The following is a 72,089-nucleotide window of genomic DNA, read 5'->3' on the forward strand; positions in this document are numbered from 1 at the left end:
GGAGTACTTCTCCTGTCTTATCCGGTGTCCTGTGTGAATTTAAGTATGCTCTCTTTAATTCTCTTTTTCTTTCTTTCTCTCGGGGGACCTGAGCCCTAGGACCATGCCTCAGGTCTACCTGGCATGATGACTCCTTGCTGTCCCCAGTCCACCTGGCCGTGCTGCTGCTCCAGTTTCAACTGTTCTACCTGCGGCTATGGAATCGTGACCTGTTCACCGGACGTACTACCTGTCCCAGACTTGCTGTTTTCAACTCTCTAGAGGCAGCAGGAGTGGTAGAGATACTCTTAATGATCGGCTATAAAAAGCCAACTGACATTTACTCCTGAGGTGCTGATTTGCTGCACCCTCGACAACTACTGTGATTATTATTATTTGACCATGCTGGTCATTTATGAACATTTAAACATCTTGGCCATGTTCTGTTATAATCTCCACCCGGCACAGCCAGAAGAGGACTGGCCACCCCTCATAGCCTGGTTCCTCTCTAGTTTTCTTCCCAGTTTTTGGCCTTTCTAGGGATTTTTTCCTAGCCACCGTGCTTCTACACCTGCATTGCTTGCTGTTTGGGGTTTTAGGCTGTGCTTCTGTACAGCACTTTGAGATATCAGCTGATGTACGAAGGGCTATATAAATAAATATATTTAAGTGTCACAAAACTGTTAGAATCAGAAGACTCAAAAAATACTGTGTTGAAATGTTTAGGGAGGAAGTGGGTAAAATTGACTGATCATTTGTGCTGGATAGTATAGGGATAGACAGTGCCTGGGAAGCCTTTAAATGTAGATTCCTTGATGAGGTGAATGTGATGGCTTCCATTACACAAGTCAGAGTAAAGCAGATATCTAGCCCTTGGTTTAATCAAGATATTCTAGAATATATCAGACCAAGGAATAGACCTTTAAGAAATGTAAAAACTCTCAAGAGCAGTCTGATTACACAGTTGATGCTCTCATGCATGCCTCGGTGTTGCTTGCCTCGAAGCGAACATAGAAGTGATTTAGCTCATCTGGTAGGCTCGTGTCACTGGGCAGCTCGTGGCTGTGCTTTCCTTTGTAGTCTGTAATAGTTTGCAAACCCTGCCACATAAGACGAGCGTCAGAGCCGGTGTAGTAAAATTAAATCTTAGCCCTGTATTAAAACCTCTTTGGGCTGCAATCCCGATGACGGGATGATATGACAACAGCCAGTGAAAGTGCAGGGCGCCAAATTCAAAACAACAGAAATCTCATAATTACAATTCCTCAAACATACATGTATCTTATACCATTTTAAATGTATTATTGTTGTTAATCCTACCACAGTGTCAGATTTCAAATAGGATTTACGGCGAAAGCACCACAAATGATTATGTTAGGTCACCACCAAGCCACAGAAAAACACAGCCATTTTCCCAGCCAAAGAGAGGAGTCACAAAAAGCACAAATAGAGATAAAATGAATCACTAACCTTTGATGATCTTCATCAGATGGCACTCATAGAACTTCATGTTACACAATACATGTATGTTTTGTTTGATAAAGTTCATATTTATATAAAAAAAATCAGAGTTTACATTGGCAAGTTACATTCACTAGTTCCAAAAATATCCAGTGATTTTGCATAGCCACATCGATTCAACAGAAATACTCATCATAAATGTAGATGATAATACAAGTTATAAACATGGAATTATAGATATACCTGCCCGTAATGCAACCGCTGTGTCAGGTTTCAAAAAAACTTTACGGAAAAAGCAAACCATGCAATAATCTGAGACGGCGCTCAGTCAAAATAGCCGCCATGTTGTAGTCAACATAAACCATAAATTACATGCTAAATATTCCCTTACCTTTGATGATCTTCATCAGAATGCACTCCAAGGAATCCCAGGTCCACAATAAATGCTTGATTTGTTCGATAATGTCCATTATTTATGTCCAATTAGCTACTTTTGTTAGCGCGTTTGGTATACATATCCAAACGCTCGTTCTGGTCAGCGTTACGTCGGACAAAAACTTCAAAAAGTTATATTACAGGTCGAAGAAACATTTCAAACTAAGTACAGAATCAATCGTTAGGATGTTTTTAACATTAATCTTCAATAAAGTTCCAACTGGAGTATTCCTTTGTGTCTTCAAGGAACGCAGGTCGCTATCATGTGGAAGACATGACCAGAAAATGGCTGGCTGCCAGACACCCGATTCATTCTGCTGTCATTCAGTCCCACAACACAGTAGAAGCCTCATTCAAATTTCTATAGACGGTTGACATCTAGTGGAAGCCCTAGAAAGTGCAAAATCATTAATATCTCAAGGGGATTTCAATGGGAACTGTGTTGCATACATACCAGCCTCAGATTTCTCACTTCCTGTTTTGATTTCTCCTCAGGTTTTTGCCTGCCATATGAGTAATGTTATACTCACAGACATCATTCAAACAGTTTTAGAAACTTCAGAGTGTTTTCTATCCAATACTAATAATAATATGCATATATTAGCAACTGAGACTGAGGAGCAGGCCGTTTACTTTGGGCACCTTATTCATCCAAGCTACTCAATACTGCCCCCCAGCCATAATTAAGAAATGTAAGAACTCTCAAGAGCAGTCTGATTTTGTCCGTTAGTGCTTTCAGAAATAATTCAGACCCCTTTACTTTTTCCACATTTTGTTACGTTACAGCCATATTCTAAAATTGTTTCCTCGTCAATCAAGACACAATACCCCATAATGACAAAGTGGAAACAGGTTTTAAAGCATTTCTGAAGAAAACCCCCCAGAAATATCACATTTACGTAAGTATTCAGATCCTTAGACTCGAAATTGAGCTCAGGTGCATCCTGTTTCCATTTATCATCCTTGAGATGTTTCTACAACTTGATTGGAGTCGACCTGTGGTAAATTCAATTGATTGGACACTATTGAGGAAGGCACACACCTGTCTATATAAGGTCCCACAGTTGACAGTGCATGTCAATGCAAAAACCAAGCCATGAGGTCAAATAAATTGTCCATAGAGGTCAAAGACAGGATTTTGTTGAGGTACAGATCTTGGGATGGGTACCAAAACATTTCTGCAGCATTGAAGGTCCCCAAGAACACAGTGGCCTCCATCATTCTTAAATGTAAGAAGTTTGTAACAACCAAGACTTTTCCTAGAGCTGGCCACCCGGGCAAACTGAGCAAATGGGGGAGAAGGGCCTTGGTCAAGGGGTGACCAAGAACCCGATGGTCACTCTGACAGAGCTCCTATGTGGAGATGGGAACACCTTCCAGAAGGACAAGCATCCCTGCAGCACTCCATCAATCAGGCCTTTATGGTAAAGTTGCCAAACGGAAGCCACTCCTCAGTAAAAGGCAACTGAAGGCCCACTTGGAGTTTGACAAAAGGCACCTAAAGACTCTTCGACCATCAGACAGATTCTCTGGTCTGATGAAACCAAGATTAAACTCTTTTGCTTGAATGCCAAACTTCACGTCTGGAGGGAACCTGGCACCATCCGTACGGTGAAGCATGGTGTTGGCAGCATCATGCTGTGGGGATGTTTTTCAGCGGCAGGGACTGGGAGACAGGATCGAGGGAAAGATGAATGGAGCAAAGTACAGAGAGATCCTTGATGAAATCCTGCTCCAGAGCGCTCAGGACATCAGACTGGGGTGAAGGTTCACCTTCCAACAGGACAACGACCCTAAGCACACAGCCAAGACAACGCATGAGTGGCTTTGAGACACGTCTCTGAATGTCCTTGAGTGGCCCAGCCAGATCCTAGACTTAAATAAGATTTAACATCTCTGGAGAGACCTGAAAATAGCTGTACAGCGACGCTCCCCATCCAACCTGACAGAGCTTGAGAGGATCTGCAGAGAAGAATGGTAGAAACTCCCCAAAACAGGTGTGCCAAGCTTGTAATGTCATACCCAAGAACACTCAAGGCTGTAACTGCTGCCAAAAGTGCTTCAACAAAGTACTGAGTAAAGGGTCTGAATACTTATGTAAATGTAATGTTTTTTTTTCATACATTTGCAACAATTTCTAAAAATCTGTTTTTGCTTTATAATTATGGGATATTGTGTGTAGTTTGATGAGAAAAAAAACAATTTAATCTAACTAAAATGTGGAAAAGTCAAGACGTCTGAATACTTTCAGAATGCACGGTAAACGTCACAGAAATTAAACACAAAGCAAAATAGATGATGATAAAATTTGCTGATAAAATCATTGAGAACAAAAGACTACCCTAAAAAGCTTTGGAAATCATTTAAGGAACTAGGCTGCAGTAGTACTACCATAAACAAACTCAACAGTATAGGACTGAACATCAGGGGGAGATGGTATATGAAAAATCGGAGGTTGCCAATGAATTCAACTCTTTTTTTACTTCTGTTGCCAGCAAGCTGGTTAGCAAGCTACCCACCAGTTCTGGTTTGTATGGAAACGACCAAGTCAATAAGTATTACGCCGAGTTAGAGGTTCAGGCAAACTCTTTTTCTTTTGCAAAAGTAGCAACAGCCAAAAGAACCAGTGGAACTAGTGGAGCTTAAATGCTCCAAAGCCACAGGCCTGGATAATATTCCTGAGATTCTAATGAGCAAATTGCCCCTTGTATTATGCATATCGTTAATCTCTCTCATGAACAATGCACCTTTCCCAGGGACATGAAACACGCTAAAGTTATATCTCTGTATAAGAAGGGTATAAAGTCTGACCCTGGGAATTATAGGCCTGCATCTATCCTCAGTATAGCATCAATGTTCCTGGAGAGAGTTTTACATGAGCAAATGTATGAATGTGTCAACAAACAAAGTCTAATGTATGATTTTCAGTCGGGTTTTAGAAAAACATACTCCATTGATTCATGTCTACTTTACTTGACTGACTTGATCAGGAAAGAGACTGATGAGGTTCATTTCTGTGGAATGGTACTGCTTGACCTATAGAAGGCCTTTGATACAGTTAACCACTGTCTCCTAATCTCCAAACTGGAGCCACTGAGGTTAAGCAGTCTCCCTCTAGGCTGGGTAAAGTTCTATTTCTCAGGTAGGGAGCAAGTAGTAGAGTTATAAGGGTTCACTGTCTCAAGCAAAACCAATGAGTTGTGGTGTTCCGCAGGGGAGCGTGCTTGGGCCTCTACTGTTTTTATTGAATATAAACGATATGAAAGATGATTGTTCTTGCCGTCTTTTCCTTTTTGTGGATGACTACACTTCTAGTGTCTCACAAAAGTGAGATACTTAGGACAGAGCTTACTAACAGTAGCAAATGGTGAGGAGATAATAAGCTATCTCTGTACTTAGGTAAAACTGAGGCAATTATTTTGGGGTCCAGACCTAAATTGTGTAGGTCCTCTGAAATCAGAGTGGAGTGTGAGGTGCTGACTACTAAAACCTCTGTTAGCTACCCGGGATGCATCCTTGAAGGAAGCTTGGGAGTTGTGAGCATGACCACTAAAGTGCTAGGGAAGGTTAATGCCAGGACTAAGTTTTTGTCTAGAACGTCCAAGCTGCTTGATAAGGACTCAATGAGAGTGCTAGCCACTGCCCTCATCAATGCCATTTTGACTATGCTAGTACTTCCTGGTTTGGGGGCTTATCTAAGCTTTTGAAGGGGAAGCTCTTGATAGCCCAGAATACGCTGATCAGGGTAGTATTGAAGGTGAGTCCACATACTCACATAGGCAGGAACTGCTTTCAGGACCTCAATTGGCTGCCTGTTGAGGTTAGGGTGTCCCAGATTAGACTGGGTTGGGTTTATAGGAGTATTTATGGTTCTACGCCCAGATTAGATATGCAACATATTAGGGATGCAACAATTACAGCACCAGATCAGGTGTTGCTAATATGTGCTTATACAGGGTTCAGGAGTAATGCTGGGAAATGTACTTTCTTTTTTCCTAGAGCTAAAGTAAAACTAAAGTAAAAAACTGTTTGGTGTCTTTCTGTGCCCATATGAATGTACCCTATGATGAAAAAAATGAGATACAAACAAAGAAGAATAAAATGTATGTTTTATTATCGCGCTGTCATACTTTGTTCAACTGTGTTTGATCTTGTCTAGCAATCTTGTTTCAAGAAGACAATTGAAATAAGTCCCAGACTTTACTCTGTTTTGTCCTCAATGATTTTACTCATGTGCATGTATGGCTTTTTCAAGTTTTATGTGTGCTTTTTTTTTTAAATGGTTGAATTAATAAACTAAACAACTAAGATTTGTTTAACAATTTTTTGTTTACCACAATGTTCCATATCTGTTATTTAATAGTTTATGTCTTCAATATTATTCTGCAATTAAGAAATTTGTAAAAATAAAGAAAAACCCTTGAATGAGTAGCTGTGTCCAAACTTTTGACTGGTACTGTATATGAAAATAAGAAACATGAGCCAAGCATGTTTACCTGGAGAATGAAATAGCTTATAAGACCTCCGTTATTCATGTCATTTAGTCAGTTCTACCACCTCAACATTGACAATTTTAAATAGGGTCAGATGTAATGTTGTAGTAAAGTTCACCTTCAGTCTACAGGTAGGCATTGTGTCACTGTCAGAACACACAGTATGTGCTTCAGTCTGAAAATCGTTCCCTCATCTCTTCGGTCTAAACTAGCCAGCCAGTAGCTACCGAAGTGGCTGGCCAGCCAAGACAGCTACAGAAACAAACAAAACCCATTAAATACACTCACTGGAAATAAACACTTTTCCTAATATCATGACTTATATCAACATCCTTAGCTTACCAATTCACTAAATATACTGTTAAATAACTTTGACTCATACAAAACAAAGGAGAGGTGCATGCTTGTACTGAGTACAAACTAAATGGCACCTATCTTGTGAACACCACACTTGGATCCAAGTGGGTTGGCAGTTTCAAAGTCATCATAGTACAATTGGATCTGTAAAGCATTTATATGTTTTGGGAACAAGAGATGAGTCTTTAAGTAACTTCCATCACAAAAGTCATAAGTGTCTTCCACAGATGTATCCCTAGGTGCATTTTCCAATAACTTACAGCAGTTGTCGAGGGGTTATCCATAGGCATAACTGACCGAACATCCTGTTTAATTTGGGAGTGTAGCCCACTAGTAAGCTCTTCTAAATCACACACTACTGTTGACACAACACTATCTGCAACAACACTGGCTTGTAACTTGGCACTAATGGAGGCACACATATCTTTAGCAAGACTCTGTCCATTCTACCCAAAACAATCACTTTGAGTGTTATCATGTGGGACATTTGTGGAGATTCTGACTGGACTGGAGAATCAGCAACATGAGAGGGCCCATCTAAGCTTAATGCATCAACGACCTGACCAATATCCTTATGAATACTATTGAAATGTTTTCTGAAACCTGAGTATGTTGAAAACTGCGGTCTTCAACCATCTGGAGCACAGACCAATCTAAACTTGGTGGCGGAATAGAAGCTGTGATCAATTCTCAAATTCGATATCAATGACGGGCTGTTTCTGTGCAACACTTGACAACAAAAGCACCGCAACATGCATTTATCTAGTTAAGAAGTTTTGTCCTGAACTCCATCATGCTAGATGCCTCTTGTTTTGCCTATATCAATGTTGTAGATGGTTGTCTGCAGAGGTTCTTCTGTAGAAGTTGACAAGAGCATCATCATATGTCAAGTTAAAGACAAAGTGGGCTGTGAACAGTAGTTAATCAAGTTGCCTGGCACCACGACGTTGTCAATCTGGCTCGGTCTTCTACCAACGGCAAGGAGGTACGGCTGTCGACCATGGCTCCCATCATGATGTTCTTCAATGCTGCAGCATGACTGCAACACACAAAGGGTCGTTCTAAGTCCCTTTCCACATGTTAAGACAATGAAGAAACAACCCAAAAAATAAATTACACAACAATTACTGTATCATCTTACCTTCTGAAAGTGCACTAGTCTGCCCATAGCATCACTGGCACTGATCTTGGTCCTCTTCCCTCCTGCTGCTGGTGGGAGGAGATGAAGCAGCAGCAGCAGGGAGGACATATCATTGTCCCAGTCTGAGGGCAAGAAAAGACAAAACACCCCAAATCACAAAAAATAATATCGCTGAGTTTTAAACATTGCACTATCCACGAGATAATCCACTTACTGATTTCGCAGTCATTCTCTGGTGTTTTTTCTGCAGACTTCAGGAGGTGACGCAAATCGGTGGTCGTAGTCATGGATTTTGCCAGTTTGATGACTTTAGGCTTCAATATTGCGTCCCACTTTTCAAGGAGCTTAGAGGATGTTTCATCGTCGGCAAAAAGTCCTGATTCACCTAAAACAAAGTGGATCAACTGAACTTCATGACCAACACAAAATCATGTTCTCAATCAGACAAATAGCCTGTAGTTCTGATTCCAACACATACCACATACTACATCACTTACCAATCATTTGATGTCCAGAAACCTGGGAAAGACTGTGAGGACATCTGTGCTTCTGTCTGGACTATAAACTGTCTCCTGGCGATCCTGGAACACCCCCTTCATCTGATAAATGTGTTTTTCATTGGCCGAGTGGACAAGGAAGGAAAGGGCCTCCTTGCATGCATCATCAACAAGCTGGTGGTCCAGGTCAGTCTTCCTCCTATGGGTTGGGCCTCCCGACTGGGGTGAAATACTCTTCTTGATGAGCCTTCCTTGATGCCGTCTTCAGGCGATAATTCAGATATCCTTTGCCCGTGTCAGGATCATAGAAGGGTTCCTTAGATGTGGGAAAAGATTACCAACATGGTAGTCAAATGGTTAGAATTTTTAGACTTGATTCTATGACTGTTTGGTGTCCTGTTCAGTCCACTGAACAAGTGTCCAAATATTAAAGCAAGCAAGCTCTACCAGCACTTACATATCCGTTTTCCCCCAAAGGCTCTCTCAACGAAGGAAAGAGGATCACAATTCACAATTGGAAATCATCAAAAATGTTTATTTGTGCTACAAAAAAGAGAGACTAATCAGAACACATAAGCTACACAGGGGGAAACAGAATGGGTCTGACACAAATCAAGCCCAAGGGTTCAATAAAGAAAATACATCAGACATCAGACATCAGACATATTTTCACCTTGATCTCCATAAGAGAAGGTTGCAACTTCATGAACTTCTTGCATTTTTGGTATTGGGCCTTCACCAACATGTTACACTGCACTCCTGCAAAATGCAATTACACACAATGTCATTTTGAAGTTATGGTGTAGCTGTACATCATACATCATACAAGATTCCCCTTTATACCCTCTCCCCTTTGTCTTCCCTGCAGTGGATCAACCATTTGTTCCAAATTCCACTTTAATGATGTAAAAGGTGTCCTGCCTGCCTGCGAATCTGGAGCTTGGCAAGGCAATATTCCAGTGAAATCAACCAACCTATCTAGCTAGCTATCTGACTAGCTACAAACAGTTACCACAACCACTCAAATCTATAGGAAAGAAATTGGGAAATACATTTCAAGCCGTACTGGCTTGAACACAATGCCTGATCTGTGATCAACAACAAGCACACACCATAGACATGTTAATCTAAATGACCGAGGACAACACTATCACGTCTGGCCACGGCCCTAGCTAGCTAACGTTAGAGCTAAATTACAAGATGTTGAGGTCAGTGTTGTAGCTAGCTATATAGCTATCTATCTAACAATTTTAGGCCAGACAAATATATGCGTTTTGAAGAACAAATTTGTACTCTGATTCTTTAGGATTTTCATGCATTTCCTCAAATCAAAAACTTTGCAGATGTAGCTATATCTACCAACAAAGATCTCGACCATTCACATAGCTGGTATAACAAGTTTGGCCACCAGCTAACTTATTAAAATATACACTAGCGTTCAAAAGTTTGGGGTCACTTAGAAATGCGGGGTCTACGTCCCTCACCAGAGCCGCCACCGCAGAGAAATGCCCGGCCGGAGTCCGCACCTTGGGGGGGGGTACTGTCACGCCCTGACCTTAGAGCTTTTTATGTCTCTATTTTGGTTTGGTCAGGGTGTGATTTGGGTGGGCATTCTATGTTATTTTTGTATTTCTTTGTTTTGGCCAGGTATGGTTCTCAATCAGGGACAGCTGTCTATCGTTGTCTCTGATTGGGAACCATACTTAGGTAGCTTTTTCCCACATGGTTTTTGTGGGTAGTTAGTTTCTGTTTAGTATTTTGCACATTACAGGACTGTTTCGGTTATGCTCTTGTTATTTTTGTTTAGTGGTCAGTGTAAATAAAAAGTAATGAACACTTACCACGCTGAGCTTTGGTCTGATTCCTCTTCAGAAGACGACACCCGTTACAGGAAGTTAAAGCTTGGTCGCAAATGGGTCTTCCAAATGGACAATGACCCCAAGCATACTTCCAAAGTTGTGGCACAATGGCTTAAGGACCACAAAGTCAAGGTATTGGAGTGGCCATCACAAAGCCCTGACCTCACTAATGCGTTATGGGTTAGAAGGAAGGATTTACAGCTGAAGTCAAAAGTTTACATACACCTTAGCCAAATATATTTCAACTCAGTTTTTCACAATTCCTGACATTTAATCCTAGTAACAATTCCCTGTCTTAGGTCTGTTAGGATCACCACTTTATTTTAAGAATGTGAAATGTCAGAATAATAGTAGTTATATTTCAGCTTTTTTCTTTCATCACATTCCCAGTGGGTCAGAAGTTTACATACACTCAATTAGTATTGGGTAGCATTGCCTTTAAATTGTTTAACTTGGGTCAAACGTTTCAGGTAGCGTTCCACAAGCTTCCCACAATAAGTTGGGTGAATTTTGGCCTACTCTTTCTGACAGAGCTAGTGTAACTGAGTCAGGTTTGTAGGCCTCCTTGCTCGCACACACTTTTTCAGTTCTGCCCACAAATGTTCTATAGGATGCTGTTTGAAGGAGAGGACCAAGGTGCAGCATGGTAAGCGTACATGATCTTTTAATGATCAAAATGACACCAACAAAACAATAAACAATACCAAAACAAACCGTGAAGCTCAAAGGCAAAGTGCCATAAAGAAAGTCAACTTCCCACCAAGACAGGTGGGGAAAAAAGGCACCTAAGTATGGTTCCCAATCAGAGACAACGATAGACAGCTGTCCCTGATTGAGAACCATACCTGGCCAAAAAATAGAAATAGAAAATCATAGAAAAACAACACATAGAAATGCCCACCCCAACTCACGCCCTGACCAAACCAAAATAGAGACATAAAAAGGATCTCCAAGGTCAGGGCGTGACACTTCCTGACTGATGTATTGAGATGTTGCTGCAATATCTCTACATAATTTTCATTTTTCATGATGCCATCTATTTTGTGAAGTGCACCAGTCCCTCCTGCAGCAAATCAGCCCCCCCAACATGATGCTGCTACCCCCGTGCTTCACGTTTGGGATGGTGTTCTTCGGCTTGCAAGCCTCCCCCTTTTTTCTCCAAATATAATGATGGTCATTATGGCCAAACAGTTCTATTTTTGATTCATCAGACCAGAGGACATTTCTCCAAAAAGTACAATCTTTGTCCCCATGTGCAGTTGCAAACCATAGTCTGGCTTTTTTATGGCGGTTTTGGAGCAGAGCTTCTTCCTTGCTGAATGGCATTTTAGGTTATGTCAACATAGGACTAGTTTTACTGTGGATGTAGATACTTTTGCACCTGTTTCCTCCAGCATCTTCACAAGGTCCTTTGCTGTTGTTCTGGGATTGATTTGCACTTTTCGCACCAAAGTATGTTCATCTCTAGGAGACAGAACGCGTCTCCTTCCTGAGCGGTATGACGACTGCGTGGTCCCATACCTGCGCACTATTGTTTATACAGATGAACGTGGTACCTTCAGGCGTTTGGAAATTGCTCCCAAGGATGAATCAGACTTGCGGAGGTCTACAATGTTTTTTTCTGAGGTCTTGGCTGATTTCTTTTGATTTTCATATGATGTCAAGCAAAGAGGCACTGAGTTTGAAGGTAGGCCTTGAAATACATCCACTGGAGGAAATGAGGAAGTCAAGAGCTCCAGCTGAAATGGAGGAAGTCAAGAGCTCCAGCTGAAATGGAGGAATTCAAGAGCTCCAGCTGAAATGGAGGAAGTCAAGAGCTCCAGCTGAAATGGAGGAATTCAAGAGCTCCAGCTGAAATGGAGGAAGTCAAGAGCTCCAGCTGAAATGGAGGAAGTCAAGAGCTCCAGCTGAAATGGAGGAATTCAAGAGCTCCAGCTGAAATGTCATTATCCGTTGTACGACGAGAGAGGGGAATAAGAGTGTACATAGTGTGATTATAGATCAGAGACCATAAGTCTCAGAGGTGTAAATATACAAATCAACTGTGAATGTTAATCAGGTTTCATTTCTTGTTAATTTCTAAGTCATTTCCAAGTTAATATAATTTTAAATAGCATGGAGTTACTGTTAAAAGGGAGATCTGTTGGATTCTATCTTCTAACTTGAAATATCCTTATTCGTGTTACCATATTATAACTGAGTGTATGGAAATCTACTGAGTGAGAATGGGGGTACAGAAAGTTTACATTCTGTCAGAACATGTTATTGTTAAATCTCATGTATCCTATGGAGAGGAGAAGGGCAACAGTCTGGTTTCTGTCACTGATAAGGTAGAACAGCCGTGAGTTAGGGAGCAGTGAGAAATGGGGGCCGAGGTCATGTCAGATGAAGTGAGAAGGAACAGTCACCACTTGAGTTCCTGCATAGCAACAGAGATGCATTGCCTGTCCAGATGTGCAAGGAGGAGCCTCCGCCAAGGAGGGTTTACATATATGTGCTTGTGTAAACATGTCTTTGTCCTTTCAGCTGTTTGACCCAGTGGGTGAATAAACTTGGGTTTGAGCTTTGACTAGTTGTCCATTAGTTTTTTACTCTGTTTGTCACACCCTACAGTATATTGAAACTAATATCACAATCATAATAATCATAATAATAATAATATATGTGGCCTAAAGACAATATTAAATCGAGAATAGTCTGATGTGTGACGATATTATCAATTGTCGAATAGAGAATGAAGAGACTAATGACCTGTGCAGAGTACATTGACAGCTTGCATTGACAAATAGCACTTCTTCCATTTCATGCTAGAGGTCCATGCAGGCCAGTTGTTTTGATTGCTATACCCTATAAGAAATAGCAGATTCCAACGTTTCTAATGAACCTATTTTTGCAAAACAACTGTACAAATTGTGCGGAAGATCTCTGTTTCAAAATATTACTTTTTCCTAGAATTTCTCATGTCAGTAGGCTACTGGTGATAGCAATAGCCATTTGGGATATTCCTTTATATTCTTACTGTAAAATATGTCTGTTGACTGTGGTAGGGCCTGTGATGTCTGCTAAACGAACAAGTTCATTTCATTGGTATGGCGCATCCACAGCCTTGATTACTAAGCACAGATATTCTGTTGTTTTGAAATAAATTGCCTTGTATCATGTTTTTTTATGACCTTCCTAAACAAAATGTTAATGGATTTATTTGTGACTGTGTAAATTAACATCTGAAAGGCAGAGAGCGTCATAATGTCTCAAAATAAATGTAAATGTTTAATTTCTCTGCAGGAGAGGACTGGCCACCCCTCAGAGCCTGGATCCTCTCTAGGTTTCTTCCTAGGTTCTGGCCTTTCTAGGGAGTTTCTCCTAGCTACTCTGCTTCTACACCTGCATTGCTTGCTGTTCGGGGTTTTAGGCTGGGTTTCTGTACAGCACTTTGAGACATCAGCTGATGTAAAAAGGGCTTTATAAATAAATGTGATTTGATTTGATAATTAGGTAATCACCAATTGTGAATAAATAACAAGAATGGCCATTCTATTGTATTCATCTATTCTAATTATAATCTCACAATGGTGTACACCATATCAGTCCACCAAATCCAAGCAGTTTTATTAGCCTACTCTAGGCCTACTTGGAGTAGGCTACACAGTGAGAGCGTGCATTTTACAATGGCAAGACCAAGATGAATGGATGCACATGGTGCATTAGTGTTGCTACAAGATGTGAATGAAAACGACTCAGATGGAAGAAATGGATCATAACATCTCTGATGATTATTATTCTGATTCATGCTTAATGGTTTTTCATATCTGGGAAAGGATCCATATCGGGCTGCAGGTAAGCGAGTATCGGATAATGGTTTGGATCAGATGGCACGGCTGTACTAGGTGAACGGAGGAACTCGCCGTTGGCCTGTTGCTGTGTTCTACAACATGCTTGACTTGGCTGCTATCAACATACATGTGTTGTTTAAACAGTGCATGAACAACACCCTTCTGCATGGGCAGAAGAGACTTCATTGTGAGTCTGGCACATGGGCTGTGAGAGAAACATATGAGAGGCGAAGCAGCAGCAAAGATTCCATGCGAGCCATTGAGCACATCGATCCACTTTTCATTTTCCATGTGTTTTGTCTTGTTTTTCCTCACACCTGGTTTCAATTCCCTAAATCACTTGTTGTGTATTTAACCCTCTGTTCCCCCCATGTCTTTGTGTGATATTGTTTATTTTAAGTACTTGTGCACGTGTTTATTGGTGCGCGACGGGTTTTTGTACTCAATATCTTGTTGTTTTTATGCCGTTGGTTTTGCTATTAAACTGCTCCGGCTATTACCAAGTTCTGCTCTCCTGCGACTAACTTCCCTGCCACCGGTTCGCACCTCTTACAAAAGTAACAGTCATTATCTAGTGTGGCCACTAGCTATATTAAGTACTGCAGTGCATCTCCTCCTCTTGGACTGCACCAGATTTGGCAGTTCTTGCTGTCAGATGTTACCCCACTCTTCCACCAAGGCACCTACAAGTTCCCGGACATTCCTGGGGAAATGACCCTAGCCCTCACCCGCTGATCGAACAGGTCCCAGACGTGCACAGTCCGATGATGCTGTGACACACCGCCCCAGACCATGACGGACCCTGCACCTCCAAATCAATCCCGCTCCAGAGTACAGGCCTCGGTGTAACGCTCTGTCCTTCGACGATGAACGCGAATCCGACCATCACCCCTGGTGAGACAAAACCGTGACTCGTCAGTGAAGAGCACATTTTGCCAGTCCTGTCTGGTCCAGCGATGGTGGGTTTGTGCCCATAGGCGACGTTGTTGCCGGTGATGTCTGGTGAGGACCTGCCTTACAACAGGCCTACAAGTCCTCAGTCCAGCCTCTCTCAGCCTATTGCGGACAGTCTGAGCACTGATGGAGGGATTGTGCTTTCCTTGTGTAACTTGGGCAGTTGTTGTTGCCATCCTGTACCTGTCCCGCAGGTGTGATGTTCAGATGTACCGATCCTGTGCAGGTGTTGTTACACGTGGTCTGCCACTGCGAGGGCGTTTTTAGCTGTCCGCCCTGTCTGTCCTAAGTTTTCATAACTGTGACCTTAATTGCTTACCATCTGTAAGCTGTTAGTGTCTTAACGACCGTTCCACGGGCGCATGTTCATTAATTGTTTAAGGTTCATTGAACAAGCATGGTAAACAGTGTTTAAACCCTTTACGAAGAAGATCTGTGAAGTTATTTGGATTTTTAAGAATTATCTTTGAAAGACAGGGCCCTGAAAATGGGACGTTTCTTTTTTTGCTGAGTTTAGTTGTAACAAAGGCACTCCACGCCTACAGTAACATAACTGAATGAAAATGTTATTATGTTCTTTCAAATATTTACATTTGGTATTCTAATGTTACCTAACACCTTCATAAGCACAACCAAATTGCATTAGCACTGGGGGTCCAATGAGGCCAGGTTCTAGTGTTAAATAGAGATTCTGTGTCACTGATCTACACACAGTACCTCATAATGTCAAAGCGGAATTATGTTTGTTTAACCTTTTAGAAATTAATAAAAAATAAAAAGCTGAAATGTCTTCAGTCAATAAGTCAATACCCCCTTTGTTATGGCAAACCTAAATAAATTCAGAAGTAAAAATGTAATTAGTTATTATTCTGTGTTCAATAATAGTGGTTAACATGGCTATTGAATGATTACCTCATCTCTTTATCACACACATACAATTAATTACCTGTAAGATCTGTGAGGGAAATGTTGTTGTCTGAAGACATAGGCTTGATTGTACATCTTGTCTCATACAATCATTGGTTCCTGTAGGTGCTGGGTAGAGATATGAGGGGGAGACGGTCATGACCCCCTCCTCAGACTTTTTGGTAGAACGCCCAGAACATGTTCTATAAGTTAAGATAGGAAATTGTGCCAGTCACATGCAGGAAGCAACCCTTTGAACCATATCTATGTAGCTTGTCTATGGAACTACTATATAAGAGGGGCGGCAGGTAGCCTAGTGGTTAGGGCGGTAGGTAGCCTAGTGGTTAGAGCGTTGGGCCAGTAACCAAAAGGTTACTGGATCGAATCCCTGAGCTCACAAGGTAAAAAATATGTTTTTCTGCCCCTGAACAAGGCAGTTAACCCACGGTTCCCTGGAAGGCTGTCATTTTGCTCTTAACTGACTTGCCCAGGTTAAATAAAAAAAAGAGAACTAACAGGACTGTCCTGTGAGAGCTCCTGATCGACGTAACCTATGGTGCATTAAGTTTGTTGGAAGCTCTCCAGCTTGCTGATAATAAAGAATGATTCGTTTAAGCTTGACTTGGAGTCCATGGTGGTAATTTCAATGACAGCTACCTCAGTCAAGCAGTGAATTTCCACCACAAAGACCAGGGGAGGTTTTCCAATATTCGCAATGAAGGCCACCTATGTGTGACCACTGTTGTGTCATCAGCAAACTTAATGATGGTGTTGGAGTCATGCCTGGTCGTGCAGTGAACAGGGAGTACAGGAGGGGACTGAGCACACACCTCTGAGGGGCCCCCGTGTTGAGGAGCAGCGTGGCGGATGTTTTGTTACCTACCCTTACCACCTGGGGGCGGCCCGTCAGGAAGTCCTGGATCCAGTTGCAGAGGGAGGTGTTTAGTCCCAGGGTCCTTAGTTTAGTGATGAGCTTTGAGGGCACTATGGCGCTGAATGCTGAGCTGTAGTCAATAAATAGCATTCTCACAGAGGTGTTCCTTTTGTCCAGGTGGGATAGGGTAGTGTGGAGTGCAATAGAGATTGCACACTCTTGGCTTCCCTCAACCAGCTTCATGAGGAATGTTTTTCCAACACCATAAAGGAGTTTCCACATTTGCTGAGCACTTGTTGGCTGCTTTTCCTTTACCCTGCGGTCCAACTCATCCCGAACCATCTCAATTGGGTTGAGGTCGGGTGATTGTGGAGGCCAGGTCATCTGATGCAGCACTCCATCACTCCCCTTGGTAAAATAGCCCTTGACTTATTGTCCTGTTGAAAAATAAATGATAATCCCACTAAGCGCAAACCAGATGGGATGGCGTATCGCTGCAGAATGCTGTGGTAGCCATGCTTGTTAAGTGTGCCTTAAATTCTAAATAAATCACTGAGTGTCACCAGCAAAGTACACCCACACCATCACACTTCCTCCTCCATGCTTCATGGTGGGAACCACACATCTGGAGATCATCCGTTCACCTACTCTCTGTCTCACAAAGACATGGAGGTTGGAGGCAAAAATCTCAAATTTGGACTCATCAGACCAAAGGACAGATTTCCACCGGTCTAATGTCCATTGCTCGTGTTTCTTGATCCAAGCAAGTTTCATATTCTTACTGGTGTCCTTTAGTAGTGTTTTTTTTTTTTTAACATCAATTCAACCACGAAGGCCTAATTCACGCAGTCTCCTCTGAACAGTAGATGTTGAGATGTGTCTGCTACTTGAACTATGTGAAGCATTTATTAGGGCTGCAGTTTCTGAGGCTGGTAACTCTAATGAACTTATCCTCTGCAGCAGAGGTAACTTTGAAGAAACTTTCAAAGTTCTTTAAATTTTTCGGATTGACTGACCATCATGTTTTTAATTAATGATGGACTGTCGTTTCTCTTTGCTTGTTTGAGCTGTTCTTGCCACTTGTTATTTTACCAAATAGGGCTATCTTCTGATTGGCTCAAATGTATTAAGGAAAGAAATTCCACAAATTAACTTTTAACAAGCACACCTGTTAATTGAAATGCATTCCAGGTGACTACCTCATGAAGCTGGTTGAGAGATTGCCAATAGTGTGCAAAGCTGTCATCAAGGCAAAGGGTGGCTACTTTGAAGAATCTCAAATTTCAAATAGATTTTTTAAAAACACTTTTTTGGTTACTACATGATTCCATATGTGTTATTTCTGATGTCTTCACTATTATCCTACAATGTAGAAAATAGTAAAAATTAAGGAAAACCCTTGAATGAGTAGGTGTGTCCAAACTTTTGACTGGTCCTGTTAATCTTCACCAAATCAATGCAAACTGGTATTGTTCCTTCTATAAATCTGGGGATTCCAGATCTTTTACACATTATCACCTAATATCTGTACTAACACGTTTTACTAAAATCATAGAAAAATTGGTGCATAAGAGAATGTTGAAACATTTAAATCAACACTTTATTCTATATGAGCACCAATACGGTTTTTGTAAAAACGACTCCACAGATATGTCTCTTTTGCAACTTGTGGATAAAATCGTTACAGCCCTGAACAACAACGAATACGCACTTGGCGTTTTTTAGATGTATCCAAAGTGTTTGACACGGTTGATCATGAAATATTATTTATTGAATTGCATTATTACGTTTTCATGATTAAACATGTAATTGGCTATAACTTTATGTTTGTGATAGAGAACAATTTGTTTATACAAACATCTGTACACCTACCAGGGCCAAGATATCCTGCCACAGGGTTCGATAATTGCACCTTTTTTTATTCCTAATCTATGTCATTGACCTTGCTGCTGTGTATTCTACCATACTTGCCATTCTCTTTGCTGATGACACCAATTTGATTTTATCACACAATAATTTGTATTCACTAATTAATGAAGCCAACTCAGGCATGGACACATTATCTGAATGGTTCCAGATAAACAATTATATTTAAATGTTAACAAATGTAACTTTATTGTATTAATCATTAATAAAAATAACCATTGTTAAAAAAATTCAAAAAAAGAGCCATAATGTTAATTGGTGGGAATGAAATGGAACATCCAGTAGATTCCTCTGAGTTCTAATTAATGAAAAGTTATCCTGGAAACAGCATACTTAATTTGCCTGCAGCGTAGTGATGAAATCTGTTGGTATCATCAGAAAGTTTAGTGGTTTGGTTCATCAAGCTTGCTTCCTAACTCTATACTAAAGCTGCATTTACCCATATCTCATTCACTGTAATATTGTCTGGGCCAGTATATTTTGTATGCTTCCTACCTACACAAATTACACATCATACAAAAGTCATTTGCAAGACTAGCCACCTCTAATTACCTGGCTCCATCTGAACCTTTGTTTAAGAAACTCAATATCTTGTCTAATTACGACATTAATGTGAGCCCATTATGCACTTTCATCCGTTTACTCAAATAAAAAAAATGCTCATCTCACACTTAATATATTTTACTTGTCAGAGATACCACAAATGTTGTCACCAGTTGCATGCCACCGCCCACCATTGTCATTACAACAGATCTGACATTGACAAAAAATCCTTAAGACTTTCTATCTCAAGCATGCGTGACAGACACAAACACCAAATAAATAATGGACACCCCTCACCTCATCTGTTTAGTCGTTTTACTTTTAATAGTAAACATTACAAAATAACATGATCTCTACTTCATCTACAAACTAATAACTTAATATTCATGATCGTGGTAAGCGTCAAAAATGGTTTGGCTCCAACAACTGTTCATAAACATGCATACTGTTGAAATATAAAAATATAAATACATCCCATTAATGTCCTTAATAAAACCATGACTAAGATTTTAAATAGTTCAGAATAAAATCATTACAACGCAGTTGAGTACAATAAGGCATTAAGATGTATCGCAAGAGCTGTACAGGTTCATAGAATATAGTTCAAAAATATAATTTGTTTTGCTTAATGCGGGAACCCTAAAATAACTTTGATTAAATCACTACTTTTCTCAACAGGAAGAACAAGTCTCCATTTTTTTTCAAGCTAACATACCAACACTAAACAGATGAAATGAAGCACTTCAGTACAAAACCAGGACTTGTTGAAAGCATACCAGGGGTGGGGCACAGAACACAAGTAGTACCTGGATATACTTATCTCAACCTGACCTTTGACCTTTAAAGTCCTTCCATGACATCACACCTTAACCACTGAAAAAGTCTAACAACCAAAATGATCTGAGGAAAAGTGATCTTTCTCAGATTCATGGGGAGCAGTAAGTCATAATATGAGTTGTGATCAGAACGCTGTGTGCATATACAGTGGGGCAAAAAAGTATTTATTCAGCCACCAATTGTGCAAGTTCTTCCACTTAAAAAGATGCAAATAAATTCATTAAAAATCCTACAATGTGATTTTCTGGATTTTTTTCTCTCATTTTGTCTGTCATAGTTGAAGTGTACCTATGATGAAAATTACAGGCCTCTCTCATCTTTTTAAGTGGGAGGACTTGCACAATTGGTGGCTGACTAAATACTTTTTTGCCCCACTGTACATGGTGGTGTCTAGAATTTGAATGAATGAGTTTTAATCATGTGAACTTGTACAAGGAACAAAACAAAGGAGACTATGGCAATGACAGTTACAAACAAAGAAAATGGCAGACATGAGTACAATTAATTTGACTGAATCAATGGCCACTTGATCTGTAGTGTAAGGGGGACTGCGGCTAACGTTCTTGTAACTTTACTTTTCCTAAAAGCAAAAAGTTGTCTTAGTTTCACTTTCATGCAAATTGTGTTTTAGGTGCAAGTGAACTGTGTCATGAGCCTGGCTGTACAGTAGCAGTCATGAGCACCTCATTGTGTATTAAAATGTGGCCGTGCCCAGAGAGGAAGACGCAGAGCAAATACCTGTCTGAACCTTTGGCGAAATTAAACATCAACATTTGTAAGGTGCTTGATACTCCTTAACTCAACTTTACCAATGTTTTTTTCTCTCTCTACTGTACCTGAAACAAATAGATGAAGTACACTGTTCATAATCACCATTACAGTATGGGCTAACCTCCAGATACATCGTTGGCCCTATTTAAAACAGACATACTCCGTGATAACACAATTTATACACAGTGTCTACTCCTGTCCATTTCTGGAAGGTAGCAGCCCCTGACTTATGTGCTATTCTCCCCCTCAACTTTTCATTCTCTTTCAGAATGTCCTACTAATATACACAACCTTTTGGTAAGATAATTTCCCTGTTACTCTTTTATATCATCCCCCAACTTCTTACTACGAGCCTTTCTTTTGAAGGCTCGGAAAAGAGAGCGACAAAAAGGAGACAAAAGGAAAGTCTTTCTGACATTACTAGAGGGGAGTAGTTGCTGGGACTGAGGGAGACCAAGGGTGGAAGGAGGGAGGGAGAGGGATAGAGTAGATGCACACAAGACCACATATAGGAGTCATAGGAGTCCTGAAAGTGCAAGAAAGTTCAGCCACGTTGGGGAAACTCACTTTCGTATTTGTCGTTGTCTCGGGTCATCGAATCAGCAGCGTACGGGACATATGTCCCCCCCTCTCGCCACATTCTCCTAACTGTTCTCGCATACTTTCTCTCTGCCTCTGTCTCCCCTAAGCCAGCCCGCTCTGTCCCTTTCCCCTTTTTCCACTAGCTATGGGACTTTGAGTAGCCACATTCTTTACTGTGGCTCTCCCCTAAGCAAGCCCCCTTTGTCCTCCTAACCTCTCACTATAGGACTTAGGGACTCAAGGGGCTGTGGTTCAAATGAGGCTCCACTCTGCTAACTGTGGGACTGAGGCTGGATGCTGGAGCAATCCGACACTAGCAGGTCCACCACCGTGTTGCCGCTGATGTAGAAGTTTGGGGCGGACACCATGTTGCCAAGGGACATGGAGGAGCTGGATGCCCCACTAGAGGTGACAGGGCTGGGAGATCCCCCTTGGCCCCCTGTGCTGTGGGTGCCCATGTGGCCCTGCAGCTGGGTGGGGGTCTTGCAGTGCACCCCGCACAGCTGGCACACAAGGACACCGCCGGAGCCCGTGCCGCCGAAGACGCCAGCGCTCTCCTTCCACTCCTGGCCGTGGTGCTTCTGGGCGTGGACGCGTAGGTAGGTCAGAGTGGTGAAGCCTGGAGGAAACATAGAGAGTTAGCGGTTAGTATCATTTCAAGGCTGTACAAGTAATGCTTTATAGCGTGGCTCCCCAAAAAGCAGGTGATTTTATTTGGCCCCCCAAGTTTTCTGAGCAAAAAAACAAACATTGTTGGACTAAGACTGTAAAAACAACAGCAAATCTGCTGCAAGTGATTTTGATTTTAGAAATCCGTTCCAAATGATTCCCACGCATGATAAAGAGATATAAGGTACCAGTCAAAAGTTTGGACACACCTTCTCATTCAAGGGTTTTTCTACATTGTAGAATAATATTGAAGACATCAAAACTATGAAATAACACATATGGAATCATGTAGTAACCAAAAAAAGTGTTAAAAAAATCTAAATATATTTTAGATTCTTCGAAGTAGCCATCCTTTGCCTTAATGACAGCTTTGCACACTTTTGGCACTCTGCGGTCCAACTCATCCCAAACCATCTCAATTGGGTTGAGGTCGGGTGATTGTGGAGGCCAGGTCATCTGATGCAGCACTGCATCACTCTCCTTCTTGGTCAAATAGCACTTACACAGCCTGGAAGTGTGTTGGGTTATTGTTCTGTTGAAAAACAAATGATCGTCCCACTAAGTGCAAACCAGATGGGAAGGTGTTTTTCTGCAGAATGCTGTGGTAGCCATGCTGGTTAAGTGTGCCTTGAATTCTAAATAAATCACTGACAGTCACCAGCAAAGCACCCCCACACCATCACACCTCTTCCTCCATGCTTAACGGTAGGAAACACACAAGCAGAGATCATCCGTTCACCTACTCTGTGTCTCACAAAAAACACGACGGTTGGAAAATCTCAAATTTGGACTAATCAGACCAAAGGACAGATTTCCACCGGTCTAATGTCCATTGCTCAAGTTTCTTGGCCCAAGCATGTCATTTCTTCTTATTGGTGTCCTTAAGTAAGTGGTTTCATTGCAGCAATTCGACCATGAAGGCCTGATTCATGCAGTCCCCTCTGAACAGTTGATGTTGAGATGTCTGTTATTTGAACTCTGTGAAGCATATATTTGGGCTGCAATTTCTGAGGCTGGTAATTCTAATGAACGTATCCTCTGCAGCAGAGGTAACTCTGGGTCTTCCTTTCCTGTTGTGGTCCTTATGAGAGCCAGTTTCATAGTTTCATAGTGCTTGATGTTAATTGTGACTGCACTTGAAGAAACTTTCAAAGTTCTTGAAATTTTCCAAATTGACTGACCTTCATGTCTTAAATTTCTCTTTGCTTGTTTGACCTGTAATTGCCATAATATGGTCGTGGTCTTTTACCAAATGGAGACATCTTCTGTATGCCACCCCTACCTTGTCACAACACAACTGATTGGCTCAAAGGCATTATGAAGGAAAGAAATTCCATAAATCAACTTAACAAGTCACACCTGTTAATTTAAATGCATTCCAGGTGACTACCTCATGAAGCTGGTTGAGAGAATGCCAAGAGTGTGCAAAACTGTCATCAAGGCAAATTGTGGCTACTTTGAAGAATTTCAAATCTAAAACATATTTTGATTTGTTTATCATTTTAATTGGTTACTACATGTTACTTCCTAGTTTTAATGTCTGAAAATAGTAAAAATAAATAAAAACCCTTGAGAGAGTAGTTGTGTCCAAATTTTTGACTGGTACTGCATGTGATCGTATTGTAGTGAACATTGTTGTGTCCTCTGTGACTCCATGTAGCGTATTGTTTCTTGTTATTGTGTTAGGATGTTCTGTGACTTTGCTTGATAGAAGAAAGGAAAGAAGGGAACACATTGTTACAATGGCCCAACACCTATAAACTATGTGTGCAAGGTCATGATCAGCCTATTGCACCCTGAGAGCAGGGACACCTAGTTTGTGCTTGAGTGTAAAGAGTGCTGAAGAGAGAGCATCCCTTCAGAGATTCTGACAGACTTGTACTTTGAGTATTACGTTTGTTGTAACCTCTCCGGCCATGATAAAAAAGATCTGTTGATTTAACTTTTGAGTCCTTAGTGGTAATTTCCACTAAAATTTGGCATGACGGAACAGGATGATTGAGTCTACCTGTGGAGCTCGGCAGTGAGGAAGCACCGGTGGAGCATTCCATGTGAAGGCGTGCAAGGGTCATACCCGTCTGACCAAAGAGGACTCACTGTGGGCTGCCCAGGAGAACACACAATCTACGAACCATGGAAGGACTGACAACTGAATTTCAGTAAGTCAATTTAAATTAAATTTTGAACAATGACTGTTTTCAGAAGCTTAGAAAAAGGATCCAGAGTCCTAAGAGGGAACTAGGCGGGGGTAGAGAGACCCCGTCGGCAATGTTGTCTGTAGGTATTCAGGGAATATGTAGTTCTGGGAACCATGGAAGTTCTGCGAACTCCATTTTAGGATTTAGAGAATAGTAAGTGATGCAGTGGAATGATTTTTGTGTGATTGACTAATTTACTGGAAAAGGGAAATTAGTTCCCAGAATGTTTGAGGTATGAGTGTGATAAATGTTAGAGTAAAGTAAATTGATAAGGTATCATTAAAAGTAATAATGGGGAAAGGGAACAGTAAAAGTAGATATGAAGACCCAGATTTGGTACCAAAGGGACCCAGTAAAGTGATGGCAAAGAAATTTGGTAAGGGGGTACTCTGCCAGGCAGTATATTGGACAGCATGATCCTGCGAAAGATGCTGTGAAGTTTGAAGAAGAGGTGAGAGCAATCCTTGCCATGTATAACCAAAGTAGAATACTCTCCGGCCATGATAATAAAGATCTGTTCATTTAACTTTGAAATTGTGAAATTGAGGAAATACTCCGTCTGTGTTTGAAGTTCAAGTGGAACCAGTGTAAAGGAGGTTGGAACAGTGATGCCAACTGTGCTGACCAACTCACTGCTGTGTTAAATAATGTAATGACAACAAACCCAAAGCACACAGACTAACAGAAAATACATTCCACCATGATGAAGGCCGGTGAGAGCTTTTAGGACTATCAGGAACGAATGGAGATCTTCCTCCAGCACTCTGGTCTGACCCCTGACAAAGACTCATACGGCAGTCTGCTGTGTCATGCAGTGGTTACTGGCCTGCGACAAGACCAGAAGACAGCTGTGACCACTACATGCATTGGGTGGGAGACAAAGACCCTTGCTGATGTCAAACCTCACATCCCCATGCAGAAAGACAGATCAGGTCTAAGAACTCCAAGACTGGTGCTTAACTACAAGCTGCACAGTTGATGTTATTTGCTGGAGGAAGAGGATACTGTGGAGGTGGAGGTCAAGGATGAGGCAGATGGCCTCGGTAGAGGTAGAGGCAGATGGCCTCGGTAGAGGAAGGGGAAGAGGTAGATGGTGAGGAGAGCAAGACACCTCTGGAAAGAGAGACTGGAGCTGCTACAACTGTGGCAAGCCAGGACATTTTGCAAGGGACTGTCCTGGTGATGGTAATAACCTTCCATATTTGCCCAGAAAATGGCAAAAACCTGGAAGATTTCATTCCTCCTGGAGGTAGTACTGTGGTTCAATATGTTGATGACCTGTTGGTCTGTTCCACATCTGAGGAAATCTATCACAAAGATACATTGTTGATGTTCTTAGCTGAAAATGGTCATAAAGCTTCCCTCTCTAAGATGCAGTTGTGTAGAAGTTATGTTAAATATTTGGGTCATGACATTACTTCTGAGGGCAGGGCCCTCTCTAAAGATAAGCTTGTGGCGATAAAGTCTCTGCCTAAACCTGTTCCTAAGCAGCACAATGTTGCTGTTGGGAGTGGCTTGCTACTGTCGCCGATGCTTGAAAGACTGTGCGGAGACAGTACAGCCTCTGCAGGAGAAAGAAATGATGGAAGAAAGATGGAAATGTCTGAAGTGGTGACGTTAAAGCAGGCTCTAATGTTGTGTTGACACAGTACCACAGAGTTGGCTGTAGGCCTGTGGGGTACTACTCTTAAGCGTTTAGACACTTATCCGAGGCATGGTATCCTGCCTCCGCTCTGTTGCAACTCGGTTTTGACATGTTCTGATATTGTAGCAATGACTGAGCTGACGGTGCATGTTCCCCATAACGGTTCATGCCATTATTACAGACTAAAACTTCCCATTTTACACCTGCCAGATTGCTAGATTATTAGAACATCCTTTTGACAATGTCTCATGTTACACTGAAGGGATATACTATACTTAACCCCTCCACTCTCCTCCCTACAGTTGATGCTGGTGAAGAACATGGCTGAATTGACCATTGAGATTGACATTGAGATTCAGACTTTTATTTATTGTGGATGGCTCAGCCCAGCGAAACGACAAGTGTGAACATTTAGTAGGCTATGCTGTTGTCACCTCTGTTCAAACTGTGGAAAGTGCTAGACTTCCCTCTCACTTGTCTGTTCAGGCAGCAGAGTTATTTGGTTTAAACAGAGCATGTATTTTGGCAAAGGATTGCTCTCTTAATATCTACACCGATAGTCGATTTGCATTTGGTGTTGTGCGCGATTTTGGCATGTTGTGGAATAGACCATTTTTTACTTAGTCTGGAAAAACTATTGCTCACAGTGATCTTGTCTCCTCTTTGCTGACGGCAATTCAGCTTTCCTCATCTTTTGGAGTGGTTAAAGTGCCAAGCACACACTTCTTCTACAGATGGCAGCAGTTCCTGTTCCCACTAACCCCTTCTCTCCTAATGATGTTGTTTTACAGGCAGCAGCTGATGCGACTGAGAACGGGCGGTAGGCTGAACACTGTCGCAAGGATACCTCGGGTACATGGCTTGATGATTCTAATAGACCTGCCATGCCCTGTTGTACTTCCCAATACCTTGCTAAATTGTCAAGGCCATTTTTCAAAAAGAGGGATGGTAGATCTTGTAAATAAATATTGGAGCACAGTAGGATTTACTGTGTCCCCGTGTCCCATTCCAGACCAGAGGGTCTCTGAGAACTTAATGATGGACTTCATTGAGTTGACCCCTTGTGACAGGAACAAGTATTGTTTGGTGATTGTTTACATATTTTCTAAATGTAATGAAACTTTTCCTTGCAGGAGAGCTACAGCAGCAGCTGGGGCATAGGCTCTTCTGTGAGAGATCATACCAAGGTGGGGTCTGCCGTCAAACGTCTTCTCCGACAATGGTCGTAATTTTGTGAATGAGATTGTTCAGTCCCTGTCAGGTCTAGCTCCCCTATGAGGTGTTGACAGGGCTATCCATGAGAATGACTAACCCACCCTTTCCTCAAAACAGGTTGACGTTGCAGGGAATGGAAGACAAGGTAGCATACTGCATCTCACTTAACAATATTCTTAAGACTTAACTATTCAACTGTCCTCAATACTGTCATTGGCCAATTTCCCCCCCAGAAATCCCGACCCCATTACTTATTTTGCGATGTACAATGTTACGGTCAGCCTAGTATATCCTAGACCAAACAATTGCAGTGACCCACCTCTCTCTAGTAGGATTGCAGCCCCCTGGTGTATTAGAGGAAATGGGAGTAACCATTTTGTTGAAAATGTTTGTAACTGTACTATGTTGGTTAATGGTAGCAATAACTGCTCTCTTGTAGTACATGATTCTGTTACAGGAGCACCAGGTAATATGAGTTATACAATTTCTGTCTGTCTACAACAAGTACATATGAAGGAGCCACATATTGTACCTATTGGTTGTGTGGCCTATTTGCTTATTTAAAAAAAAAAAATTGTTTTACCTTTATTTAACTAGGCAAGTCAGTTAAGAACAAATTCTTATTTTCAATGATGGCCTAGGAACAGTGGGTTAACTGCCTGTTCAGGGGCAGAACGACAGATTTGTACCTTGTCAGCTCGGGGATTTGAACTTGCAACCTTTCGGTTACTAGTCCAACGCTTTAACCACTAGGCTACCCTGCCGCCCCCACTAGGCTACCTAATTGGGGAGGGACGTGTGCGATTGGGTTTGTGGTGCTGGAAATGAGAGTCCTTGGAAACACTGAAACAGAATGGAGTGACCATCATCAGTCGACCCCTCGTTTTAATAAGTGATCTCTTGCAGATGTCACTCAGGTGTAGACATTCTTCTCCCGATTCGCTGGTGTTTTGCTGCCCCAATATAGAGTTGCATGTGCCTTAGATCAAATGAGAGATTTGGGTATTAAAGTTGAAAAAATGGGAAAAACTACTAGAGATGCTTTACTCTGAATGAGGAGTGAAATCACTCCACAAGGTGACCCTGCAAAACAGGGAGGCACTTGACTACCTTTTGTCTGGTGAAATAACTTGCTGTCTTACCAGGAACTTCCCTTTCCCCCTATAATGGATGATAATATGCAAGAATGAGTTAGTATCCATGTTTGATTAAGTACCTGAAGGTTTCAAGTTAGGTTGTTAAATGACAGCAACCTTATAATGTAAAAAAAGGATCAAATATGATGGATTTTTGCCTATTGTTATGCCTCTTGTATGTAATAATAAGTATTTACTAAATGCATTCCTGTTGACAGACGGAATGTATGTTAAGAAGTAACATATTTTTGTTATCACATTTGGTGATAAAAGGAGGGGGTGTAGTGGACATTTTTAGTGTCCTCTGCGTCTCTGCAAATGTGTGACTGCATGTAGCATATTGTTTCTTGCTATTGTGTTAGGATGTTCTGTGACTTCACTCTCAAGGAAAGGACTAACAGAAGAACAGAAATATTGTTACTTTGGCCCAACGCCTAGAAGAGCAGAGATGCCTAGTTTGTGCATGAGCATCCCTTCAGAGCTTCTGACAGACTTGTACTTTGAGTATTACGTTTGTTGTAACCTCAAGTAAGGTTTGAAATTATGTTTTATTCAAACATTATATCTGTGTGGGCTTCTTGCTGTCATTTTGCAGTCTTCAAATTATTTGTAATTATGTTGTTTCGGCCACCTGACCATCCACTCAAGAAATAAATTGGCCAGCGGCTGAATCTAGTTGATGATCCCTGCTTTATAAAGGTAGGGTAGGCGGGCTAGAATGAAAATGTGTTCCTTTAAAAAGGGCCAATCCGCAGTCAAAAAAAAATAAGAAAAATTGACCAACCCCTCTGTGTTTTGGTAAAAAGCTGAATGTAACCACTCTCTAATTCATAGACAGAGCTGTGGATGAAAGGACTGACCATCCCCTCTGTGTTTTGGTAAAAAGCTGAATGTAACCACTCTCTAATTCATAGACAGAGCTGTGGATGAAAGGACTGACCATCCCCTCTGTGTTTTGGTAAAAAGCTGAATGTAACCACTCTCTAATTCATAGACAGAGCTGTGGATGAAAGGACTGACCATCCCCTCTGTGTTTTGGTAAAAAGCTGAATGTAACCACTCTCTAATTCATAGACAGAGCTGTGGATGAAAGGACTGACCATCCCCTCTGTGTTTTGGTAAAAAGCTGAATGTAACCACTCTCTAATTCAGACAGAGCTGTGGATGAAAGGACTGACCAACCCCTCTGTGTTTTGGTAAAAAGCTGAATGTAACCACTCTCTAATTCATAGACAGAGCTGTGGATGAAAGGACTGACCATCCCCTCTGTGTTTTGGTAAAAAGCTGAATGTAACCACTCTCTAATTCATAGACAGAGCTGTGGATGAAAGGACTGACCATCCCCTCTGTGTTTTGGTAAAAAGCTGAATGTAACCACTCTCTAATTCATAGACAGAGCTGTGGATGAAAGGACTGACCATCCCCTCTGTGTTTTGGTAAAAAGCTGAATGTAACCACTCTCTAATTCATAGACCGAGCTGTGGATGAAAGGACTGACCATCCCCTCTGTGTTTTGGTAAAAAGCTGAATGTAACCACTCTCTAATTCATAGACAGAGCTGTGGATGAAAGGACTGACCATCCCCTCTGTGTTTTGGTAAAAAGCTGAATGTAACCACTCTCTAATTCATAGACAGAGCTGTGGATGAAAGGACTGACCATCCCCTCTGTGTTTTGGTAAAAAGCTGAATGTAACCACTCTCTAATTCATAGACAGAGCTGTGGATGAAAGGACTGACCATCCCCTCTGTGTTTTGGTAAAAAGCTGAATGTAACCACTCTCTAATTCATAGACAGAGCTGTGGATGAAAGGACTGACCATCCCCTCTGTGTTTTGGTAAAAAGCTGAATGTAACCACTCTCTAATTCATAGACAGAGCTGTGGATGAAAGGACTGACCATTCCCTCTGTGTTTTGGTAAAAAGCTGAATGTAACCACTCTCTAATTCATAGACAGAGCTGTGGATGAAAGGACTGACCAACCCCTCTGTGTTTTGGTAAAAAGCTGAATGTAACCACTCTCTAATTCATAGACAGAGCTGTGGATGAAAGGACTGACCATCCCCTCTGTGTTTTGGTAAAAAGCTGAATGTAACCACTCTCTAATTCATAGACCGAGCTGTGGATGAAAGGACTGACCATCCCCTCTGTGTTTTGGTAAAAAGCTGAATGTAACCACTCTCTAATTCATAGACCGAGCTGTGGATGAAAGGACTGACCATCCCCTCTGTGTTTTGGTAAAAAGCTGAATGTAACCACTCTCTAATTCATAGACCGAGCTGTGGATGAAAGGACTGACCATCCCCTCTGTGTTTTGGTAAAAAGCTGAATGTAACCACTCTCTAATTCATAGACAGAGCTGTGGATGAAAGGACTGACCATCCCCTCTGTGTTTTGGTAAAAAGCTGAATGTAACCACTCTCTAATTCATAGACCGAGCTGTGGATGAAAGGACTGACCATCCCCTCTGTGTTTTGGTAAAAAGCTGAATGTAACCACTCTCTAATTCATAGACAGGGCTGTGGATGAAAGGACTGACCATCCCCTCTGTTTTGGTAAAAAGCTGAATGTAACCACTCTCTAATTCATAGACAGAGCTGTGGATGAAAGGACTGACCATCCCCTCTGTGTTTTGGTAAAAAGCTGAATGTAACCACTCTCTAATTCATAGACAGAGCTGTGGATGAAAGGACTGACCATCCCCTCTGTGTTTTGGTAAAAAGCTGAATGTAACCACTCTCTAATTCATAGACAGAGCTGTGGATGAAAGGACTGACCATCCCCTCTGTGTTTTGGTAAAAAGCTGAATGTAACCACTCTCTAATTCATAGACAGGGCTGTGGATGAAAGGACTGACCATCCCCTCTGTGTTTTGGTAAAAAGCTGAATGTAACCACTCTCTAATTCATAGACAGAGCTGTGGATGAAAGGACTGACCATCCCCTCTGTGTTTTGATAAAAAGCTGAATGTATCCACTCTCTAATTCATAGACAGAGCTGTGGATGAAAGGACTGACCAACCCCTCTGTGTTTTGGTAAAAAGCTGAATGTAACCACTCTCTAATTCATAGACAGAGCTGTGGATGAAAGGACTGACCATCCCCTCTGTGTTTTGGTAAAAAGCTGAATGTAACCACTCTCTAATTCATAGACCGAGCTGTGGATGAAAGGACTGACCATCCCCTCTGTGTTTTGGTAAAAAGCTGAATGTAACCACTCTCTAATTCATAGACAGAGCTGTGGATGAAAGGACTGACCAACCCCTCTGTGTTTTGGTAAAAAGCTGAATGTAACCACTCTCTAATTCATAGACAGAGCTGTGGATGAAAGGACTGACCATCCCCTCTGTGTTTTGGTAAAAAGCTGAATGTAACCACTCTCTAATTCATAGACAGAGCTGTGGATGAAAGGACTGACCATCCCCTCTGTGTTTTGGTAAAAAGCTGAATGTAACCACTCTCTAATTCATAGACCGAGCTGTGGATGAAAGGACTGACCATCCCCTCTGTGTTTTGGTAAAAAACTGAATGTAACCACTCTCTAATTCATAGACCGAGCTGTGGATGAAAGGACTGACCATCCCCTCTGTGTTTTGGTAAAAAGCTGAATGTAACCACTCTCTAATTCATAGACAGAGCTGTGGATGAAAGGACTGACCATCCCCTCTGTGTTTTGGTAAAAAGCTGAATGTAACCACTCTCTAATTCATAGACAGAGCTGTGGATGAAAGGACTGACCATCCCCTCTGTGTTTTGGTAAAAAGCTGAATGTAACCACTCTCTAATTCATAGACAGAGCTGTGGATGAAAGGACTGACCATCCCCTCTGTGTTTTGGTAAAAAGCTGAATGTAACCACTCTCTAATTCATAGACAGAGCTGTGGATGAAAGGACTGACCATCCCCTCTGTGTTTTGGTAAAAAGCTGAATGTAACCACTCTCTAATTCATAGACAGAGCTGTGGATGAAAGGACTGACCATCCCCTCTGTGTTTTGATAAAAAGCTGAATGTATCCACTCTCTAATTCATAGACAGAGCTGTGGATGAAAGGACTGACCAACCCCTCTGTGTTTTGGTAAAAAGCTGAATGTAACCACTCTCTAATTCATAGACCGAGCTGTGGATGAAAGGACTGACCATCCCCTCTGTGTTTTGGTAAAAAGCTGAATGTAACCACTCTCTAATTCATAGACAGAGCTGTGGATGAAAGGACTGACCAACCCCTCTGTGTTTTGGTAAAAAGCTGAATGTAACCACTCTCTAATTCATAGACAGAGCTGTGGATGAAAGGACTGACCATCCATGATATCCAAACTATTGTTTTAACCATGTCTATACAGTGTTTGTTTATGAACATTGGAGTAAAACAAGTTTATAGTTTGGCTTCCAAAGGGGTGTGACAGCTGAATTAAGCTCATGAGGCATTTTTACGTTATGTTCTTCAAGAATTTTATGTATATGTATATATATTTATATATATATATATACACATCTACATACAATTCTTGAAGAACATAACGTAAAAATGCCTATATATAAATATATATATACTCAGCAAAAAAAGAAACGTCCTCTCACTGTCAACTGCGTTTATTTTCAGCAAACTTAACGTGTAAATATTTGTATGACCATAACAAGAATCAATAACTGAGACATAAACTGAATAACTTCCACAGACATGTGACTAACAAATTAAATAATGTGTCCCTGAACAAAGAGGGGGTTAAAATCAAAAGTAACAGTCAGTATCCAGCTGCATTAAAAGTACTGCAGTGCATCTCCTTATGGACTGCACCAGATTTGCCAGTTCTTGCTGTGAGATGTTACCCCACCAAGGCACCTGCAAGTTCCCGGACATTTCTGGGGGGAATGGCCCTAGCCCTCACCCTCCGGTCCAAAAGGTCCCAGACGTGGTCAATGGGATTGAGATCCGGGCTCTTCGCTGGCCATGGCAGAACACTGACATTTCTGTCTTGCAGGAAATCACACACAGAACAAGCAGTATGGCTGATGGCATTGTCATGCTGGAGGGTCATGTCAGGATGAGCCTGCAGGAAGGGTACCACATGAGGGAGTGGGATGTCTTCCCTGTAACGCACAGCATTGAGATTGCTTGCAATGACAACAAGCTCAGTCCGATGGTCTGGGGCGGTGTGGGGCGATCCCGATCCAGAGTACAGGCCTCAGTGTAACGCTCATTCCTTCGACGATAAACGCAAATCCGATCACCCCTGTTGGTCAGTGAGAGCACTTTTTGCTAGTCCTGTCTGGTCCAGCGACAGTGGGTTTGTGCACATAGGCGACATTGTTGCCGGTGATGTCTGGTGAGGACCTGCCTTTACAACAGGCCTACAACCCCTCAGTCCAGCCTCTCTCAGCTTATTGCGGACAGTCTGAGCACTGATGGAGGGATTGTGCATTCCTGGTGCATTCCTGTTGCCATCCTGTACCTGTCCTGCAGGTTGTTTAGGATGTACCGATCCTGTGCAGGTGTTGTTATACATGGTCTGAAACGGTGAGGACGATCAGCTGTCCGTCCTGTCTCCCTGTAGCGCTGTCTTAAGCGTCTCACACTACGGACATTGCAATTTATTGCCCTGGCCACATATGCAGTCCTCATGCCTCCTTGCAGCATGCCTAAGGCACATTCACTCAGATGACCAAGGACCCTGGGCATCTTTCATTTGGTGTTTTTCAGAGTCAGTAGAAAGGGCTCTTTTGTGTCCTAAGCTTTCATAACTGTGACCTTAATTGCCTACCATCTGTAAGCTGTTAGTGTCTTAACCTCACTAGGGTATGTGGGAGGCTAGTGTCCCACCTGGCCAACATCCAGTGAAATTGCAGAGCGCCAAATTCAAATACAGAAATACTCATTATAAAAATTCAGAAAACATACAAGTATTTTTACATAGGTTTAAAGATAAACTTCTTGTGAATCCAACCAGTGTCAGATTTCAAAAAGGCTTTACAGCGAAAGCATACCTTACGATTATTTAATTATTAATTATCGCCCAGCAGACAAATCATTACAAACAGTAACCAGCCAAGTAGAAGAGTTACACAAGTTAGAAATAGAGAAAATTAATCACTTACCTTTGATGATCTTCATATGGTTGCACTCAGAAGACATTCATTTACTCAATAAATGTTTGTTTTGTTCGATAAAGTCTCTCTTTATATCCAAAAACCTCTGTTTTGTTCGCACGTTTTATCCAGTAATCCACAGGCTCAAACGCAGTCACAACAGGCAGACAAAAAAATCTAAATTGTATCCGTAAAGTTCATAGAAACATATCAAACAATGTTTATATTCAATCGACAGGTTGTTTTTAGCCCAAATAATCAATAGTATTTCAACCGAACAATAACGTCGTCAATATAAAAGGTAAACAAGAAAGGCACTCTCTCGTTCCTGTGCATGAAAAAGCTATGTGACACTGTTGACATCTAGTGGAAGGCATAGGAACTACAATTTGAGTCCTAAGTCAATGGATACTGTAATGGCATTGAATAGAAAACTACAAAACAAAAACAAATCCTACTTTCTGGATGGATTTTTCTCAGGTTTTTGCCTGCCAAATCAGTTCTGTTATACTCACAGTTTTGGAAACTGTAGAGTGTTTCCTATCCAAATCTACCAATTATACGCATATCCTATATTCTGGGCCTGAGTAGCAGGCATCTTAATTTGGGCACGCTTTTCATCCAAAATTCCGAATGCTGCCCCCTACCCTAGAGAAGTTAACGACCATTCCACAGGTGCATGTTCATGAATTGTTTATGGTTCTTTGAACAAGCATGGGAAACAGTGTTTAAACCCTTTACAATGAAGATCTGTGAAGTTACTTCGATTTTTACGAATTATCTTTGAAAGACAGGGTCCTGAAAAAAAGAGAAGTTTCTTTTTTTGCTGAGTTTATATGTCATTAATTTCCACTGAACCAAAAATAGAAATGAAACATGCAACAACTTTAAAGATTTTACTGAGTTATAGTTCAAATACTTACTTTCCACCATAATTTGCAAATAAATTCATTCAAAATCCTACAATGTGACTTTATGAATTTTCTTTTCTCATTTTGTCTGTCATAGTTGAAGTGTACCTATGATGAAAATTACAGGCCTCTCTCATCTTTTTAAGTGGGAGAACTTGCACAATTGGTGGCTGACTAAATACTTTTTTGCCCCACTATAACTACTCCTCAGCACCCCCCCTCCCCTCCACACACACACTTTAAAGTGGCCTTTTATTGTCCCCAGCCCAAGGTCCATCTGTGTAATGATCTTGGTGTTTAATCAGCTTCTTGATATGCCACACCTGTCAGGTGGATGGATTATCTTGGCAAAGGAGAAATGCTTACTAACATGGATATAAACAAATTAGTGTACAAATTGAGACAAAAAAATGCTTTTTGTGCATGGACTTGACAAATTTTTCCATGCCAGGACTTGACAAATGTTTATTACTTCTAAATAAACCATTTATAAACTTTGAATGTTTATTAAGATCAGATAAACCACTTATAAAATCGAAACGTTTCTTAACATCTTCACCCATCAAACAATCTGGGGTGTTGACAGACACTCACTGCGGTTACAGAGATGGCAGGCGTGGTGCTGCGATTGGTTGTGGACCCTCATGTGATCGGTGATGTAGGCAGCAGACAGGAGCTTGCCGCATATGTGGCACGGGACCTTCTCCTCGTGGCGGATCATATGGGCACGTAGCCGGTCCCTCGTGGCGAAGCTGGATTCGCACGTCTAAACACATCAAGAGATATGAGGAATGACTGGTTATCCATAAAGATACAGAGGAAGCAGTAGTTTAACCCTAGAGGTTAAGCCCCGTCTAAGCCGGGCAGGTTTTGATTTATTTTAAGACCACTTAATGTATCCAAGAGATGTATAAAAAACATTATTGGATGAATTTGGCATTACTGCTATTAGCAGTGAATAACAGGTTCACTGGAATCAACAAATAGTCCCCACAAAAAAATCTACAGGAAGTTTGTTCTGAAGCGCCTCTCCTATATGTGAGAGATAAGGAAGATCAGGAAAAATGTTGTTGTTTTTAAACATACACTGCTCAAAAATATAAAGGGAACACTAAAATAACACATCCTAGATCTGAATGAATGAAATATTCTTATTAAATACTTTTTTCATTACATAGTTGAATGTGCTGACAACAAAATCACACAAAAATTATCAATGGAAATCAAATTTATCAACCCATGGAGGTCTGGATTTGGAGTCACACGCAAAATTAAAGTGGAAAACCACACTACAGGCGGATTCAACTTTGATGTAATGTCCTTAAAACAAGTCAAAATGAGGCTCAGTAGTGTGTGTGGCCTCCACGTGCCTGTATGACCTCCCTACAACGCCTGGGCATGCTCCTGATGAGGTGGCGGATGGTCTCCTGAGGGATCTCCTCCCAGACCTGGACTAAAGCATCCGCCAACTCCTGGACAGTCTGTGGTGCAACGTGGCGTTGGTGGATGGAGCGAGACATGATGTCCCAGATGTGCTCAATTGGATTCAGGTCTGGGGAACGGGCAGGCCAGTCCATAGCATCAATGCCTTCCTCTTGCAGGAACTGCTGACACACTCCAGCCACATGAGGTCTAGCATTGTCTTGCATTAGGAGAAACCCAGGGCCAACATATGGTCTCACAAGGGCTCTGAGGATCTCATCTCGGTACCTAATAGCAGTCAGGCTACCTCTGGCGAGCACATGGAGGGCTGTGCGGCCCCCCAAAGAAATGCCACCCCACACCATGACTGACCCACCGCCAAACCGGTCATGCTGGAGGATGTTGCAGGCAGCAGAACGTTCTCCACGGCGTCTCCAGACTGTCACGTCTGTCACATGTGCTCAGTGTGAACCTGCTTTAATCTGTGAAGAGCACAGGGCGCCAGTGGCGAATTTGCCAATCTTGGTGTTCTCTGGCAAATGAAAAACGTCCTGCACAGTGTTGGGCTGTAAGCACAACCCCCACTTGTGGACGTCGGGCCCTCATACCACCCTCATGTTTCTGACCGTTTGAGCAGACACATGCACATTTGTGGCCTGCTGGAGGTAATTTTGCAGGGCTCTGGCAGTGCTCCTCCTGCTCCTCCTTGCACAAAGGCTATGTTACCACTAGAGTGAAAGCACCGCCAGCATTCAAAAGTGACCAAAACATCAGCCAGGAACATAGGAACTGAGAAGTGGTCTGTGGTCCCCACCTGCAGAACCACTCCTTTATTGGGGGTGTCTTGCTAATTGCCTGTAATTTCCACCTGTTGTCTATTCCATTTGCACAACAGCATGTGAAATTTATTGTCAATCAGTGTTGCTTCCTAAGTGGACAGTTTGATTTCACAGAAGTGTGATTGACTTGGAGTTACATTGTGTTGTTTAAGTGTTCCCTTTATTTTTTTGAGCAGTGTATATTTAACCCCTTATTTTAGGCACTAAACTACAAGATATACAGTGCATTCAGAAAGTATTCAGACCCCTCTACTTTTCCCACATTTTGTTATGTTACAGCCTTATTCTAAAATGTATACAATATTTTTTTTCCCAGCTTCAATCTATACCCCATAATGACAGAGAACACCACCACGTTCGTGAGAGTCATCTTTCAACAGATTGATCTTAATACTTTGTAGGCCAAACCGGTCGGACGCTACAGACGTTTTATGAGAACAGCAATTTTTGGGATGTCTCATGGTGTGACAAACACTGCTCTAGCTCTGCCACCACCACAGATGCGGAAGGGCAATATCAGCGGATGCACAGCCCATGCAACATTTTTTTTTTTAGCTTAAACAGGTGGATTTTGATTGGGATTTTTGTATTATGTTAATTACATTTCCGCTGGGAAGCGGAAATTGTAGGCTCAGGGTTAATAGCAAAATTATCTTTCATTTTATTTAATTCAGGGTTGGAGTCAATTCCATTTCAATTCAGTCAATTAAGGAAGTAAACTCAAATTCCAATTCCAAAGAAAATTGGAATTTCAGTTCACTTCCTGAATTGACTGAATTTAAATGGAATTGATCCCAACCCCAATTCTATTACAATGGATAGTTATGATACGAAGGATTTAAGGTACAGAGAAGCAAATTGGTGGTTAACAATGACTGTATTGAGATGTGTAAAAGGATATAAAATAGCACAAACATCAAGTACCGGACACTTGAAGGGTCGTTCAGAAGAGTGGACTTGTCTGACATGACTGTTGAGATGGTCGGGCCTGAAAGATGTGAGACAGGAAGAGTTGAGACTTACAACACCTTGTTATACACTTTCTCCAGCTGAAAATGTGAACTTCCAAATTCAAACTTTGTCAGATGTCTTAAGATAAGTTCAAGTCCCAGGGCGTGTTTTGTGTAGATTCAGCTAAATGCCACAACCCAATATGAATGAAAAAGATAAAACATTTGTGGTGCTTAAATTTTCCATTCATTTTGGGTTGAGCCTTACAGCTGCATCTACACAACTCATGGCATGGGATGTGGACTCATCTTGACTACTTTTTAGGTCTAAAACATCTGACAAACTCGTTGGAATGTATCACAGACACAAAGTGTAAGAAAGCGGCTTGAAATACAGAGAGAGGCAATATATGAAAACATTTTCTTTGCCTGCCCAAATTAACACAACCCTGCTCTCTGGCCTATAGCGTGCCATTCTCACCTGGAGAAAGCCTTGGCACAGTGGGGGCACACGTAGGGTTTCTCCACACCACCTTGGTGAGAGCGCACGTGGTGGCTCATGCGGTCCTTCCTCTTGAACCTCTGCTGGCAGATGGGGCAGGAGAAGGGTTTCTCATCCGAGTGGGAGAGACGGTGTCGGTTAAGGTGGTACACGTCTCGGAAGGCCTTCCCGCACGTTTCACAAGCGTGATTCTTCCGCACAGGGTTTGGGTTCGATGGCCGCTGGGGGGGAGGGGGTGAGGAGAACAAACATTGTTTGTGAGGAGTAAAAACTGTTTTTTATGCATTGTCGGACATGACTATTACACATGCCTTGTTGATTATTTACATATCATATAGTCGAGTCTCTGTGTCTTTCCGAACCACGCAGACAAACATGGCTCGCTACACCTAGATCATTTCTTTGGACCGTTTGCATAAAGTGCTGAATTCCCTCTATTGAAAATAAGGCTTTTCCACAATCTCCATAAAGACCATGCAAGAGAAAGCTAAAGTCTAGTTTTCCTTTTCACGGACGACGACAACAACAACCTCCAGAAGCACCCTGACCCACCTGTGCTGTCGCCCCCGCCCCCATGTCAACAGCTGCAGGAGGAGCATGGGGGTTAACGCTAGCCACTACGCTTGCCATGGCAACCTCTTCGCCATCCTGACTACCCACAGCTGGCTGCTGGGACGCCAGCACGCTGGGAGGGGGGAGAGGGGAAGGAACGGAGAGGTGGAGCAGGGTGAGGGGGACCGTGTACCTCTCCGTCCTACCTCCCGACACCACCTGCGCTGGGCCGGCACCATTGCCACCCTCCTTTGCACCCTCCTCCTGCTCCCCTGCTCGCTTCATGCGTACCCCGGTGTGGACCGACTGGTGCCGCCGCAGGTTGTAGTTGTTCTTGAACTGCTTGCTGCATATGGCACAGATGTGGGGCACACGGGCAGGCCGGGACACCGTCTTCACTGTAGGACGGAAGACCGGAAGAAGAGAGGGAATGAAAGAGGAAGACAGGGAGAGGAAATGCACATTAATAATAATATCCCTATCAATTCAAAATATAATAGTATGAAGACTAACACATTATGCTTATAACAGGATAACAGACCACTTGTTTGGCAATCTACATTACTTCCTTTTCAACTTAATTGCTGATAACGGCTGAAGAAGCAATGGTATTTCACAACCCATGATTCTCTCACCGGGTAAGGGTTCTTCATTGAGGGCAGCAGTGTCCACCGTGGAAGGAGGATGGACTATGTGCTCTGTGGGAGGGGTCTGAGGAGAGGCCATATGGACTGGTAAGAGTTCTGATTGGAGGGTCCCCTCCACTTGGTTTTGGGTGGGAGTAGTCTGGAGAAATAAACACAGCCATCAGCAGAAAGTCACTGCATTGTCTAGGGCAGGTATTCCCAAACTGGGGTACCCCCAGGAGTAGCGCAATGCTGTCGGGGTTCACCAAATAAAAATGTGATTCGCATTTTTTTTATATAATTTTAAAAATATATACATATATATAAAAAACATTCTTCACATTTTCAAAACATTTATATTTTCCAACGGGGCAATACATTTAGGTGAGGTCTTTTTCGCCTGAGTAGCCTCGTTTCACTGCAAAAATAAAATTCAACCATCTAGTGTTCAGCGAAACAACAACACAATGTCAAATACAGGTAGCCTAGTCAAATAATTCACATCCAATCACATTAACCGTTACTCTTGTGGGAATTCCACTAACGGTCAGTACGTAGCTGCTGCTCATTCCATTTGCTCAAAAATTGATAAATGGTTTAAAAAAAAGTAAGGCCATAGAGACGCATTACAGCTCTACTGGTAGTACTGCTACTACCAGCAGTACTATACCTGCACCTGTCGACAACAGAAGTTGTTCTGCTTCCACGAGCACATCCAATGCTAGCATCAGTAATTCTACATTCGGTGTTAGCCCAGCTAACATGGACACTGACAGTTGTAAATCTGATGCAGCCGAAGAGCTACTGCCCCCTTACCCAGGAAAGCACCGAACAACAGACAGGGACATTGGACCATCGAAGACGCAAATATGATGAGAACTACATTGATTGGGGTTCACTTATATTGGGAGTAGTGCCTTTCCTCAGCCACAGTGTGTTATATTTTCAAAAGTACTATCTCACAACTCGATGAAACCTTCACTCTTAAGCAGACATTTAGAAACAAAACAGACCAATTTGAAAAATAAGCGACGGGAGTTTTTTGAGCGAGAATTAAGACAACTTTCGAGTAGTAAGACATGTATAAAAGCAACAGATGCCATTAATAAGGAGCTAGAAGCGTCTTATATGGTGAGCTACCAAGTGGCTAGGATAGGCAAGCCCCATACTATTGTGGAGGACTTAATTATTCCTGCTGTCGCGGATATAGCTGGGACAATGCTGGGGGAAAAGGCACAAAATAACTATACAGACAATGTCTCCATCAAATAACACTGTTTCACGACTCATCAGTGACATGGCAGGAGATGTTCTGAAACAATTACTGCTTCGTATACAAGCCAGTGAATTCTATGCGCTACAGCTTGATGAGTCAACACACGTGGCGGGCCTGGCACAGCTCCTGGTATATGTCCGTCACATTTATGGGGGGTCAATTAAGGAAGACATCCTCTTCTGCAAACCACTGGAAACCAGGGCAAAAGGAGAGGATATTTTTAAAGTACTGGACAAGATGTGTTGGTATCTGTACTGATGGCACAAAAGCCATGACAGGGAGACATAGTGGAGTGGTAACGCATGCAAGCAGTTGCTCCCGACACCACTTGGGTACACTGCAGCATCCACCGAGAGACTCTTACTGCCAAAGGAATGCCTGACAGCTTGAAAGACGTTTTGGACACTACAGTGAAAATGATTAACTTTGTTAAAGCAAAGTCCCTGAACTCTCATGTATTTTCTGCGATATGCGATGATATGGGCAGCGACCATGTTACACTTATACAACATACGCGCTGACAAGAGTAACGGTTAATGTGATTGGATGTGAATTATTTGAGGCTACCTGTAGTTGACATTGTGCGCTGATTGTCCAGGGGCAAAGTATTGACACATTTTTTTTTTTTTTATAAAATTGAAAGACGAGCTTAGTTTTCTTCACTGACCATCATTTTCACTTGTCTGACCGCTCTCATGATGACGAGTTCCTCACAAGACTGGCCTACCTGGGTGATGTTTTTCTCACCTGAATGATCTGAATCTAGGATTACAGGGGACTCTCCGCAACTATATTCAACGCACGGGACAAAATTGAGGCTATGATTAAGCAGTTGGAGCTCTTCTCTCTCTCTGCACTAACAAGGACAACACACACTTTCCATCATTGTATGATTTTTTGTGTGCAAATGAACTCAAGCTAACAGACAATGTCATATGAGATATAGTGAAGAACCTGAGTGAGTTTGGTGCAAATTAGGCAGGTATTTTCCCAAAACGGACGGCACAAACAACTGGATACATTATCCCTTTCATACCCTGCCTCCAGTCCACTTGCCAATATCTGAACAAGAGAGCCTCATTGAAATTGCAACAAGCAGTTCTGTGAAAATGTAATTTAATCAGAAGCCACTGCCAGATTTCTGGATTGGGCTGCGCTCAGAGTATCCTGTCTTGGCAAATCGCGCTGTTAAGACACGGACGCCCTTTCCAACCACGGACCTCGGCCCGCACTAGCATGAAAACTACATACAGGCACGGACTGTGTGTGGAAAATTAATTAAAACTAAGCCTCTCTCCAATACAACCCAACATTGCAGTTATGTGCATCCTTTCCAGCACACCCTTCTCATTAACCTGTGGTGAGTTATTCACAATTTTCGAGGAACAAAAAGTTTTATATGTAAGATGGTTAAATAAAGAGAAAAATTATTGATTATTATTATATTATTATTTGTGCCCTTTTCCTAGAAGAGCTCTTTGTCACTTCCCACGAGCCTGGTTGTGACAAAAACTCACACTCATTCTTATGTTTAATAAATGTATGGTATGTGTCTTTTTCCCAATGCAGTTCAACCAAAACTTCCGCCCCATTATTTAGAGGGGCGTTCTACTACGCTCCCATTGGCTAGCTAACGTTGTCTCTCTCACAGGCGATGTGCGCAGACACAGTGGCCTTCCAAGGTAAGGATGGGAAGTGTCATTTAACAATTAGCTGCCTACCATAATGCAGGCCTATTATCATCACGTCTGGTAACATTTGCCCATGTATTTATTTTTTAGTTTCAATGACTTGTAAAAATAGCTCAGAACTTTGCTGAATTCCCTCAATTGAAGGTCAGCTAAGTTAAAATGGGCTACTTAACGTTACTAGGTCGGTATTTGAAGTTACACTACTAATGATAATATATCATCAGGTTAAAGCATATGTTTATTATTCATAATTTCTCTAATATTTTAGCTAATCATTCAGTCGAATTGCGCTATGCTACAGCCATTGAATCTGTCTTTGCGCGTTAAAGGACGTTAATGGATAGCTCTGTCCACATTACGTTGTTATATTTTTCAATCTTGAAATACAAGGGCAAACGTTATTAATCAGTGACTGAAATTTGGCGCTCCGTGGTATTCACTTCCGGACTTGGAGAGCGTCCAAAGCGTCGAGGAACGCCTCTCTGAATAACGGGGCGTGGTTTTGGCTTAAGTGCGGTGTGGGAAAAGAAAGACGCTTCACACGTAGTGTGTGTGGCAGGCTTACAATGATGGCAAAAGACAACATTTGAGAGTGCGCTGACCCTGGTGCTAGAGGGGGTACGCAGCTGGAGGTTGAATGTTTGAAGGGGTAACGGGACGATAAAAAGTTTGGGAACCACTGGTTTAGAGTAAATGCTACTTCGTTTACCTAAATGGCCAGGCCCCTGGGGCTACAGACCCAAAAAATATTCAGCAGCCATTCTTCAGAAAAGCGCACACACGCATAGACAGAAGGTCAATTAAAACTTACCTGGAAGAGAAAATTGCTCCAAGCAGCATCCATTTTGCACCAAAGCGATGAAGAGTATAAAATCAGCTAAGTAATCCTGATGGCGATTCGACAGTAAAACCGTTGGCATAATATTTAATCGCACTGTTGATGATTGTGGCGAGAAGATCTATGTTGACAGTATTCAAATGCAACAAGAAAAGTATGCCATTGATCATCCGAAAGGGACATGCAACTATCAAAAATGTACCTTGTAAAAATATTTATCTAACAGGCGTATTCAAGCTATTCAAATTTACGCAGGCGTTTCGTCTAGGCTGACTGCCTGAGTGGAATTGCCAGCTCCAATAGTGGCCTATTTATCTTTGACTTTGGTTTCAAACTTTAATTTTATCAAAGCATAAGGAATGCATATCTCTTGGCATTGATGACTTTGAAACCAAATATCTGTGCGCACAAAATCAATGTTATTTATATAGCCGTAGTCATATAATAGGTCGATCTTAAAATTAAAAGTAATGCATTACGCACAATGACAACTACTATCAGTGTTACAATAAACGCATTCGAAAGAGTAGCAGTTCATTATTTTAATTTATGAATCTATTCTTCCGATTTCCCCCAACAGGCCAATCGCTTGTTTTGTCGAAGCCTCGTTGTTGGATTCAAGCCCTGACCCTAAGCTAAGAGCGCTCGCGCCGGGACGCAGCCTATCGCTCCACCTCGGCTGTTCAATTGCGAGGATGTCATCTTTCTTTTTTTATTGCTCGCTCTCCCTCCTCCCTCCATGTATCTTTCTTCCTTTTCTTTTTAAATCCTCTTTCTTCTCCCCCTCCTCTCCTTTTCTTGCACCGCTATGTCCCAGTTGCTCTTAAAGGGATATCATTTATATTCGTTGGTCGCCCTCTTTAAGTTCCCTCTCCCCCATTGGAGCATTTCCTTTCTGCCCCCTCCTCCTCGGGATTTCGCCGACAGATATTGCACTACAGTATTTTTCAGACCATCATAAATAGATCTCTGCCGTTGCTATAGAGATAAATATTAATGGAGTCTTTTTGTAGGCCCTAACTCCGCCATGTTCGTTGGACAAAGCCTATGAGGAAAATGAATGGCGTATTTGTAGGGTTTTGATAAACGCCGAAAATAAGGTCTGTGGGAAACACAGATATAGGATATCTTATTTGTTCTATTAGATCATCTTCATTATCTAACGTCACTTTTAGTTCACGTTGGAAGTTTTTTGGTAATAATAAAAACCAAATAAATCTCATAAAGTTAATGTAAACTGACTGCTATTATCACAACATATAAGATCTCCTAAGCCTGTGTTAAAGAAGCATTATGTCGAGTTGTTGCATTATAATGTCATAATATATCTGCAGTAACCGTATAATTCTAGTGTTGTAACATATATTATATATATGTATATATAATGCTTTGGGCTCTTACATAACACTCCATACAGAACCCATCAGTCGATATAATGGACATCATAAATCACGCGATGTGAATCAGACAGTGGGGCGGTGCGACTCGTTGGTCAGAAGGTTCCAATCATCGTTTTATGTCATCATTTCCGAACAGTCAAACAGCGTCAACCACAGCTGTTATTACACCCCGTTTACGTTGGCGGCGGTAAAGACCATTTTTATTGTGCAGTAACTAAAACTAGAAGATCTGGCGTCCTTTCCCTTCACCAAAGGTACGTATTCGCGTTCTTTTTTACTGTGATTTACCAAGCTAATGCAATGGATTTTAAAAAGTGATTTTACCCCGTGATAGCCCGCTAATATGACCCATTGTAGGGAAGGACATTTCCTGAGAACAATTCGATCTGAATATTTAAGTGTAGAAGAACATTTCTTGAGTACAATTCGATGAGAATATATCAATTTAAAAATATGGGCATTAACTTTATGAGATGTATGTGGGTTTTTTCAGCGTACATTTCCGGGGAGCCCGTGGCATGGTGTGACAGACGTGAGGGAGAGGCTGAAAGCGGTGGCTAGCGATCCGTCGCTGATAAACAACTTGACTCGCTTCGGCACGGCTGTGTGGTGACTGGGTCAGGGATGTTAGGCGATGGAGAACAAAGTATGGAGCATGGTGGTACAAATAAAGGGGGAGAGAATGTGAGTAGGGCTTTGAAGGGGAGAGAGAGGTATGGAGCCAGAAAAGGACGTTTGAAGAGAGCAACATAGTTTCCAGCGGCAGCTCGGGGGTCGAGAGTGCAGAGGAAGGGCAAGATGCATCGCGAGGTGAGGAGGAGCATAAAGTGATTATGAACTTTAAGGGAGGAAGGGGGAGTTGGGGCGACGAGTCCGATAAGGTTGACGGCTGTGATAAAGTAGTTGATTGGGGAAATTGTCAACGCTAAAGTGTTACTAGATGGGAGCTTGTTGGTGTTCTGTAAGGACAATGCGCAGAGGGGAAAAAGCTCTTGAGTGAAGCAAATAGGGAAGTGTAAGGTGGTGTCGAGCAGCTGGACTGATCAAGCAGGAAAACTGTGGATTAAAGGGGTGATAACAGGAGTGCCTGTGAGTGTTGGCACTAAAGAGGTAAGAGACAACTTGAGATGAGTTATTCTAGTAAATGTTCAAAGATTGCAAAAAACAAGGGGTGGAGTTAGGGTAGATAGCCCGTTTATTCTGTTACACTTCAAGGACCGGGTACTGCCAAATATAGTAACCATAGGATGCATGAGTTATTATAAACTGGGTGGTTTGAGCCCTGAATTCTGATTGGCTGAAGGCCATAGTATATCAGACCGTATACCACTGGTCTGACAAAACATTTAGTTTTACTGCTCTGATTACATTGGTAACCAGTTTATAATAGCAATAAGGCTCCTTAGCCTGATGTGATTTGTGTGAAGGAAACATGGCTCGTCCCTAGACGGGACGGGGGGGCACTTTCATAAAGCAAGGACTTTCTTATAGGATGCTAGCCAGAGGTATTGAACAGGAATATGTGGTAGTAAACTACTATAATCCGTGTCAGATATTGGACCTGGAAGTGCTGGAGAGGGTGGAGGGCCAGGATAGAAGTAAGGCCACAGGGAAAGAGTCTGCCTTGGACCTCACTCTGGTATCTAGTGTAATGGCAGGAATCTGTAAGGGAGGAGTAGGGAGTGATCACTACTATGCACAGTAGGCCGGAGGGAGGAGGTTCCAGTGGATGGAGTGGGCAGGTAGGTGTTTGGAAGGGCAAAGTATCAGCAGGCCCTGGTGAGGAGAACTATCCCTCAGTCTGATTCAGTATCAGCAGGCTCTGGTGAGGGGAACTATCCCTCAGTCTGATTCAGTATCAGCAGGCCCTGGTGAGGAGAACTACCCCTCAGTCTGGTTCAGTATCAGCAGGCCCTGGTGAGGAGAACTATCCCTCAGTCTGATTCAGTATCAGCAGGCTCTGGTGAGGAGAACTATCCCTCAGTCTGATTCAGTATCAGCAGGCCCTGGTGAGGAGAACTACCCCTCAGTCTGATTCAGTATCAGCAGGCCCAGGCTCTGGCGAGGGGAACTATCCCTCAGTCTGATTCAGTATCAGCAGGCCCTGGTGAGGAGAACTATCCCTCAGTCTGATTCAGTATCAGCAGGCCCTGGTGAGGAGAACTATCCCTCAGTCTGATTCAGTATCAGCAGACCCAGGCCCTGGTGAGGGGAACTGTCCCTCAGTCTGATTCAGTAGGTCATGTTGGCGTTGGTTCTGTAACACCATTGGAAGGGCGACACCTGTGGGAGAAGTATGGGGGATGAGTCGGGTCAGAAGGGAGTGGGAGACTACAGAAAGATAGGGAGGGTGTTGATCCATCTGGAGAGACTACAGAAAGATGGGGACTGTGCCCTGCGACCCAATGTACACCTGGCCCACCATCCCACCCTCGATCTGAACTGTCTCTATGACCATGTTCACCTGTACAGGGAGACAGTCCCCATCCTTGCCAAGACTCTCAAGGACGTCGCTTTAAACCGCAGTCCGACCTCTCCACCCAGGAACAGCGGACCAATCTCCACCCCGCCAAGATCACCGAGACAACACCCCGGACCAGCACCCTGGAACTCCCAGCCACGACCACACCACCAACCTCAATGCCCACCACAGCCAGTGCAGCACAGACCACCCCAGCCCAGCTTCAGAGCCACCCAGACGAGGCCTCCCACCGCAGACCCACACTTGGAGGGGCCACAGCCCAGCAGGCACAGGCTGTGAGAGGAGCAACTGGCCCAGCCCCGAGTGACATTTAACAAATGCTGAGTCTACTATGCTCACACGTGATAGGCCGAGGGTCATGGTAAGATGAGCACAAGAACTCAACCATCCTCACACTACACCCAGCCAAGTGGCATGACACAAATTTTTTATCTTAAATGATAAACAAATCACATTTGCATAATAAGGGTTTACTTTAATTGAACAAATCTTATTTTAATAGTTCTTGTTGGATTGTGAGTGTTTGTCTCATTTTGAAGGTAAAGAAAAAAAAAAGTTATGAAATCTTTTTACGTTGCATGTTGGAATTTACAAGGATTGAAGTCCTCTGCTTTTGGACTAAAGAGCAGAAACCCAGACTTCCTGAAAGAAATTGATGATGTTGATATTGTAGTACTACAGGAAACATGGTGCAGAGGTGATGTTTCCACTGGCTGTCCACTAGGTTAAAGGGAGATAATCATACCATCCACTAAATTAAAAGGAATCAAACAGACTACTTCCTCACTGACCTAAACCCAGAGTCTCTCAGAGCCTTCACAGTCAGCCCACTAACACCTCTCTCAGACCACAGTAAAATCACAGTGTATCTGAGACGAGCAGAACCCAACCATGAAGCATCACGGCCCAATAAATCACAGTACCGACATCTACCAAAAAGCAATTAGTAGCCAAAAAATACAATCTTTCCTGGACAACTTTTTAGCCTTAACATTCTCCTACAGCAATGAAGGTGTACATTTGGCTGTTTAGAACATAAACTATATATTTGACAAATTAGCCCCCTTGGCTAATTTTAAAGAAGCATAAGAGCAAACCAGAAATAACAGACAATGAAAAATGGTTTGATAGTGATTGCAAAAATATAAGAAAGTCATTGAGAAATATATCTAATCAAAAACACAGAACCAGAAAACAAAAATATACGCCTTCAATATGGGGAAACATTGAAGCAATACAAACACACCATAAGTACAAAAAAGGAACAGCACATTAGAAAACAGATGGATGGAATTGAGGAATCCATAGAATCAAACCACTTCTGGGAGAATTGGAATAAATTAAACACACCTCATCATGAGGAATTGGCTATCCAAAATGGGGATATGTGGAGAAATCACTTTGCAAACCTCTACAGCAATATAACAAAGAGCCCAGAACAAAAAGATATAAAATAAAAATTACAAATCTTTGTATCAGCAGTCAAAGACTATCGGAATCCTGTGGTTACCCCAATTACAGAATAATAATTGGAAAAACTATGCACTGTGGCCTGTGGTGCTGATGGTATTTTAAATGAAATAATCAAATAGACAGACCACAAATTGAAATTGGCTATACTCAAACTCTTCAACATTATCCTCGCTGCAGGTATTTTCCCCGATATTTGGAACCAGGGATTGATCACACCAATCTATAAAAATGGAGACAAATTTGACCCAAATAATTAGAGAGGAATTTGCATTAACAGCAACTTGGGGAAAATTCTCTGCAGTATTATAAATAGCAGACTAAATCATTTCCTTGACGAACACAACGTCCTGAGCAGAAGCCAGATTGGATTTAAAAAAAATTAAAAAAAATCTTACGACAGACCACTGTCCAATAAGTCCAACACTATTTAATATCTACATTAATGAATTGGCAAAAACATTAGAAGAGTCGGCAGCACCTGGTATCACCCTACACAACACTAAAATCAAGTGTCTGCTGTCAGGACCCGGTTACGAACTCGGGTCTCCGGTGTGAGAAACAGTCACTTAGCAAACTGAGCCACGAATAGTCGGCAGAACACAGAAGATGATGCAGACACAGCAGTACTTGAGACTGTGATTTAATAAAGTAAAAAGGAAGTTCTTCAGGCAAAAATATAAATCCACAACGTCAAAAGTAATTCCAAGAGAAAAAGGTAATCCTCCAAGTCAAAAAGGTAAATCCACAAGGTGGTAGGTACAGCAGGGAAAAGCCTCAAAAGATAATCAAAAATAAATAAACGAGAACAAAAACAGAATACCACAAGAGTCCAACTGGCGTAACAAATGTTCACAGCATCACTGGGTGCTAACATTCAAACACAGAGCAAAGAACTGAGGAAAACTAAGGGTTGAAATACATTCAAGGGAAACGAGGCACAGGTGCAAATAATAATCTGAAAACAAAAGGGTCAAAAAAGCACAATGGGGGCATCTAGTGGCCAAAACCGGAACAGTCCTGGCCAAATCCTGACAGTCTGCTGTACGCAGATGACCTGGTGCTGCTGTCTCCCACTAGAGAGGGGTTACAGCAGCACCTAGATCATCTTCACAGGTTCTGTCAGACCTGGACTCGGACTGTTAAACCTAAAAAAAATAAAAATATAATGATGTTCCTAAAAAGGTCTGGAAATAAGGATGACACATATAAATATAAATTGGACACAGTTCTATTAGAACACACCAAAAACTACACATATCTAGGACTAAATATCAGCAACACAGGTAGCTTTCACATGGCTGTGAATGAGCTGAGAGACAAAGCAAGAAGAGCATTCTATGCCATTTAAAAGGAACATCATAATCTAAATTCCAATTAGAATCTGGCTCAAACTTTTTCAATCAGTTATAGAACCAATTGCTCTATACGGCAGTGAGGTATGGGGTCCAATCTCTAATAATGAATTTACCAAATGGGACAAACATCCAATTGAAATACCGCATGCAGAGTTTTGCAAGACTGTATTGCAAGTGCAAAGAAAAACTCCAAATAACACATGTAGAGCAGAATTGGGCTAATACCCCCTCATTCAAATAGAAAAAAGAGCCATCAAATTTTACAACCACCTAAAAACAAGTGACCCCAAAACAGTCCATCACACAGCTCTACAATGCCAAGAGATGAAAAAAGAGAAGAGTCCCCTCAGCCAGCTGGTTCTGAGGCTCAGTTCACCAACCCAAACCAACCCCATAGAGCCTCAGGACAGCACTCAGAAAATCTGGCCCAACCAAATCATCACAAAACCAAAATAAAAATATATCACCTATTGGACAGACACCACAAAAAATCTAAGTAAACTTCAATGCTATTTGTCTCTAAACAGACAGTACTGACTATATGACCACAGTGACTGATATAAAACTGAGGAAAACATTGACTAGGTACAGACTCAGTGAGCACAGTCTGGGTATAGAGACCGGTTGTCACAGACAAACCTGGCTGCCCAGAGAGGACAGGCTGTGCTCACTCTGCTCCAGGGGAGAGGTAGAGACAGAGCTGCATTTCCTATTACACTGTGACAAATACTCAGACCAAATTCCCAAAATTATAATTCAATACAAAGAATTTGAAACTATAAAAGATGAAGAAAAAAATCCAATATTTATTGGGTGAAAAGCCAAAATGTGCAGTTTTGGCAGCCAAATATGTGTCCTCCTGCCACAGCCTGAGGGACAGCCAGTGAAAAGTGCAAAGTAATGTCGATAATATTTCCCATCGTGTTTTGTCTTTCATACAACGTCATGTGTCTTCTCAGTAATGTTGACACTGGTTCACTACCAGGTCATGTGTCTTCTCAGTCATGTTGACACTGGTCCACTACCAGGTCATGTGTCTTCTCAGTCATGTTGACACTGGTCCACTACCATTGCTTTAATGTATTGTTATTCTCATTAATATTGTTGTTGTAGTTGTTGTTAATGGTAATCCCATGTCCACTACTACTATTATTATTGCTGTTGGTCCCACCATTTATTTATATATAAATATAAATGTTTATTTTATTTTTTATTTTTCGATATATATATACTTTACAATGTAAGTAATAATGAACTTGCCATGTCAATAAAGTCAATTGAATTGAATTTAATTGATAGGGAGGGTGTTGATCCATCTGGAGAGACTACAGAAAGATAGGGAGGGTGTTGATCCATCTGATTGGTTTAAGAGACGTCTGGATACTGTGTATCAGGATTTTATGGTTTTAAAGATGCAAGGACAGGACGTACTGGGTCAGTATTTGAAGTGCAGGAACGTGGGTTCGCAATCAGGAAACGTATTACAGATCATCTGGCTGAGATGATGGCCATACTGTTGACCTTGCAGTGGGTGGAGGAAGTTAAACCAGAAAGAGTAGTTATTTGCTCTGATTCATGTTCAGTGTTAATGAGTCTCCAGTGCTTTAGGTCACGTAGTAGACAAGATCTGCTTTATGTGGTGCTACAAACCCAAGTCAGGATTAGACAAATGGGTATACAGATAAGATTTACTTTGGTCCCAGCCCATGTGGGGGTGGAGGGGAACGAGGCAGTTGATGTACTGGCTAAACAATCACTTTGTAGTGGGGATGTTGAGGTTGTGGTTTCAATGAGCAAGGCAGAGGCAAAAAGCCTGATATGGACAGTGATGGTGCAGAGATGGCAGGAGCAGTGGAATAGAGATTCTGAAGGTGGGCATTTATTTCAAGTACAGAGAGAAGTTGTGGAGGGGAGGACGACAGGAAGGGACAGAAGAGAGGATGCTATTTTTACAAGATTAAGGATGGAACACAGCCAGTTGAATAGGTCTTTAAATGTGATAGGAAAGCATCCAACAGGAAAGTGTGAGTATTGCCAGGAAACAGAGACCGTGGAGCATACAGTATTGCCACAGTGTGGGGAAAGAAAGAGGCTGAGATCTAGTATGAGGGAGAAGGGGATACAGGAAACCCCACTGAAGAAGAAGCAGCAGCATGGTGTCATTTCCTGTTTTTGGTGCTAGGCTGGGTCTAATTTCTTTGACTGCGTCTCCTGTCTCGGTCTTAAATCTCCATACTTTTTGTTGTTGTAGTAGTACACTAGTACACTTTCTCGCATGGATTTGAACTCTAGCCAATGCTTACGTCATTCATATGTCCAGGAACCAATATCCAAAGTGGGTACTTAGAAAGATATGCCTACATTTAAAATGCATATGAGGGGGTACTTTGGGGGCGCCATGGGCAGAGCAAGATGTGATTGGGCCGACAATGACCAAAAAAGGTTAAGAACCACTGGACTAGGCAAGTATTAGATGGTACATTAACAATCCCAACAATGATCATCCATTAGCAAAGATGCCCAAAATATTCCTGTCCCATGCTTGTTGAAGCCAAAAGATGAATCATCACCTGTCTCTAAAGGCATTGTAGACTACTTAATGTCCATGCGAAGCACAACTTCCAACCCATAACGGTCTTTAGATTCCCTATAAGAAAATAATTGTGTAAGCAAAGTAACTCCACCTGTCATGCATTGAGACAGTAGATTATTGTGTCCTATGTATCAGATCATGTAAATGTAATTAATGTTATATCTTCATTTAGAATAAATCAAACTGTTTTTCTTTAGATGCTATCTTTGAGAAGAAAAAGAGCCAGGCTGGTTTACAGAGACTTGACTAGAGGCGTGATAGTGCCGATACCCCTGCATCAACTTGGGTCGGTGAGAAAGTTGCTCTGTTCACTTCTCTTCCACCTAATTTAACCAGGATAGTCAACTCCGTAACAAGTGTTACTACTCTTTAGCGAGTACTGGGAGAACAGAGCCGGTTCCCTCTGCAGCAGAAGTTGTGCCCAGCTGCAGTGATGCACCTCTATCATAAAAGAAAAAAGGAAGGCAGCGGATGTTGAGGCCTGGAAGGAGGGAGATACTCTACATGCCTGCAGTGGAGCTGGACTGTCCTCCACTCCACACCATCAGCAGTGTATGTAGTGTTTTGGAGGAGGCTGAGCTATGGCGCGGTGGGGATTGTGGCTCAGATAAATAATTCTGTGCCACCTGTGCTGTGAGAACATTGTTCACCAGTTGGAGTTATGGAAGGTAATGCATTTTAACTTATGTCAACAAACCTGTCAACTTCTGGCTTTAAACAATTGCTTCCCAGTCAAAAATGTTGATCATGTATAGGGCTGTGGCGCTCACAATATTTTGTCAGACGGTGTTTATGAAGCAAATGGCTGTCGCTCTCATGGTAATTGATTGTTAATTACAAACACATTTAGCATCTCCCAGCTTCCACAAGCCACTGATGCAGACCTTTGGAAAATCTACATTTTAAAAAGTATAATAAATGCATGTAATATAGCCTACACATCACAATAAATCCATTATATATTTTAGACAGGTCTAAAGAAGCATGACATAAAGAAAATGTATATTTCAGAAGAACAGAATAGCATACTCTGAGTTTCCTCATGTTAGGTCCTGATGTGGCTATGCCTGATTATCAATCTGTCTGACAAGCACACCAAGAGCTGCTTGAATTGTGCTTCTGACTCTGCATTGCTTGATCTTTGGTGTTTTTAGACAGGGTATCTGTAATGCACTATGTGATGCTGTTTTACAACTGCTGATGTAAAAAGGGCTTTATAAAATACATTTGATTTGATGATGAAATCCTTGCTGTGGTTTCACAAAAAATTTGATATTTGAGTAAAATTCCTCACATTGTCCATAATATATTTCTCTCTAACCTGTGAGCATTGCACATGTAGAACTCAGCACAACTGCCAGTGTGGTTTATTATGTTCTGCAACCCTTGATTATGTCGTAGGCAGCACCCAGTCGGACGTGGAAGTTTGGACCCGTAAGACGAAGGAGACCCTCACAGACAAGAGGACGTTGTTCCTTACCTGGCAGGAGAGATGCGTGGAAACTCTCGCAGAACAACAGTAAGTCGCATAAGCAGTTGCTACATCTCTGACCTAAGGTTTTATCCCGTCTCTAAACACCCCTTTCTGTCTGGCTTAGTCTGTGTCCTGGTCTCACCATCTCTAAACACCCCTTTCTGTCTGGCTTAGTCTGTGTCCTAGTCTCACCATCTCTAAACACCCCTTTCTGTCTGGCTTAGTCTGTGTCCTGGTCTCACCATCTCTAAACACCCCTTTCTGTCTGGCTTAGTCTGTGTCCTAGTCTCACCATCTCTAAACACCCCTTTCTGTCTGGCTTAGCCTATGTCCTAGTCTCACCATCTCTAAACACCCCTTTCTGTCTGGCTTAGTCTGTGTCCTAGTCTCACCATCTCTAAACACCCCTTTCTGTCTGGCTTAGTCTGTGTCCTGGTCTCACCATCTCTAAACACCCCTTTCTGTCTGGCTTAGTCTGTGTCCTGGTCTCACCATCTCTAAACACCCCTTTCTGTCTGGCTTAGTCTGTGTCCTAGTCTCACCATCTCTAAACACCCCTTTCTGTCTGGCTTAGTCTGTGTCCTAGTCTCACCATCTCTAAACACCCCTTTCTGTCTGGCTTAGTCTGTGTCCTAGTCTCACCATCTCTAAACACCCCTTTCTGTCTGGCTTAGTCTGTCCTAGTCTCACCATCTCTAAACACCCCTTTCTGTCTGGCTTAGTCTGTGTCCTAGTCTCACCATCTCTAAACACCCCTTTCTGTCTGGCTTAGCCTGTGTCCTAGTCTCACCGTCTCTAAACACCCCTTTCTGTCTGGCTTAGTCTGTGTCCTAGTCTCACCATCTCTAAACACCCCTTTCTGTCTGGCTTAGCCTGTGTCCTAGTCTCACCATCACTTGGATCTGCATAGCTACTTCCTGTTACTTTATACACTTATCACCCCTTCCTGCTTTCACCTGACCCTTTCCACTACATAACCCAGAAACATGAGTACCCCCCCTGCTTTAATCTATTTTACATGAAGTACCAACACTCCACTCTGCATAATCCACTCTACACTCAAAGGGATGTTGCCTTCCTAAGTGGTTAGTTGTATGTTGAGATGTTTTCATACTGTTTACATTTTCACTTATATATCTGTATAATATTTTCAAGGTCTGACATGATGTCCCCGGCAATCACCGATGAAAGGAACGCACAGTTGACTACTCAGCTTGAAAAGTAGGATGTTGTCTCTATATTTGTCCCACTGTATTGGGGCTACTCGATATAGGTTTTAAACCTTTTAACATAAATGTTCACGTTTCAGCCTGGAGAAAAGGTTCAAGGCCATGGAGAAGAGAAACCGGATTGTACGCTGGTCTCGTCAACACTGTGCAGCAATTTCAGAAAGTCTGCAGACTAAGATGATTCTCTGTCTGCTGGCCACAATCCATTGGCTGGTCCTGTAGCGCTCTTCCTATTGTGGCCTGGTCAGAAAGTCTGCAGACTAAGATGATTCTCTGTCTGCTGGCCACAATCCATAGACTGGTCCTGTAGCGCTCTTCCTATTGTGGCCTGGTCAGAAAGTCTGCAGACTAAGATGATTCTCTGTCTGCTGGCCACAATCCATAGACTGGTCCTGTAGCGCTCTTCCTATTGTGGCCTGGTCAGAAAGTCTGCAGACTAAGATGATTCTCTGTCTGCTGGCCACAATCCATTGGCTGGTCCTGTAGCGCTCTTCCTATTGTGGCCTGGTCAGAAAGTCTGCAGACTAAGATGATTCTCTGTCTGCTGGCCACAATCCATTGGCTGGTCCTATAGCGCTCTTCCTATTGTGGCCTGGTCAGAAAGTCTGCAGACTAAGATGATTCTCTGTCTGCTGGCCACAATCCATTGGCTGGTCCTATAGCGCTCTTCCTATTGTGGCCTGGTCAGAAAGTCTGCAGACTAAGATGATTCTCTGTCTGCTGGCCACAATCCATAGACTGGTCCTGTAGCGCTCTTCCTATTGTGGCCTGGTCAGAAAGTCTGCAGACTAAGATGATTCTCTGTCTGCTGGCCACAATCCATTGGCTGGTCCTATAGCGCTCTTCCTATTGTGGCCTGGTCAGAAAGTCTGCAGACTAAGATGATTCTCTGTCTGCTGGCCACAATCCATTGGCTGGTCCTATAGCGCTCTTCCTATTGTGGCCTGGTCAGAAAGTATGCAGGTACTGCAGGCAATTCAGTGTTGTTGTCAGTCTTAATGTGTAAAATGCCTTTTGCTATTTTTGTCTATTGAGTATCTTAGAGAATAAAACCGCAGATCAACGCCTACAATGGAAGGAACAAGTCCCCTTAATTCCCCCCAAGACAGGAGTACGTGGAGGTTCTCCAGCAAGACCATCCAGTCTGGTCCCAGGTGTCCAACAGCCTGGGGGACAGTCTGCTCTGGGCAAAGCAGCGTGCAGTGATGCTGCATAACATGTGTCTTAGGGTAGCGGAGGAGAGGCACACAATACAGGCAGACCTACACAATGGCCTTTTGTATTGCCAGCAAGAGCTGGGGCTTTTTAAAGATGCATAACATGTGTCTTAGGGCAGCGGAGGAGAGGCACACAATACAGGCAGACCTACACAATGGCCTTTTGTATTGCCAGCAAGAGCTGGGGCTTTTTAAAGATGCATAACATGTGTCTTAGGGCAGCGGAGGAGAGGCACACAATACAGGCAGACCTACACAATGGCCTTTTGTATTGCCAGCAAGAGCTGGGGCCTTTTAAAGATGCAGAACATGTAAAATGCAGAACATATTAAAGCTCCAGCAAGCATTTTCAAATGTTGGCTGATGATGGCTCGGTCAGCACAGATGTAAAAGAGGACAGTGAATCAGAAGATGAAAGTGGTTGAGGAATGAATGTCTGTGTGTGTGTGAGTTTTATAGGGCAAACTATACACTGAGTATTTCTAACATTAGGAACACCTTCCTAATATTGAGTTGCACCCCCCTTGCCCCCCTTTTGCCCTCAGAACAGACTCAAATTGTCAGGTAATGGACCTGTACCCCCGCACATTGACTCGGTACCGGTACCACCTGTATTTAGCCTCATCATCGTTATTTAATTGTTACTTTTTTAAACTTTATTTAGTAAATGCATTTTCTTAACTCTATTTTCTTAACTGCATTGTTGTATAAGGGCTTGTAATTAAGTATTTCATGGTCAAGTTTACACCTGTTGTATTTGGCGCATGTGACAAATACAATTTGATTGGACTCTACAATGTGTCGAAGCGTTCCACAGGGATGCTGGCCCATGTTGACTCCAATGCTTCCCACAGTAGTGTCAAGTTGGCTGGATGTCCTTTGGGTGGTGGACCATTCTTGACACACGTGTGAAAAACCCAGCAGCGTTGCAGTTCTTGACACAACGGTGCGCCTGGCACTTACTACCATAACCCCGTTCGAAGTCATTTAAATCATTTGTCTTGCCCATTCACCCTTCTGAAGGGCACACAATCCACGTCGCAATTGTCTCAATGCTTAGAAATCCTTTAACCAGTCTCCTCCCCTTCATCTACACTGATTTAAATGTATGTACAAGTGACGTCAATGAGGGATCATATCTTTCACCTGGTCAGTTTATGTCGTGGAAAGAGCAGGTGTCCTTAATGTTTATTACACTCAGTGTATATGTTTGTCATACTTGGGACAAATAGGATGTTATGCAGAAAAATATGTTGGTAAGACAAGGCTATGTATGGAAGTCAGTGATTTATGTTACCTATACTGTAGGTTCATGAGGCAATACAAATGTGATGTGACCGACATATGGATTAAATGAAAGGGCCGAGATTCAACAAAACCTTAAGAAGACATTTCTTAACTGTCTTATGAAGAAGGTTTTATAACTCAAAAAGGTTATTGGAAATGTTATTGTGTAATTTCTTATGTTTCCCATTAAGCATAAAGTTGGGAAGGAATTAGATTCTTGAAAATGAAGTTATTGGATTTGTTCTTAATTCCAAGATGGCTAAACTCTTGTATTAAACTCGGTGAGAGAATAAGCTCATGTTTAATTCACTCACAAACGTCATCTGACATTTTCAGTAGGGTTATTTTAAACCCAAGAACACGTTTTAGAACCATTATCTTAGTATGAAATATGCTAACTTGTTTGCCATTCCTAGCTACAGTTGAAGTCGGACATTTTCATACACTTAGGTTGGAGTCATTAAAACTTGTTTTTCAACCACTCCACACATTTCTTGTTAACAAACTATAGTTTTGGCAAGTCGTTTAGGACATCTACTTTGTGCATGACACAAGTCATTTTTCCAACAAGTGTTTACAGACAGATTATTTCACTAATTCACTGTATCACAATTCCAGTGGGTCAGAAGTTTTACATACACTAAATTGACTGCCTTTAAACAGCTTGGAAAATTCCAGAAAATTATGTCATAGCTTTAGAAGCTTCTGATAGGCTAATTGACATCATTTGAGTCAATTGGAGGTGTACCTGTTAATGTACTTCAAACTCAGTGCCTCTTTGCTTGACATGGGAAAATCAAAAGAAATCAGGCAAAAAATAGTTGACCTCCACAAGTCTGGTTCATCCTTGGGAGCAATTTCCAAACGCCAGAAAGTACCATGTTCATCTGTACAAACAATAGTACGCAAGTATAAACACCATGGGACCACGTAGCCGTCATACCACTCAGGAAGGAGACGCGTTCTGTCTCCTAGAGATTAACGTACTTTGGTGCGAAAAGTGCAAATCAATCCCAGAACAACAGCAAAGGACCTTGTGAAGATGCTGGAGGAAACGGGTACAAAAGTATCTATATCCACAGTAAAACGAGTCCTATATCGACATAACCCGAAAGGCCGCTCAGCAAGGAAGAAGCCACTGCTCCAAAACCGCCATAAAAAAGCCAGACAACGGTTTGCAACTACACATGGGGACAAAGATCGTACTTTTTGGAGAAATGTCCTCTGGTCTGATGAAACAAAAATAGAACTGTTTGGCCATAATGACCATTGTTATGTTTGGAGGAAAAAAGGGGGAAGCTTGCAAGCCGAAGAACACCATCCCAACCGTGAAGCACGGGGGTGGCAGAATCATGTTATGGGGGTGCTTTGCTGCAGGAGGGACTGGTGCACTGGGGGACTTCACAAAATAGATGGCATCATTTAGGGAGGAAAATTATGTTGAGATATTGAAGCAACATCTCAAGATATCACTCAGGAAGGTAAAGCTTGGTTGCAAATGGGTCTTCCAAATGGACAATGACCCCAGCATACTTCCAAAGTTGTGGCAAAATGGCTTAAGGACAACAAAGTCAAGGTATTGGAGTGGCCATCACAAAGCCCTGACCTCAATCCTATAGAAAATTTAAGGGCAGAACTAAAAAGGGTGTGCGAGCAAGGAGGCCCGCAAACCTGATTCAGTTACACCAGCTCTGTCAGGAGGAATGGGCCAGAATTCACCCAACTTATTGTGAGAAGCTTGTGGAAGGCTACCTGAAACTTTTGACCCAAGTTAAAGAATTTAAAGGCAATACTACCAAATAATAATTGAGTGTATGTAAACTTATGACACACTGGGAATGTGATGAAAGAAATAAAAGCTGAAATGAATCATTCTCTCTACTATTATTCTGACATTTCACATTCTTAAAATAAAGTGGTGATCCTAACTGACCTAAGACAGGGAATTGTTACTAGGATTAAATGTCAGGAATTGTGAAAAACTTAGTTTAAATGTATTTGGCTAAGGTGTATTTAATTTTCTGACATACACACAAATAAATAAATGAACAAGGAAATACAAAAATAGTGACCAAAATGTATTTATTTTTCTCTTCATATCTGTACAGTCGTGGCCAATAGTTTTGAGAATGACACAAATATTATTTTTCACAAAGTCTGCTGCCTGTATGATGAGTTTGTATGATGGCAATTTGCATATATTCCAGAATGTTATGAAAAGTGATCAGATGAATTGCAATTAATTGCAAAGTCCCTATTTGCCATGCAAATGAACTGAATCCCCCAAAAACATTTCCACTGCATTTCAGCCCTGCCACAAAATGACCAGCTGACATCATGTCAGTGATTCTCTCGTTAACACAGGTGTGAGTGTTGATGAGGACAAGGCTGGAGATCACTCTGTTATGCTGATTGAGTTTGAATAACAGACTGGAAGCTTCAAAAGGAGGGTGGTGCTTGGAATCATTGTCCCTCCTCTGTCAACCATGGTTACCTCCCAGGAAACACATGCCGTCATCATTGCTTTGCACAAAAAGGGCTTCACAGGTAAGGATATTGCTGCCAGTAAGACTGCACCTAAATCAACCATTTATCGGATCATCAAGAACTTCAAGGAGAGCAGTTCAATTGTTGTGAAGAAGGCTTCAGGGCGCCCAAGAAAGTCCAGCAAGAGCCAGGACCGTCTCCTAAAGTTGATTCAGCTGCGGGATCAAGGCACCACCAGTACAGAGCTTGCTCAGGAATGGCAGCAGGCAGGTGTGAGTGCATCTGCACGCACAGTGAGGCGAAGACTTTTGGAGGATGGCCTGGTGTCAAGAAAGGCAGCAAACAAGCCACTTCTCTCCAGGAAAAACATCAGGGACAGACTGATATTCTGCAAAAGGTACAGGGATTGGACTGCTGAGGACTGGGGTAAAGTTATTTTCTCTAATGAATCCCCTTTTAGATTGTTTGGGGCATCCGGAAAAAACTTGTCCGGAGAAGACAAGATGAGCGCTACCATCAGTCCTGTGTCATGCCAACAGTAAAGCATCCTGAGACCATTCATCTGTGGGATTGCTTCTCAGCCAAGGGAGTGCTTTCCTTCACAATTTTGCCTAACATAGCCATGAATAAAGAATGGTACCAACACATCCTCTGAGAGCAACTTCTCCCAACCATCCAGGAACAGTTTGGTGACGAACAATGACTTTTCCAGCATGATGGAGCACCTTGCCATAAGGCAAAAGTCATAACTAAGTGCCTCGGGGAACAAAACATCGATATTTTGGGTCCATGGCCAGGAAACTCCCCAGACCTTAATCTCATTGGGAACTTGTAGTCAATCCTCAAGAGGCAGGTGGACAAACAAAAACCCACAAATTCTGACAAACTCCAAGCATTGATTATGCAAGAATGGGATGCCATCAGTGTGGCCCAGAAGTTAATTGACAGCATGCCAGGGCGGATTGCAGAGGTCTTGAAAAAGAGGGTCAACACTGCAAATATTGACTCTTTCCATCAACTTCATGTAATTGTCAATTAAAAGCCTTTGACACTTATGAAATGCGTGTAATTATACTTCAGCATTCCATAGTAACATCTGACAACAATATCTAAAGACACTGAGGGAGCAGACTTTGTGAAAATGAATATTTGTGTCATTCTCAAAACTTTTGGCCACGACTGAACATGTATTCAATTAATTATGTAATTATTCACACTTTCGTCCATTTTATTCATTTATATATACTGAACAAAAATATGAATGCAACATGCAACAATTTCAGAGATTTTACTGAGTTACAGTTCCTATAAGGAAATCAGTCAATTGAAATAAATTCATAAAGCCGTAATCTATGGATTTCACATGACTGGGAATACAGATATGCGTATGTTGGTCACAAAATAAGTTAGTGGTGTGGATCAGAATACCAGTCAGTATCTGGTGTGACCACCATTTGCCTCATGCAGCGCATCTCCTTCGCATAGAGTTGATTTGGCTGATGATTGTGGCCTCTGAAATGTTTTCCCATCCCTCTTCAATGGCTCTGCGAACTTGCTGGATATTGGCGGGAACTGGAACACGGTGTCGTACACAATGGGTGACATGTCTGGAAGAACATTTTCAGCTTCCAGAAATGGTGTACAGATCCTTGCAACATGGGGCTGTGAATTATCATGCTGAAACTTGAGGTGATGGTGGTGGATGAATGGCACGACAATGGGCCTCAGTACCTCATCACGATATTTGTGCATTCAAATTGCCATCAATAAAATGCCTTGTGTTTGTTGTCCGTAGCTTATGCCTGCCCATACCATAACCCTAACGCTACCATAGAGCACTCTGTTAACAGTGTTAACGCCATACACACTATCTGCCATCTGCCCCGTACAGATAAAACTGGGATTAATCTGTGAAGAGCACACTTCTCCAGCGAGCTAGTGGCCATAGAAGGTGAGCATTTGCCCACTGAAGTCGGTTACGATGCCGAACTGAAGTCAGGTCAAGACCCTGGTTAGGGTCACAAGCTTCAAACACGCAGATGAGCTTCCCTGAGACGGTTTCTGACAGTTTGTGCAGAACTTCTTCGGTTGTGCAAACCCACAGTTTAATCAGCTGTCCAGGTGGCTGGTCTCAGACGATCCCACAGATGAAGAAGCCGGATGTGGAGGTCCTGGACTGGCATGGTTACACGTGGTCTGCGGTTGTGAGGCCGGTAGAACGTACCGCCAAATTCTCTAAAATGACGTTGGAGGCGGCTTATGGTAGAGAAATTAACATTCAATTCTCTCACAACAGCTCTGGTGGACATTCCATTCAGTCAGAATGCTAATTGCACGCTCCCTCAAAACTTGAGACATCTGCGGTATTGTGTTGTGTGACAAAACTGCAAATTTTAGAGTGGCCCTTTATTAATCCCCAGTATAATGATCATGCTGTTTAATTAATCAGCTTCTTGATATGCCACATCTGTCAGGTGGATGGATTATCTTTTCAAAGGAGAAATACTAACTAACAGGGACGTAATCAAATTTGTGCACAACATGTTTGAGAAGTCAGCTTTCTGTGGCAGCCTAGATGTTAAGAGCGTTGGGAGAGTAACCAAAAGGTCGCTGTTTTGAATCCTCAAGCCGACTAGGTGAAAAATCTGTCGATGTGCCCTTGAGCAAGGCATGTAACCCTAGTTGCTCCTGGAAGTCGCTCTGGATAACAGCATCTGCTAAATGGCTAAAATGTAAACAATGTATGGAACATTTCTGGGATCTTTTATTTCAGCACATGAAACATGGGACCAACACTTTGTGCTTATGTTTTTTTTTGTTCAGTATATTTATGCATTTATTTATTTCTGTATTTCCTTAATATGATAATGAGGGGGTGTCAATCAATGTGGTATCTAACACACCATTGGTTGATCAATGAAAGCGTTTAACTGTTAGTCTACACCTGTTGTTTATGAATCATGTGACAAATACATTTGATTTGAATGTCACTGTGCGTTGCTCGATTGCTTTTTGCCTGGCTTTGATGGCCTGGAAAGTAAACAATCACTTGACAGATTTATAACCAGTAAATAGCTACAGTAGCCCAGTTATTCTGGCAAATAGTATGGCTGCAATCAGGTGAACGGTTGCCGGAGACTTGGCAGTGCTGGCTAAAGCTGCTGGAAATGATGCCTCTCCAGATTACCTGCTTTTCCATGTGGATCCATCTAATCAAAAACGTCAGCTAGCTGCTACAACGAACACAGAAGTGGACCCGGTTAGTTCTTAACAATTTCAATAAATTTGCCCTACGACTTCACCAGAGTGCAGGTGATAACAGAGACCTAGATCAGCACACCATAGACAATTGTCCTCTGGGCCACCATAATTGCACAGTTTTTCAACTGTTCGTTCAGTACATTACCATTTCTGTTTAATTAAACGTTGAACAAGTTCTGTCGTACTGAATGCAGCCCAGGCAAATTAAATTGAGCAACGTTCCTTGACATTGATCAAACAATGGTGTGTTAGATACCACCCACATACGTTTGCTTGACAACCCTCATTATCATATTTGAGGAAGAAATACATAAATAAATAAATTAAGAAAATGTAAATGAATGAAAGTGGGATTACATATTTAAATAATGATTTATCTTTTTTTTTTTTTTAAAGGCAGACCCTCTTAACTTGACCTTCAGACCTGTCAATCGCCTATCTCAATTCCAACCAATCAGGGCGCTTGGACGCACTCCAAGGCTCTGCCCACGCAAACTTCAAGTCAAAGCATGTTCACCTACCGTCATCTTTCCGCTCCGAGCCATCAGAGGAAGTTTTTGTGAACTGAGAAGAACGGGAAGATGGCGGAAACTGAGGTTTTGTTTCAAACTGCTAGTGAGTCGGGTGAAGATAATAACACAGAGAGTGAGAATGAGTGGGTGGCAAAGAAAAAGGGAAACAAGAGAAGTAAAGCTGTGGTGGAAAATAGGAAACCACTAGACTCGTTTTTAGTTGGCTTTGTAGTTGGTTTTGGATTAATGCTACCTGGGAAATCCATTTAACGTCCCGAGGAACATCTGGAATGTGTTGGAGGGAAGTGTGAAATCAGTCACAACAAGTGGTCTTGTATAGATTTTCTGTACTTCTGCAGAGGAGAAGAAGCGTGTATTAAGACTAAAAAAGATATCGAAGTGGAATGTTTCCTGTATGGATTTATGTAGCAGGGCGCCTATAAAGGGGGTTATTTCTGGGGTGGCACATGAAGTACTGTAAAGGCAGAGGACATAACTGAAGACATAGATGGAGTGGTATCTAGACTGACCTGTATGGTGGATGGAGAAAATAATTTTACTGCATCCATGCTACTGTTCTTTGATGAAGAGTCTCTCCCGTCTCATATAAAGTTAGGATTCATGAGATACCCTGTAAGAGCTTTTGTGCACAAGCCCCTTCAGTGTCATAATTATAAAATATTTGGTCTTGTGTCAAGTGTGTGCAGGAGGGAAGAGTATCATATGCCAGATGAAGTGAAATGCTCCAATTGTGGAAGCGAACATGCGCTTGAATTCCTGGAGTGCCATGTTAGGGTGAAGGAGACCGAGGTGGCAGGGGTTAGGAATGTCCAGCATGTCTCCTATCTGGCTGTGAGGAGATTGGAAGGAACGAGTGTCGGGGAAGAAACAATGGTAGTAGAGCCACCACGACCAGTGAAGGTTTCTCATCATCATCTGAGGGATAGTGAAATGCTACATGTTAACAAGGTGGACTTTGTATTATTTAATGCAATGATCATTAACTGTACAGCACAAGCAGAGAAGAAGTGAATGCAGTGAATCATTGTGAATGCAGCTGAACGTTTTTTTGGTGTCTTTGTGATTTCACAGCTTAGGATGTGCAATAAATCCTGTCTGTGAATGTCCCGCCATCACAGGCACCTGAGCCTGTGTAGGGATGTATTTTGGAGTGGACTGTGATTGAAGAATTGGGATGGGTTTTGTTAGTTGACGTGTCTTATTTTGTATCATGTTTTCTATTTTCTCATTCAATACCTTGTCTAGCTGGCGGCGGTAATGCACCATAAACACTGGATGCCAGTCTCTGTTAAACCCCATCAAAAAAGAAGAATGCCGTTTTGAGAACATGCAAGTTATGCAGTGACGGACTCTCATGCTGTTTTTCTATCTTGAAGTGTTGTGCGTCCATCGAACATGTAAGTGTTGTGAAATGTGCATGTTGGTGTGGGCAACATCTGACCCTGGCAGGATTAGGCCGAGTTTACAAGCATTTCGCTACACCCGCAATAACATCTGCTAAACACGTGTATGTGACAAATAAAATTAGATCTGATGTGAGTTGTTAGGTTTAAAGGGGAACCGCACCTGCTTATTTGACCTTGTTTTTTGGCTTGCTCCTCAACAAATGCTGGAAGCCATGACAGAAGCAAAACATGAGTTGGCTTGGGGGTGTGGTTTTACATGGGAGTTTTTTGGGGTGTGACCTTGCCACCACCAAGACACACCCATTTGTCAGAACCTTGCCCTCAGCTGTTTCCCACCACTCAATAAAAACAAACTAAACACTTGCAGGTTGAGTTCAATAACTACAGGCAGATGTAGCCAGCAGCATACCACCCTGCATACCACTGCTGGCTTGCTTCTGAAGCTGAGCAGGGTTGGTCCTGGTCAGTCCCTGGATGGGAGACCAGATGCTGCTGGAAGTGGTGTTGGAGGGCCAGTAGCAGGCACTCTTTCCTCTGTTCTAAAACATATCCCAATACCCTAGGGCAGTTATTGGGGACACTACCCTGTATAGGATGCCATCTTTTGGGTGGGATGTTAGATATCTTTAGCAGTATGCTTAGGGTCATTGTCCTGCTGGAAGGTGAACCTCCGTCTTAGTCTCAAATCTCTGAAAGACTGAAACAGATTTCCCTGTATTTAGCGCCATCCATCATTCCTTAAATTCTGATCAGTTTCCCAGTTCCTGCTGATGAAAAACATCCCCACAGCATGCTGCCACCACCACCATGCTTCACTGTGGGGATGATGTTCTCAGGGTGATGATAGGTGTTGGGTTTGCGCCAGACATAGCCTTTTCCTTGATGGCCAAAAAGCTACATTTTAGTCTAATCTGACCAGAGTACCTTCTTCCATATGATTGGGGAGTCTCCCACATGTCTTTAGGCAAAAACCAAATGTGTTTGCTTATTTTTTTCTTTAAGCAATGACTTTTTTCTGGCCACTCTTCCATAAAGCCCAGCTCTGTGGAGTGTGCGGCTTAAAGTGGTCCTATGGACAGATACTCCAATCTCCACTGTGGAGCTTTGCAGCTCCTTCGGGGTTATCTTTGGTCTCTTTGTTGCCTCTCTGATTAATGCCCTCCTTGCCTGGTCAGTGAGTTTTGGTGGGCAGCCCTATGTTTGCAGGTTTGTTGTGGTGCCATATTCTTTCCATTTTTTAAAATAATGGATTTAATTGTGCTTTGTGGGATGTTCAAAGTTTTGGATATTTTTTTAGAACCCAACCCTGATCTGTACTTCTCCACAACTTTGTCCCTGACCTGTTTGGAGAGCTCCTTGGTCTTCATGGTGCCACTTGCTTGGTGGTGCCCCTTAGTGGTGTTGCAGACTCAGGGGCCTTTCAGAACAGGTGTATATATACTGAGATCATGTGACACTTAGATTGCACACAGGTGGACTTTATTTAACTAATTGTGTGACTTCTGGGGGTAATTGGATGCACTAGATCTTATTTAGGGACTTAGAAAAGGGGGTAAGGGGGTGAATACAAAGGGGGTGAATACATATGCACCGTTTTTTAATTTTTGTAGTTAATTTTTTTCATTTCACCACCAATTTGGACTGTCCATCACATGAAAATCCAAATAAAAATCAATTTAAATTACATGTTGTAATGCAACAAAATAGGAAAAACGCAAAAGGGGATGAATACTTTTGCAAGGCACTGTAATACCATTAAAGCACTGTTCTGCTAATATGTGACCCACCATCTCTTTTCAGTCTTATTATCAAAGCACAAGGCGAGACCCAGATGCAGACACGGGAGGCAGATAATTGGAGTCTTACAATGTTTATTAATCCAAAGGGGAAGGTAAGAGAATGGTCGTGGACAGGAAAAAAGGTCAAAACCAGATCAGAGTCCAGGAGGTACAGAGTGGCAGACAGGCTGGTGGTCAAGGAAGGCAGAATGGTCAGGCAGGTGGATACAAAGTCCAGAAACAGGCAAGGGTCAAAATCAGGAGGACTAGAAAAAGGAGACTGTAAAACTCAGAACGGGAAAACCACTGTATGACTTGGAAACGTACCAGACGAACTGGCAAAGAGAGACAGGAAACACAGGGATAAATACACTGGGGAAAATAAGCGACACCTGGAGGGGGTGGAGACAATCACAAGGACAGGTGAAACAGATCAGGGCGTGACCCAGACATATTAGCAATGGTTTTTCAAAAGGCTGTAAATTAAGCTGACTGATCTGTTTTGCTGCCATAGGAGGCTCTGCAGATAGCCAGGTGTCGCGGTGGTAAGTATTCCCTCAATGGTGCTGGAAGGAAAGCTCTGCTGTCGGGACAGCTTCATGGAGGCCCTAACAGTTTGTAGATACCGTTTGTCGCTGTTAAATTGCATTTAATGTATTGTTTAGATGCATGCATCTAAAAAAACATTGGTTGAGTTTGCCCCACCAAGATTTATAAGCTAAAATTGCTAATGGTCGTCGTATCAAACAGTCTTATTGCAGTTGAAAAAAAGAGACTCGGAATGATTTGGGTGTAGGCATACTACTACAGTACCTATTCACGACCACTAGATGTCAGCCATGCATCTTATACAGAGTGGTGCTCAAAGGTGCTGATTGGTAGACTCACTGGCACATTCCACTTTAAAACACACTTTAATGTATTTAACCAACTTCAACCCCTTATGAGGGAACAGAAACAGAGCCATACGCTATAAGGGCACATAGGCCAACATATCTTATTTTAGGGTTGTTGATAATGGGGTAGCAGGTGAGGTTCTCAACCAGGAGGGCCTCAGTTTTTAGGGGCTCCCTGAAGGCAGGGAGAAAACATACAAATAGAAAATAGCTGCAGTAAGGACAAAATATATTACATCTAATAGGAGAGTACTGTTTATCAGGAATTTAAATATTTAAAACAATGTTAATTTTAATACTTTGAGTGTTGACAATGAATATCAATCACAATTTGCGTATACATGTTATCTCTGACGTAGGAGGTCCCCAGATTTTCTGAAAGCATTTTAGAAGGACCTTGGAAAAGAAAAGGTTGAGAACCACTTGCCAAGAGGTTCAGAAGGCAGATTAGTAGATGGAATGTTGCTGTTTCAAGCCCGGGCAGGGCATAAAAACTGAACTGTGGGAACCTGGTCTCTGATCCCAGGTACCTGCTGTCGTGGCCTGGAGCAAGACACTTAAGCCCTAAAACTGCTCTCCATCCTGTGGCACTGTGCTCCATGGCTGACCCTTTGCCATTCCATGTGTGTATGAGTTAGGCAGAAGACATTTCTGTTCCTCAAATGCACAAAAAAGTATCTATTCGATTCTATTCTAAGAAAGAGTATCCTATAGCCGGCAGCCGCAGAGTAATCCGCTTTTGGGCAGACACTTTTCCCCCGCAACAACAACCAGCAGAAATAGCCTGGGTGGGAATTGAACCCACAACTTTTTTTAATGCTAGTGCCTTAAATTAAAGGCAATCTAAAATGCTTCCATCTTGCCTGTAATGTATAGCAAATATAATTTCATAATAATACCAAAACCAGCAACTGGATCTAGACACTGCTGTGCACAGGTTTTTCTCTTCCTTTTTTGCGTGCGAGCCTTGTGGTCTGCAATACTGCTGGTTTACTTTATTGATTGAATGTCATTGATTGGCTGGGAGAGCCCACTCACCTGAGGTGCGTTCTGTTCGCTTGAACGTTTGCTAAGTTGCAGAACGGTTTGTACTGAACAACACGTTTCCCCAAAAAGTTATTGAACAGACTTTGAGGTACGTTTGCCACCGTGTGGTGTGTGTGTGAGGTGTTTCTTGAAGCAAAGAGTGACATATTTAAAGGGCAGTGGCCATGCTGACAGCGTTCCACAACACAACCCCCTCCCTGTTTTTCAACTGGTCGTTCAGTAAAGCACCGTTTCCATTCAATTAAAGGTTCCAGAACGTAAAAATGTACTGAACGCAGCCCATGTTTCCCCATTTAGCCCTGTATTAGTCCCAGAATAGAGGAGAAGATTGAAAACCAGCAGTGTTGTGGACCTGAAACCCTGTATCTGAGACTGTGTCAATTGCTTTAGGCCAGATAGTTTTGTCATTCTTAATATTTCCTTTGAAAAGGTTTAATGTCAATCAATACAAGCATACCGGAGTGTCCTGCACTGACGCTTCTTCTGTTTCATGCTCTGTATCATGCTATCATCAAAGGTATATAGGCCATGGCTATTACCATATGGTCCAGCTAATATTATACAATTTAAAGGAATGTGGCTATTGTTGCATTCAGTCCAGGGGCAGAGCTTAGCTTTCACCCCCATTGGGTGCGAAGCATAGTCTGAACAACACGTTTGTGCGTAAAATCTTAATCAGTAAGGGCAATCGCTAACTGCTTTCCCAAGTCGAACATGTACAAAGTATATTGCTTTTCAATATAATTTACTAATGATTTAAGCAAATTGTTTCTACCATGATGAACACAAGCTTGTATTAGGCTACAGAAATGTGTACCAGCAGGTGCAAGGCCCCAGATCTCTTTTTAGCTAGCTAGTTGGCGAGATCTGACGCCTAGACGGTCACAGATTGGTTGGATGCAAAAATGCATTATGCAAATCCATGGCAACGGACGAATGCGCCAATATGGGTCTTAATATCTTAAACAAATGCATATTTTAATCACTTGTCAATTTCCAAATACTTATTTTCTAAACTAAATATAGGGCGATAGGTAGCCTAGTGGCTGTAAGGTTGCTAGATCGAACCCCCCGAGCTGACAAGGTAAAAATCTGTTGTTCTGCCCCTGAACAAGGCAGTTAACCCACTGTTCCCGGGTAGGCCGTCATTGAAAATAAGAATTTGTTCTTAATTGACCTGCCTAATCTAATAAAGTTTAAATAAATACAATTAACATTCAAAATATAATTGTCTCAAGCTGAATAAGAATATATTCAATGACATGACAAACTCACGACCCATATGCATGCTGGCACATATTGGGCACCTGGGTCTCCCCATTTCCAGATGGATATCCTGCCGAAATTCAGGGTTTAGACGAGTATTTCGCAATACATATTCCTTAACATGTGCCTCTCTATCTCTTCTTTTGCCCCTCTGATTCCACATTGTCCCACCACCCATCAGTATCCTGCCCACTAGCACTGCCAGGTATGTGGGCATCTCTAAGCTAGGAGGCTCTCTCAGAGCACAGCCCTGATTATCGCTGTTCAAATGACTCATTTAGCCAAATGTACCTTGGTGGTCTTTGTGGTTAGCTTTGTGGTTTGGTGTGGAATTCACATTGATATATTTTCTCTAATTGCAAGAAACAGTGATATTCACTATATATACACAAGTATGTGGACACCCCTTCAAATTAGTGGATTTGGCTATTTCAGCCACACCCGTTGCTGACAACTGTATAAAATCGAGCACACAGCCATGTAATCTCCATAGATAAACATTGGCAGTAGTCGAATAGCCTTACTGAAGAGCTCAGTGATTTTTAACGTGGCACCATCATAAGATGCCACCTTTCCAACAAGTCAGTTCGTCAAATTCGGTCAACTATAAGTGCTGTTATTCTGAAATGGAAATGTCTAGGAGCAACAACGGCTCAGCCACGAAGTGGTAGGTCACACAATCTCACAGAACGGAACTGCTGTGTGCTGAAGGTCGTAGTGAGTAAAAATAATCTGTCCTCGAATGCAACACTCACTTCCGAGTTCCAAACTGCTTCTGGAAGCAATGTCAGCACAATAACTGTTCGTCGGGAGCTTCGTGAAATGGGTTTCCATGGCCTCGGCTCGCGTGGTGTAAAGCTCGCCTCCATTGGACTCTGGAGCAGTGGAAACGCGTTATCTGGAG

At 42.2% G+C, this 72,089-nt stretch overlaps 1 protein-coding gene across 2 annotated transcripts; it reads right to left on the minus strand.

Moving 5' to 3' along the window:
• Positions 1 to 19,564: 19,564 nt before the first annotated feature.
• Positions 19,565 to 44,851, minus strand: LOC139376465 (myc-associated zinc finger protein-like). 2 transcript variants are annotated; one of them, XM_071119087.1, is made up of 7 exons: positions 43,975 to 44,851; positions 40,206 to 40,356; positions 39,571 to 39,968; positions 38,998 to 39,239; positions 38,491 to 38,554; positions 35,900 to 36,071; positions 19,565 to 22,067 (listed from the first exon to the last, which is right to left on the minus strand). In XM_071119087.1, exons 1-7 carry the CDS (start codon positions 44,005 to 44,007, stop codon positions 21,721 to 21,723), a joined length of 1,407 nt encoding a protein of 468 aa, XP_070975188.1. In that variant the 5' UTR covers positions 44,008 to 44,851; the 3' UTR covers positions 19,565 to 21,720. The 2 variants fall into 2 exon arrangements, with proteins under 2 accessions (XP_070975188.1, XP_070975187.1); XM_071119086.1 differs by having other exon boundaries at positions 38,482 to 38,554; positions 43,975 to 44,829.
• Positions 44,852 to 72,089: the final 27,238 nt, after the last annotated feature.

Source organism: Oncorhynchus clarkii, chromosome 20 (assembly GCF_045791955.1).
Source record: "Oncorhynchus clarkii lewisi isolate Uvic-CL-2024 chromosome 20, UVic_Ocla_1.0, whole genome shotgun sequence".
Classification (NCBI taxonomy): domain Eukaryota; kingdom Metazoa; phylum Chordata; class Actinopteri; order Salmoniformes; family Salmonidae; genus Oncorhynchus; species Oncorhynchus clarkii.

Bases quoted from the DNA above. Each gene is read 5' to 3' on its own strand.
- LOC139376465 (XM_071119086.1), bottom strand. From the start codon at position 44,007: ATGGATGCTGCTTGGAGCAATTTTCTCTTCCAG. The intron at 39,969-40,205 runs GTGAGAGAATCA...TCCGTCCTACAG, and splicing joins CAATGAAGAACCCTTACCCG to TGAAGACGGTGTCCCGGCCT. The intron at 39,240-39,570 runs GTGGGTCAGGGT...CCTCCCCCCCAG, and splicing joins GGGCGGGGGCGACAGCACAG to CGGCCATCGAACCCAAACCC.